Source organism: Olea europaea, chromosome 18 (assembly GCF_002742605.1).
Source record: "Olea europaea var. sylvestris chromosome 18, O_europaea_v1, whole genome shotgun sequence".
Lineage (NCBI taxonomy): Eukaryota > Viridiplantae > Streptophyta > Magnoliopsida > Lamiales > Oleaceae > Olea > Olea europaea.
This window is the reverse complement of record NC_036254.1, coordinates 31,335,394-31,407,482: the sequence shown is the minus strand read 5'-3', so window position 1 is coordinate 31,407,482 and position 72,089 is coordinate 31,335,394. Positions and strand designations below refer to the sequence as shown.

Sequence of the window (72,089 nt, the reverse complement as noted above, 5' to 3'; positions counted from 1 at the left end):
TCTACAAAAGATGGAAAATATTTTCTTTTCTAGGTGATATTTTCCATGTCAATCAAACACACTCTTAAAGCAGTTTAAATGTGATGCATTTATAAGAAAAGAAAATGAGGTGGAAAAATAACCACTCACTTACAAAAAGCTTTACCAGAACTAATCAATTGCGCCATTTTTAGTTTTGATTAAAGTATCCATACATTCACTGAACTAATTTTGTTGGAAAATAAATAAAATGCAACTTACATTCATATATTTGGATAATTTAGAAGATATTCATCTATTGTATTATAGTGATACATGTGTTTTAAATAATTAGATTCATATAGCAAATTATTTATGTACTAGACACACAAATGCATACATTAAGGAAAAGTATTTAATAATCGTCAAATATTTGAAGTATGTTAGATTCTGTTGACACAATAAAAGTGCAGCCCAAATTGAATAATCCAAGGAATGAAACCTAATTAAGGAATCCCCAAGTCAAATAACCTAAAGAATGAAGCCCAACTAGGAAATTCAGGATGAAGGCCCAAATAGAGTTACTAATGAATGCAGTGGAGACTCACGAACACGGTAACATCATCGCTTATGATCTGAGCGAATGAAGTGCCTTACAGTTGCCCAGAGCTATGATCCCGTTCTCGCCCAAACCTTTGAATCGCCCAGGATCTTAGCAAACATAAGATGTTATGGTTATCCAGAAGTGCAGTTATTGAAGCAGTTATCAAGTAACCTCATCACGTTCCACGATTCAAGGAGTTCAGTTGAAGACGATTGAACGATAAAAAGTAGTGGCAAGAGTTAAAGACGGCAGTTCCACGACACGATAGCCACCATAAAGGAAGTGGGTAGTTATAAAACAATCAAGCAATTTCTAAGCGGTTGATCACGAAGAAATTATCAAGGGAATATAAAAGGAAGAGAAAACATAGAACAAATGACTCCGAATCAAACACTCTTAAATAGAGAATATGTAATTTCAATTTCTTAGTTTAGACTTAAACATTTCTTTTTAGTACTCGTGTGCTTGCGCCCCTTGGAGGCATTCTGTTTAGTTCCAATTGTAAAGTCATCGCCAATAAAACACCCCTTTTTGAAACTTTTTTCAAGAGGTTTGTTCCTTACACAATCGTCTGATCCCTTTTTAATTGTTAGCGACTACCCGCGCGAAACAATTTGGCACGTCCGGTGGGACAGTGGTGTTTGGTGTTGAAGATACAAAAGGTGAAACAATATGCCTCAAAAATCTAAAAAGGAAGCAAGTCAAGGAGGAGTCTAGTCTGTGATCGAGCGATATAAGGAGCAGCATAGCTCTCCACGAACAGATGGATAGAATCAAAGCAGCCATAGTCGTTACGAACCAATGACAGATTTGAGTCTTCGAACTATGCGTGCATTACTTGGAGAACTCACACAGGAAGTCGTTGAACAGATAAATCTACGAAATATTCATAATATGGAAAGATTTACTCAGAATGGGAATGCACATTATGACAACATGGCCAAACAATTGAATACTTTGAATGAAATAATGAATAAGTTAGTAGGCCAAATTTGTCAGCCAGTTGTGCCCCTTGCAAATCACTTCCAAGCTAGGATAATTGTGGGACATAATCCCCCAGTCCTAAGTCCAAATCAAAGGGGAGAACCACCTTTTGGTCCTTCTACTTCAAACCAGGGGGATGGTGTAATGCCAAATCAGAATAATGGCAATGGTACATCTAACTTCGGGGGTAACCTAAACGTAAGAGACAATGTCCTAAATAATGGACAGAATACCCCACGTGTTAATGATGGAATAAATATTCAGGCTAATGGTAACAATGACCCAAATCATGGCAACTTTGTTACCAACCAAGGACTAAATATCAGGCAATCAAGCAAATCAACCGGTCAACCAACCTGTAGGAATTCCATATGACCCCAACGTCATGTTGAGGAATCAAATTATGGAAATAGTACAGGATCAAATGGCTTTTGGGGTACATCCCGTCACTAGGTCGACTTACACAAAGTCATATCCTGATTAGGTAGACCAAGCATATCCATGGCCTAGAGGGTATAAAATGCCAGAATTCTCACTATTTACCGGCTTAGGAGAGGTGTCTACTCTAAAACACATAGGGCGATTCACACTACAAAGTGGTGACGTAACTGATTACTATAAAATGAAGTTGTTCCCTAGTTCATTAACAAGAGTAGATTTCTCCTGGTTCATCAATTTGCCAACGAACTCTGTTCAAACATGGCAACAATTGGAGCAATTGTTCCACGCTCAGTTTTATAAGACTGAGTCCGAAGTTACTTTGACCGATTTGACGAATCTACGTCAAATGCCAAACGAATAGGCAGAAGGTTTCCTTCAATGGTTCAAGACAGCAAGAAGTAAATGTTTTGTACCTTTACCCGAAAAGGAGTTTGTCAAAATCGCTCAAGGTTGTCTAAACTTTGATTTGAAAAAAAAGTTCCAAGACAAGGAATTTCCTGATCTTTTTCAATTGAGCGCGAACGTGATTATGTATGAATGATTAATAAGAGAAGAAGAGCAAATGAAAAATTCTAGCAAGAGGACTTATTATAGAGACCCAAATTTTGATGTTCATACCATTAATGATGAGTATTACGATCAAATCGAAATGTGTTTGGCCGGATTAATCAAAAGAGACACGTATACTTGTCCTATAATGGCTAAGCCTAGACCGTCGGGTAAAGATGAGCCTATAAAAGATGAAAACAAAAAGGTTAGAACGTTCTCGTTCGATGTAACCAAAGCTGACCTTATATTTGATAAACTATATAAGGATAAGCAGATAAAGTTGAGCGATAAACATAAATTGCCAAGCCTTGAACAAGTTAAGGGTAAAAAATATTGTAAGTGGCAGAATGCATGGTCACATTTAACTAATAACTGTTTGGTTTTTCGCCATGTGTTACAGGATGTCATTGAATCAGGATGAATTACGTTCAAGGATAAGAGAAAGATGACAGTGGATGAAAACCCTTTTCCACAGCCACTTGGTGTGAACATGGTGACGACTGGTTTAAAAAAAAGTTGTCAAAATTCAAGTTAGTTATAGATGACGGGGAAGAGGACCCTGGACCACATCCCAGTGTCTTTGAACGTATCAAAGGGAAAGAGTCTGAAAAGGATGAAGACGTCCTATGTGCAAGATGTAAAAGAGAAGTGAGTGGGAATACAGAAAAACAAGAATATAGCAGCATCACCGTCGCCCTAGTTTTTTCCCAAACGCTTAGCCTGGTGGAGGGTGAGGTACATCGTTCTATAGGGGATCGCCTTTTGAGAGGCAGTTCAGGTCAGTGAATAATGGAAGAACATTTAGGTCGCAGCCTCGCCAACCAAATGTATGGCATTCGTTTCAGTATAATGCAGGAAGAACGATACCCTTCAACGAGATGACTAGAACCCAACAAAGGTGTTTTCAACGAAACTATGGACGAATGATGAGGCAACAACAGGGAGTACCACGTCCTAAGGCGCCTAAGCTACTCGAGGTGGCCAATCAAAATATTCTCGAAGACAGTGAGGAGACCGGTACAGGCGAATCGATGAAAGAATTGCCAGAAAATTCTTCTGTGAGGTCGAAGTTTGAGCGAGACAGAAGAGATGGAGAAGATCCAGATCAGTTCCTTACTATTCAGTTCGATACGTTACCTCCTGTCATGGCTAATAACTATTTGCTGGCCAATGAATTCAAGAATAAAGAGAAAGAAGAAGAAGAGGGGGAGGATAACGAAGACGAAGCGTGCGTGCTAGAATATGAAGAAGGCTAAACTTCTAGAGGGGCCTACGATGATGAAGGAGATGATGGTATGATGGATATCGAAGAGGAAATTGATTTGGAAGCAGAAAGAAGAAAAAGAGGAGTATCGTAGAATACTCTGTTGAAGCAACTACATTGAGAGGGGGTTCGTGAAGTGGACCTGTTAGGGAAACCGTCTGCGCGTTCTTTCGATTATTACGTGCTGTACGGGACGTCCAAAAAGAAAAAGAGAGTTCCTCGCTCTGAAAAATATGGATCACCTCCAAGAATAATGCCTCCTCCCACAGGTTGGGTAACCAAAGAAGAAGCAGTAGAAAACAGTAAAAAGAAAATTCAGGAAATGAAAGCTCAGTGTGACATGCTGCACGTTGACTTATCACAAAAGGATAACTCAACAGAGGACAAGCAGGAAGTGGAAATAGATGCTGCCGTAAAGGTTATTTTTAAGCGACCAGCCATGAAGTTAACTAAACACTTGAGGCCATTGTACGTTAAAGCTCTAGTTAACGGCGTACCTGTGGCAAAAGTGCTTGTCGTTAATGGAGCAGCTATAAACACCATCCCATCTAGAATGATGAGAAAATTTGCAAAGACAGAAAGCGATATGATCCCAACAGAAGTCGTCCTTACGAGTTTCAATGGAGGAGCAACTTCAGCTAAAGGGGTTATGCCATTGGACATAACTATAGGAACAACTACTAGGACCACAGTCTTCTTTGTAATAGATGGTCCTACTAGTTACAATGTGTTATTAGGAAGGGATTGGATACACGAAAGTTGCTGTATACCTTCATCGCTCTATCAATGCCTGGTTTTTTGGAATGACAAAGGCGAAGCAGAAGTGGTGTAGGCCGATCATAGACCTTTTGTCGCAGAAGCAAACTCAGTAGAAATGTTCATGTATGAAGGAAATTATGGACCTGTCAGAGTAGTCCAAGATGGAGAAGAAACTCAAATTGTCGCGCAGAGTGAGGAGCCGTTTTCGATGGATGCACCCAATGAAATGTTCAGTCAGATGAGGCCAAACATAGTGGCCCTAGAAGAGCCAGTAATTGGCAAAAGGGTAATCAAAGAGTTTTAAATGAGTTGTAAGCAACAAAGGCAAATGGTCGATATTCAGGCCTTCAAAGCGAAATTAATGGCTTTCAGTAAAGAATGTAAGGACAAGACGAAAGAAGAAGCAGCCTTGAAAGCATTGAGAGACAAATTGACAGTGTTCGAGTTGGAACAAAATATTGGCCGAGAAGTCAACAAAGTGGATTGTTTAGAAGAAGAAGTGCTTACAAGGGAATTGGACGATGAAGTGATGAAGATCGCCAAGCCTAGATACGCTCAAGCACAAGACCCTCTGATTAAAGTGAATATTGGCAATGAAGGAGAAGATCGCTCAATATTCATCAGCCAAATGCTCGATCAAGAGGTTAGTGATAATTAATCGCTTTATTATAGGAATATAAAGATTGTTTTGCTTGGGAATATGAACATATGCCTGGTTTAGATAGAGATTTGGTGGAACATAGATTGCCAACCAAGCTAAATTTTAAGTCTCATAAGCAACCTTCTAGGCGTTTTACTCCTAATGTACTTCCTGAGATCAAGAAAGAAATAGAGCGATTATTAAAGGCAAGCTTTATTAGAACAACCAGATATGTGAATTGGTTGTCCAATATCGTGCCAATGCTAAAAAAGAATGGTAAATTAAGGGTGTACATAGACTTTAAGAATTTAAACATAGCCACACCCAAAGATGGATATCCAATGTCCACAGTAGGCTCTCTAGTAGACTCAACTGTCGGACACGTAATGTATTCCTTCATGGATGGGTATTCAGGATACAATCAAATTTATATAGTTAAGGAAGATATACACAAAATTGCCTTTAGATGCCCTAGGTCTCTATGATGTTTTGAATGGGTAGTTATGCCTTTCGACCTGAAAAATGCAGGAGCAACTTATCAAAGGGCGATGAACCTGATTTTTCATGATATGATAGGCAAGTTTGTCGAGGTGTATGTAGATGATATAGTGGTCAAATTCATTAAAAAAGAAGATCATTTTGAACAATTGAGATGTTCATTTGAACGAATGAAACAATATAAGCTAAAATTGAATCCCTTGAAATGTGCATTTGGTGTTAATGCAGGAAACTTCCTTGGTTTCTTAGTACAAAAAAGGGGGATTGAACTTGATAAAAATAAAGCGAAGACAATTTTAGAGGTCAAACCACCTAACAACAAAAAAGAATTGCAAAGGTTTCTAGGCCAAGTAAACTTTTTAAGACGCTTTATTTCTAACTGTGCAGGGCGAACTAAAGCTTTTTCACCGCTTTTAAAGTTGAAAAATCAGGACGAGTTCGTCTGGAAAGAAGAGCATCAAAAGGCTTTCGAAAGCCTAAAGACATATTTATCAAATCCACCAGTGTTGGTGTCATCAATCCAAGGACGGCCAATGAAAGTGTATGTATCAACTGAAAAAGAATCAATAGCTGGAATGGTCGCGCAAGAAGACCAATTTGGTGAAGAAAGGGCAATTTACTACTTGAGTAGACGGTTAACAAAATGTGAATGTAATTACTCTACCATTGAAAAATTATGTCTTGCATTGTATTTCACATGTACAACATTAAGGGCTTATTTACGGCCCGTAACCGTTTATTTGATTTTCAAAGTAAATTTGGTTAAGTATATATTCTCTCGTCCTATTTTACACCAAAGGGTAGGCCTTTGGACATTAGCATTATCAAAATTCGAAATACAATATGTACCCCAAAAGGCAATAAAAAATAAGCTTTGGCTAATTTTCTGGCCGATCATCCATGCCTTGATATGCCTGAAGAAATTGAATTAGAAATCAATTCATTCGAAGTAAAACCTTGGGTTTTGTATTTTGATGGGTCAAAAACCTCTAAAGGTACAGGATTAGGAGTAGCATTGATAAATCCTTTAGGGATTTGCTACAAGTTCTCATTCACTTTGGATAGGATGTGCACCAACAATCGAGCCGAATATAAAGCCTTAATCGTGGGCCTAGAATTAATGATAGATATGAAAGTAAAGAATGTGATCGTTAGATGCGATTCTCAATTGGTCATTCATAAATTGATTGGTGATTTTAAGTGTCAAAGTGATTCCATTATAAGTCTATATGAAATCGCCCAAGAGTTGATGGAAGAATTCGACCAAGTAGAGCTTCAATGCGTTAATAGGATATATAATGACGTTGCAAATGAGTTGGCCCAGATGGCCTCAGGGTACTCGAAGGTTTTAAATTGGAAGTCTACTTATGAGTATGGAACAATATTGCCCGTGGTCCAAAGAAGGGCGAGAACGATTGAAATTCATTGCTTATAAGATGGAGATGCGATAGATTGGAGGGTAGAGATTAAAAGGTTCCTTAAAGAACCTAATAAAGGAAATAGTAAAAAAATGAAATTGCGTTTGGTAAACTATACACTGATAGATGAAGAGTTGTTTAAGAAACGTTTTGATGGTATATTGCTAAAATGTGTAAGTTTGCAAGAAGTCAGAACGATCATGGCTGAACTGCATGAAGGGATATGTGGAGCTCATCAAGCTGGCCAAAGGATGAGATGGTTAATTATTAGGAATGGATATTTTTGGCCAAAGATGGGAAAATCATGCGTTCAGTATGCAAAGAGTTGTCTAGCATGCCAAAAGAATGGTCCAATACAAAGGACGGCAGCAAGAGAGATGGCACCTATTATCAAACCTTGGTCGTTTAAGGGTTGGGCGATAGACCTGATATGGAAGATTCATCCCCCATCGTCCAAGCAACATACATTTGTTATAGTTGCAACTGATTATTTCACTAAATGGGTAGAAGCGATACCTTTAAAGGAGATCATCCAAAAGAATGTCATAGAATTTATCCGTGATCATATTATTTATAGATTTGGAATTCTACAAACTTTGATGGTAGATAACGAAACTTCTTTAAATGGAGATCAAGTGAATGAATTCTTGAGCGAGTTTGGAGTTAAATCAGTAAACTCCACACCATATTACGCTCAATCTAACGGACAAGCAGAATCTTCTAATAAGATTCTAAAAAATATTATAAGAAAAATGATAGATGAAAATGTCAAAAATTGGCACGAATGTCTTAACAAGACCTTATGGGCTTATAGGACGTCACTTCGGTCAAGTACCAAAATTACTCATTTCCAACTTACTTATGGACAGAAGGCAATTTTGCCTATGGAAATCAACGTGCAATCGATCAGAGTGTGTTTGCAACATAAGTTAAGTGATGATGAGTATACCGAATCACTAGTTCAAAACTTATTGGAGTTAGACGAATTAAAGTTGAACGTCCTAGATAGATTGCAAGTTCAAAAACGAAGGATGACTAAGTTTTATAATAAAAAAGTTATAGTCAAGTCGTTCAACTTGGGCAAATTGGTTTGGAAAACAATACTCCCTTTGGATAGCAAAGATCCAAAGTATGGCAAGTGGTCGCCCAATTGGGAAGGACCATATAAAGTAAATAGTGTGTTGCCTAATAGAGCCTATCATTTGGAAGATTTAGATGGCACCAAGCACATGAGGTTCATTAATGGCAGATATTTGAAAAAATATGTTCCTTCCTTATGGAAAAGTGAACAAATAAAAGCGTAATCAAATCGCGTTGAACGATCGTAAATAAAAAAGGGCCAGAGCGAAATACGCTCAAATAAATTCCTTTGTTATCAAACGTTCATTACAAAGTTGCAAAATACAAAATATTAAATGCTTTATAAGTTACAATTGAGAGCAAACTAATTTCTAGGTCGATCGCCAAGCAAGAGGGTGAACTGGCCTTGATTGCTATCCTGATCGCACTGCTGCAAAGGCAAGCAGAGAGGCCGAGAAGCACTATCAGCAAGCAGAAGGGAAGAAGAAACACCCTCACATCGCCTTCTTAAATGCATCGCTGCAATAATGGACAAGGAGGCTGAGAAGCACTCTAGCAAGCAAGGTGGCTTGCAAGCATCCTCAAAAATTGTCTTACATCATCGAACTCCTTGTAAGGAACATGAAGATGATGGGAAGAACTTCGCTGGCCAAAGAATATTTCCTATATTTCCCATACCAAAGGTGACATAAAAAAAGATGGCAAAATGGGCAGATCAAATGATCCATTTTCATGGAAGACGAAGGTTTTGGATCGATTGTCAAAATGCCAAACAATGGCAGCAAATTGATTTTGAAGAAGAGAATGGAAATGAAAATAACAAGTGTGGAATATAAGTGCATTTATAGGGGCGTGAAGGTGAAGAGACAGAATATGAACAGCCAAATTCGTGCCTAGTAATTGGAATTAAATGGCCCGAAGTCTTGGGAAAAGAGATAGAAATACTAAGAGAAAATGCGTGAATTTTAGCATAAAGCAGTTAAATGCTTGGGGGTTGACGATTAAAGACGACGTCAATAAATACACAAGAAGACAAATTAATCGTTCATTAATGATATTGGCTACTGGTACGTTCAGAATTACCAATGGACATCAGTACGAGGTTAAAAGGGGAAAGTTAATACGAATTTACAAAAAGAAAAGTTAAGGCGTTATATGTCTTAATTACAATTCGGCCCAGACCGAACGAATTCTTTCCCTAAGTCTCCCCCAATCTTCGCTCTACCGAGAAGAAGTGATATCCAATTCAGCTACAGAATCATCATAAACTTCCAACTTCTTGTACTACTCGACCAAAGACTTGGTTCGCTCAATTCTTTGGGAGACATTACATTTTTAAGCAGCCATTCTAGCCTTGCAGTCGTCCATCCTTGCTTGAAGCTCTTTCATCTGTACAGCCAAACTGGTCATTGAAGAGTCTTCAATCGTAACTTCGGAAGAGATTTCTTTCAATTCGTCCTCAGCTTTGTTGATCTCCAGAAGCAAAGACTCTCTTTCAAATACAACGCGAAGATATTGAGTATTATTGGCCTTCATTTCAACATTTTTGGCCAGCAAGGAGAGAACCTCGGAATGGACAACTTTCGACATCGCTTTAAAATTAGCAGAAAGATTGAGCGACGAAAGTGTCAGTGCTTGCGCCAACTTCTCACTCAAATGCTCAAGCTTATCCTTATGTTTGGCAGCACTAGCCTGACCGATGTCCATATCCATAAAGGACACATACTCAAATATCGACTGCTTGAGGAACTTCATATCTTCCTCTGAAGAAGCAGAAGGACGACCGGTTGAAGCAGGGCAAGACGTCTTTACTTGCCCCCAAGAAGTGAACAAGTCCTGGATAGAACGCACAATCTTATTAGCATCCTGTAAGGAAAATTGCCAACATTGAAGGTTTTCACTACAATAAACAAAGTGGAAGTAAAAGTGAAACAAAGATTACCTCATCAGTAATCTTGGAAGGTGGCATATCCCCAGCCAAATCTACCACCTGTGGCTCCACCACTTGTGAGGACTTCCCCTTGTCTGGGCGAGAAGACTTTTCCACAACGGGCAAACCCATGGGAGCATCTGCAGAACTCAAAAAGCAACAAATCAAAAACCAATAGCACAAGCAAAGGTAAAACATCAAAAAATGTATTGTCTTTTGGTTCAACGTTTGGGGGGTTGACGCCCTGGGAAGAAGGTGGCTCATCCATTGGTTGTGATGAGGATTTCGGGACTGAAGGTTTCTCTTTAAGCGTAGTCCCTTCATCAGCTGGTTTAGATGAAGCAGCCTCAGCAGAGGATGATAGAGCAGGAGCTGTCAACACCAAAGCCTTCAAAGGAGAGGCTGAACTTTTCTGAGAAATCCAAATAAACCATCAGCACATAGAAAAGTTTCAAATATAGAAAGGTATGCTTGTGAGTAAACTAATTTAATTACCTTTCTCCTAACGATGAGAGGAGTGTCATCATCATTATCATTATCCTCCAAAATGGGAGATGTTAAGGCTGACCGTTTGCGGCTTGGGGCACTCTTGGCTGCAGTGGGCTTGGTAAGAAGAGAAGTAGATGGACGAACAGACTGTTTAGTACGAGCAGGGGAGGAAGGACTCCTAATGGACACAGGGGTGACCAGAACAGGAGAAGTGGAAGAAATGTTTGGCTGATCCAGTGAATGGAAAGCACGATTGGCATCAGTTGCAAACAATCTGCGCTTCACTAATGGCCAGAGTCGTTCAAAAAAGGGATGGATGGCACGGCTAGGATTGAAGGGGGCTAATGAAAAGTTACTCGTCAAAAGAATATTGCGAGCATCTATAGCTTCTGCCTCTGCCTTATTAATGGTGTGGAAGCGATCTATCAAATTTCTTGAATAACAAGGGGAAACATGTCAAGTTTGGCCAAAACCAAGTTGACGAGCAAAAATTGGGGAACATATATTTCAACCCCAGCTTTGGCATTGGTTCCAGTCAAAATATCATGGAACAACTCCCTCTCGATCAAAAACTGAACCGAAATGAGCAGAGAGGTGCTTGCACTGTCCAGGGTGGATAGGGGTTGCACATAATCTGGAGTTAAAGGGGGAGGAAAAGGAAAGAAAGAAGGAATTGAATTCAAAGTATAAAAGAATGAAAAGATGTCCCTTCTAGATATATTTACAGGGCTCAGTGGGTCAATAGCTAGCCTATAGCAGCTAGCAGAATGAAGGGACAAGGATAGAGAACCAAGTGATGAAAAATAGGCTCTCAACCACATTTGAGTGAACCAAAGAGGCCCACTGCCAATGGCAGATGCACCATTCTTCAATTGGAATTGAAGAGAAGCCATGCCTCTATAGAGGGCAGCCAAAAAGAAAGAATACAAATTCAGAGGCCTACCACGCGCCAATTCGTGCGCTATGGGTAAATAGCTCATAGAAGGCTTCATGCTTGGTACACACATAATATATTTTACAAAGCCAAATCTAAAGAAAGGCCACACGCTCTGCATGGGAAAGCTCAACGCTCGAGTGATTATAACAGCTTTGCAGGCTTGAATAGGACTTGGTGAGTTTTCTGTCAAATTTTGGGGCGACACTAGAAATCAAAATACCAGGGAAAATGGTATCGCCCACAGGTGGCAGATTTACTAGGGCCCCAATATCCCTTAGAGTAATGGACAAGGGATCAAGAGGGAAAATAAAAGTATTATACTCAGAGGACCAAAAATTTAAAGCAATAGGGAAAAGCGCTAGATCAAAAATAGGGGGTTGAAGAGAGATTTCTAATAAATTAGAAATCCTAACACTATTAAAAATTACCTTGGTAGGACCATGGCCCACAAGGCGAGCATGCTATCTACGGAAAATAACATCAGATTTAGGCCAAGTGCGAATACCTCTTTCGCTCAGTGGCCTCAGCGGCAAAGAGTTCAGAAACGAAGGGCCTTGAGTACAAGAGAATAGCTGGCCCACCGCCACTTGTTCGACGACCTCAGCGTTGTTGAATGAAGAACTTAGATATAACTCATTGAGTTCGGCATTGGCTGGTGCAAGGAAGTTCGGAGTTATATATGGCCGAGTGAGGATTTTCTGGAAGTCTTCAAAACTGAAAGAGTCACCAGATTAGGTTTGTGATGCAGTCATTGGGAACGAAATAAAGTTTTGTTGAAATTTGTTTGAGAAACGTAGCAGAGAAGCAAGAAGATGAACAGTAATATTGCGAGAGAGAAGTGCGAAACAATGAGACGTGATTTAGTGGTGCGATGAAATGGCATGTATTTGGGGGTTATAAGGGTTTGCAACGTCGTGCATTTTCAGGCTATGGAAGAAGATAATGATTAAAATTCTTAGAAATTTCAAATATTGCTGGGAAACACAAAGTGAATATGGCAAAAATTAATAATTGGTATTAATTCTGTCATATTGGGGGGTAATTGTTGACACACTAAAAGTGCAACCCAAATCGAATAACCCAAGAAATGAAGCCCAATTAAGGAATCCCCAAATCAAATAACCCAAAGAATGAAGCCCAACTGGAAAATTCAGGATGAAGGCCCAAATATGGTTACTAATGAATGCAGTGGAGGCCCACGGACACGGTAACACCATCGCTCAAGATCTGAGCGAATGAAGTGCCTTACAGTTGCCCAGAGCTATGACCCTGTTCTCGCCCAAACTTTCGAGTCACCCAAGATCTTAGCAAACATAAGATGTTATGGTTATCCAGAAGTGCAGTTATTGAAGCAGTTATCAAGTAACCTCCTCACGTTCCACGATTCAAGGAGTTCAGTTGAAGACGATTGAACGACAAAAAGTAGTGGCAGTAGTTAAAGACGGCAGTTCCACGACACGATAGCCACCATAAAGGAAGTGGGTAGTTATAAAACAATCAAACAATTTCTAAGCGGTTGATCACGAAAAAATGATTAAGGGAATATAAAAGGAAGAGAAGACATAGAGCAAATGACCCCGAATCAAACACTTTCAAACAGAGAATATGTAATTTCAATTTCTTAATTTAAACTTAAACATTTCTTTTTAGTACTCGTGTGCTTGCGCCCTTTGGAGGTATTCTGTTTAGTTCCTATTGTAAAGTCATCGCTAATAAAACACCCTTTTTTGGGACTTTGTTTCAAGATATTTGTTCCTTACACAATTGTCTGATCCCTTTTTAATTGTTAGTAACTACCCGCGCGAAAAAGATTCATATTTGGCAGAACTTGTAAATAATTATGTGCTTCTACACATTTTATAGAAGGCAATTCAAAGAAATCAATGGTCAAACTAGAGGCATCAATGACGTTCTCTTTAAATTCCTTGTCCACCCGTCGGAGTATCGAGTTATCTTCAAGTCTCAATTTTTCATATACAATTGTCATCAAATTTTTGTTTAAAAGAATTGAAAAATACGTGTAATACATGTTAACTATGATGAATATATGTTTAAGTGGGGAAACTATATGGTGCTTGTTTGGTAAGGGAATTGCACATTATTAAACAATACTAAAAAGAAAAGTAACTTAAATTTTATCTATTGAACATTATTTCATATAGTGTGTTTCAAACATGACAATTGTTAGGTTTTGATATCCAATAAATTTGGATGATAATATTAAAACGATGTTGGATAATTTTTAGGGAAAAATTCACAAACCAGGTTTTAAGTATGTACACTTCAAAAATTAGGTGGTTAAGTTTAATTATGCAAAAATCACGTTTTTTATCTAATTAATTAAAAATATTTAATAATTAAATATAATAAAAGTCACAATTACACAATTAATTGTCACATATCCACAATTATAAATCAAAAAAATTATTTACTGGTCATATATCATCAAATTAATTGGTCATAAATTTCTTTGAGATCACAAATAAAAAAATTTGTAAATCACAGATTATTCCAAGGTAAAAAAAAAAACATATTTATAGGTCATAATTTTTTTTATTAATCATAGATGAAAAAATTATAAGTCACAGATTATCTATCAGTTACATGTTTCAAATTTGTTGGTCACAATTATCGAATTTTAAGATCACACTAGTCTTAGGTAACCACCACCACCACCTCGCCGCCTCCTGCATAATCACACCATCTGAAACCACCAACCATGACCAACAAACCACACACTACCACCGATCCAACAATCCCCACCACTATAGACGGATCCACCACTATGGCAGTACCGCCACCAACAAAAATCATACCTAACTCACGCCAGAGGAACACCACGAACGGGTAAAATACCGCCGCACCGTAGAACCACACCACTCACCCAACCACCGCAACACCAGTACCAACAACCACCACTCTACCACTACACTGCAACATCACTACCACGTCACCCCAAACCATCAACACCTCAGATCGATGCTGTGACGACTTGCAGCAGTCGCAGCACTGAAACTCGTCACGACGAGGCAAGCGTCACTCAAATTTTGCAACAGCCACAGCATCGAAGCCTGTCGCGACGAGGTGAGCAGCGCTCAGAATTTTCATCACCAGTAGAGGTGGTCTCCGATGATGGAGATGGTAGAGAGCACATGTGGTTATGAGAGACGTGAGAGAGAAAATGAGAAACAGAGACTGAGAGGATGGTGTTAAGATTTGGGGTCCATCTTCATAAAATCAACATTATTAAGAGGAGTGACCCAAAATCTATTTAAGTTGATCAATATTTCGATATTTAACCGATGTGGGATTTATTCCCTTAACATGCCCCCGTAAGATGGTGGCTCTTTTTGAGCAAACCAATTTTGAAATTCGTGTGCTCATTTTTGAGACTTAATCAGATCGAATAGCTCGTTGGAGTTTACTGAACTCTGATATCATGTTAAGATTTGGGGTCCATCTTAATAAAGTCAACCTTATTAAGAGGAGTGACCCAAAATCTATTTAAGTTGGTCAATATTTCGATATTTAATCGATGTAGGATTTATTCCCTTAACAGACGGAAAGGGGAATTTTAATTTTAGGGTTTAGTACCTGATTTATGCATTATCAAACCTTGCACCTGATTTTAGAATTGTGATTTTTAAACACCGGCTTTGCTGTAACTTCCTCTAATTTTTATCGACAGCTTAGTGATGACTCGACCCGAAAATAATTTGAACTACTAAAAGCAGTTTAATTAATTTAATGTTTCTCGTGTCCTAATACTTTGCGGATTGGATTGGTAGTATTAGGCTGGCCCATTTATCTTGGCTGTGTCTTTAGCCCAGTTATTACCTTTGACCGAATTGGAAACGACCTAATTGGCTTGTTATATACCCTTCCCTCCAACAGCCGTGCGCGCGAGGGCATATTTTGCAAGAGAGAAAACCATACAAGAGTGAGGCTGCCGTTTCTTCTACTTGGAGATTAAACCTAGAATCCTCCATTGCTTGCTTCTTCCTCTGTGGCTTGCAAATACTACCACTATTAGGAGTGATCGTGGGTTGGATTAGATCGATTTTTTATTCAACCCAACACGATCGATTTGATCTAAAATCAAACCCATCCAACTCATTCATGTGTTTCAACCCAATCCAGTTAAATTTTGGTCAAGTTGGGTCGGGTTGGTTGGTTGGTTGGTTTATGCATTAATAATCATAAAAATATGTTCGATAATAAAAACCTATCAACCACAATGCTTCTACCATGAACAAAAACTTGTAATACATACATCTCTCTTGTTTCCTTTTGTTCAAGATTCGCAAGGTATCAAAGCATCGATCAATATGAAAACTTTATTTTATGGCGTGAAGGAAGAGGTGTCGATAGCATTAGGTCTAGTGGATCCAACTATAGTATCACTAATTGATGTTTGATATTGTTATCATCACTTACCTTAATCTTTTGATATTGTTATCATTACTTACCTTAATCTCAGATTTGACAGTTTGAATTTTCGTACGTAATTGAAAAATACTTGTTTCAGTTTTGGATTTGATTTCTATTTGGGATTTAGCATTTATATGAAATCTTATGTGGTTGGTTCAGTTTTTACGATGGTGGGTGCAAAAGATTATACGCTCAAGTTTATTAATATGAAATTAGATGGAAAAAAAATTTCTTATTGGAGTTGTGTGATGAAGAATTTTTGATGGATAAACTAATGCGAAATTACGCAATTCCTTTGAGACCAAACCTAAGGATCCTAAAGATGAAAACTTTTCTGAAATGTTTCGTATTTTGGACATGAACAATGTCAAAATTATGACTTGGATATACAAATGTGATGAACACTCTAATGGTACACAATTCTAAGGAAATTTAGGATCATTTGATAAGGTTGTTCACATAATCCAACTTTGCCAAAGCACACCAAATGGAATATAATGTTCAGGGACTTGACCATAATGATACAAGTTTTCAAGTATTCTTTTATGCAATGACTAAGATTTGAGAATAGAGCATGATGATCAGATTCGAGCTTGTGAACCATTTATTTAGTATCAAAAGATAACGTCTGGTTCAATTTTTGATGGTTATGTGTGATGATTTTGAGGGATTTCATATGTGAATTCTACATTGTAATTTACGTCATTCGATCGATTCAGTGGTTAGCGACTTTCAACTGAGAATATACGTTTTGTCTTATTCATGAAATATATCTCTTCTTATACCTACTATTTAAATTCAATTCAATTTATATTTTTACATACATAATTGAAGGAACAAATTTCATACTTAAGGTTGGGCCAGCTTGATAGGCCTGGACCACTTTGTGAAGAATTATGGTTCGGACCATATACAAACGATGATTAAGAATATTTTTATTTTCAAAACGACCTTAGAAGACACTTTCAAAGAGAAACTGGTATCCGTACTAAGGAAAGTTCTACCACCATATATATATATATATAGATTAAGTTTAAATGATGCTTTCAAGTAGAGCATCTTAACTTAAATTAATATTTCAAGTTTCTATTATATTTTCATGATGTTAGTCTCTTAACCATGTGACAATCAAATAATTCAGAAATTACTTATCAACCTATTTTCTTGCTTTAGAAGGATCAAATGGACAAAACATTTTTTACTTGGAAACAAAAAGGATACATCACATTTATAGATCTTGAAATAAAAAAAATAAAATAATTAAATAAAATCCTACATTGAAAACAAATAAGTTTATATTTAATAAATATAAACCTTTCATTTATTTAATCGTTCGTTTGTTTTTTACGGCATAAATTACCACATAGCAATAATCCACAATTATATTCATACATAAAAATTCATCCAAAATTCTGCATGTACAGAACACTGTTTAACAGAAATTGGCTAGAAATCTAACGTTGTACGAGCCCCATGTGATGATAAAAAAATGCAAAAAAAAAAAAAATTACCCACCCAATTATAATTAGATAGAATGAATGTATTTCATTTTTTAAAGAAAAGTTTTAAATGTTTCCAAGGAAAAGTGTAGGTTTTACCTAAAAGTGACAAGTTACAATGTTATAAGCTTATTATAAAATAAATATATCATATAATGTCTTCTAGGTTTAATTGAATTATAGCATATTATAAGTAACTTTAATTGGCACATGAATTGTTTAGGATGTACAAAGTACATTCCAATGCAAAAACATGATTAATAAATTAATAATTAAATATAAATATATCATTAAGCATCTATATGCATATATGCAAAAATCTTGAGAAGAAGAAAAATTTTCATTCTTTAATTTTTTTTTCCCCTTAAATTGCATTAAGAAAAATTTTAAACTTAATATTGGATAACGGTTACAACTACAAAAATTAAAGATCAAAGAAAATATAATTATATTTAAGCATTATCCCCTAGCTTTAACTATATTTATTTTAGCTGAAAAAGGAAAAAACAGCTAAAATAAAATTAAGTAAGTAACAAAATATATAGATTGCAGGCCCGTGTGCCCCTTTTCTGTAAATTAATTATATAGTATTAATATGATGGGCAGAAGCATTTTGCATAAACAAATCGCTTGAGTTTCATATTTTATGATTTTATCCCACCGAATTATAGTATTCATGCACGAGAAACAAAGGCAGAGCGTTAGTCAGCTTCTCTCAATTTTAATTTATGTCTAACTTATCTTGAAATAATCTATATGTTTGAGTAACAACTTCTTTCTTGATTGTTCCCTCCTCTTCTCAAGCTTGCCTCATCTTTTTTGCATTTCTTAATTAAATTGATTTAGCATTCGTTTGAAGTTGATAACAACATATAAATCTTCTTCCCTATGCTTAGAGTAACAAGACTGCTTGTTCTCCGATTGAATTCTCGAAAGTCAACTAAGGAGAAGCGGAAGGGGTCCGACCACGCTAATCTCCTTATCCTTAGTTGCGCAATTTGATTTATATATTTCAAGCATCCACATGTATCATGTTAAATCCAATTTTTAACTAAAACATAATTTAATTCATTTTGACCATTGACACGATGTTAAAATATAGAATAGTATAGTCTATTAAAAACAAACGCGATGTTCATAAAGTTTAATTATCGTCCATCGATTTATAAGCATAAAAAAAATAAAAATAAAAATAAAAATAAAATTCCAAACAATACCTATTTAAGTATTGCTTAACTACCAATTAATATCTGTACAAATTAACTTGGCTTTAAGATTAATCCATTCCCAACAATATGACAAATCAAAGCCAGATGTTGATACTAAAACATAATCTTTCATTCTCAATTTGTGATGGTAATTAATTAAATCATCAAATAATAGATGTTGAGTACAGCATAGCATTAATGTGATTGTGTAACATACAATTTGATGAGTTTGGTTAATTGTGCTAAACATTACAACAGTTCTGGTTTGGTGTGACTATTTATCTGACACAACAAAAACATATTGCTTTATTTAAACATGATCAGATTAGATGATTATTAATTGATTTAAAATAACCAAAGTTGGTAGAGGCTCTTATGCATGAATGAAGTTGACAGGACAACTATATAGTTGTTGGCAATATTGTCAATCCCTTCTAAGATTTCTACAAGCAATTCCTACCATTTCTTGCATAGCAAAATTTACCATTTTCTCCCTTGCTTCTTCTATAATTTATTACACTATGTTTTGGTAAGAAATATTGGATAAAGGAATATGTTTGAAATACACAATTGACATATTTCGTCACAAGATCTCTTTTCCTTAATCTTGTTCACTCTTATCATGTACATGAATGTACTAAACATAACCTTAGGCATCAGTGCATATTTAGCATACTGAATAATATAACGTACAAGATTTTAGCTTTTTCATCAACTGTCATACGAAACATGTCTTTATACTTTTGGAACTAAGTATGTACAAAAACTACTTGATTAGTAGTAACCTACTATGGTTTTGACAAAATATTTTTAAAAAAATAACATAAAAAAGGTTTTTGCACATCCAAGTCTTGGAAATTGGGAAGGATATTAATGGAAATTCAAGAAATATTTCTCTTAAAATTCCTAACTGCCCCATATGTCAACAAGTAAACTCTCTTGCTCCAACCCTTTTGTCTTTAAGGTAAGACAATGTAGCTGGTGACACTTGGAGCTCATTAAGCGGTCTTAAATCCTTCAAATATTTTTTCTCTTGCAACTTTAGCCCCCCAAAAATGCCTCTGGGCTCTAACAACAATATATATACCATCCTAGTCCCTTGGCTTGAAAAATACCCTTATACATAAATTTGTACACCTTGAAAGAGTAGCTATAGATATATAAATTAGCTGCATAGGACCTTAGAGTTTACTTTTGTGGGTATATTTCCTTATGCAATGCTGTTCAAGAGGATGATAAAATCCCCTTCTTCAAGAGCTCTTATTGTCAAAATTAACCTGGTTTTCATAGCTTGTGCTTTCATCACCTATGCAGTTCTTCTCCTTTGGCCATCGGTTTTGGTATATCACCAGCACGCCACGTCTATCATTACATGCTCGTTGCGTGAGTGCCATCAGAAGGTAAGGTGAGATAATTCGCGTTGTGTAGGTAATGCGCCTTGATAGAAAGACTCATTCTACGGGCCGGGCAGCTTAATGCGAGGGCTTATTCTTTTTGTAAACGCCCCCAAAAAAGCTAGCCAAGAAGAGAAGAAAAAAGATCCATTAGGCTTTTCTTTTTTTCTGTTCAAGTTTCATGAACGAATTAAGTTGAATAGTTCTATTTCTGACTTATATCCCAATCTGGGTTTTTTTTAGACAGAAAACACCATTAAAATGAAAGCGGTTTTGGAAGAGCCACTTGCAAATCAACCGAAGACTCTTCGAGAGACGATGATCAAGAGGAAGACACCTAGTTTTCTAAATGACATAATTGGGAGAGGCAAAAATATGAAGATTGGAATGGTGAACATGGAGGATGAAGACACAACTGAATGGAAAGCATATGGCCATACAACACCAATCCTTTTCGAAAAAGTGTCTGATTACTTTGAATGGAAGGACTTATTTCCAGAATGGATAGATGAAGAAGAAGATTTAGAAGGTCCATTATGCCCTATGATTCCAATGCCAGATTTTGACAAGTATGGTTATATGGACATGATAGTCGTTAAATTGCCATGCAAGATTCCTGAAGAAGGGTGGAATAGGGATGTGTTTAGGCTTCAAGTACATTTGATTGCAGCAAATTTGGCTGTGAAAAGAGGGATAAGGGATTGGCAAAAGAGGACAAAAGTTGTGTTTTTGAGCAAGTGCATGCCAATGGTCGACCTGTTTCGGTGTGATGATTTGGTAAGACGAGAAGGAGAAGGGGAGCTCTGGTGGTATTATACGCCATCTATGGCGAAATTGGAGCAGAAGGTGTCTTTGCCTATTGGCTCCTGCGATTTGGCTCTGCCACTATGGGGAAAAGGTACGCTCTTAACCAATTCTTCTAACATGTTTTACTGAGATTACATCACTTGTATGTATAAGAACTCCTATACTTCTACGCAAAACACATCCTAACCACTTCAGTCGCCATTATCTCGAGTTTTTAACATATGTAAGTATTTCCACGTCCATCTGAGCATCCTCATTTTCAACACCCCAGTAAGTTTAAAACTGAAGGAAAGTGATTCCATTATTAATTCCTACTCAATATTATAAGCTTGGTGGAAAAACCTAGTCTTCTTTGGTTTCTTAATCGCTAATTTCAAAGGTTGGTGCTTGTGGTCCTTTGTTAACTATTCTAAAAATGTAAGTTGCACCTTTCATCTGTCGTACAACCATAGACGGATGATGACAAAATGATTATATATCAGGGTAATAAACACAACATAAAAGAAACAACCCATCCCTAATGCCTCCAATGATTAAAGTCTCAACGTCACTCATTTATAAAATTCATACATGTTATATTTTTGTTAAGAGCTTGTTTGGTATAGCTATTAATCTAATTAAAATCAATTTTTTGACCGTTATTTCACTATTTCAATCGTCATTTTTGAATTTTTCTCTCATAGATAGGACCCAATTTATTTCTAACAGTCAAAAAATCAATTATCAAAATCTCTACCAAACAAGCACTATAATATAAAAAGAGTGTGCATATTGTGCTAAAAACAGAACATAAATATAAATTTCTCTCATATCCAGTAAGTAGAGATGAAAAAGCTTGTGGGGCAAGCATCGCTCTAAAGCCCAAGTGGACCATCTATGCCTAGGAACGGAAAAATCCACCCACTCGGAACCCCACGGTGTCCCACCCTAGGGGAGTGGGTTTCCTTGATTAATGGCGTTATTGAGGCGGAAGTGCAGTAGGGGGTTTCTCCCCAAGTCAGGGACGGGAGACATGGGCCCACCTTGAGCATGCGAGACTTATTTATATTGACCTCATTTTGCTATACAGACAAGGAGGAGTTGACAGTCTCCCTGACCAAATAGTCACAATAAGGGGGTGGAGGCTACTTTTTTTGGAATTTTTCTTTCATGTAGGTCCCACACGTCAAGACTTCTGTCAACAATTTTTGGTCAACTCAGCTTAGTTTATCCTGATCGGGCCCTACATCCCCTTAAGCTAGGATGGTTAAAAGACAAGAAGGTTCTTGCTCAATCCCGTTACCATCTCTATTTATGCAAGCGGCTCTCTCTCTCTCTCTTTACCTAAAAATATAACATGAAAAACCAAGAAAACACATACTTAGACCCAATGACCCATCAAAAGGCATGTCAAGTCAACTTATGTTATCCATTTATTAGCAACTTAAATTTTTAAATAAGTTTGACTCATTAAAAATCCCGTTATTAGTTAAGAATATCCCTTCGATGCAATTGACAATTACATGTCATTTCCTTTGCAAGTCTTGTTAACATGACTGAAATATTTATTGCAGGTGTCGACAAAATATTCGACGTTTCCAAAATATCTCGCAACAAAGGGATTGACAAACGAGAAGCCTATGCTTCGATTCTCCATTCCTCGGAAACCTACGTTTGTGGTGCAATAATCTTAGCCCAAAGTCTCCTCCGAACCGGAACCAAACGCGACCTAATCCTCCTCCTTGACAAATCGATATCCGAATCCAAAAGAGCCGCTCTTACCCGTGCCGGGTGGAAGCTCCGATTCATCAAACGGATACGAAACCCAAAGGCCGAGAGATACACCTACAACGAATACAATTACAGCAAGTTCCGTCTATGGCAGCTCACCGATTACGATAAAATCATATTCATAGATTCAGATATCATTGTATTACGTAATTTGGATATCGTATTCAATTTCCCCCAAATGTCAGCCACTGGGAACGATGGATCCATATTCAATTCGGGTATAATGTTGATCGAGCCTTCGAATTGCACATTCAAGATGTTGATGCGACATCGTAAAGACATCATCTCCTACAACGGCGGCGACCAGGGATTTCTCAACGAAGTGTTCGTCTGGTGGCATCGATTGCCGAGAAGAGTCAATTTTCTGAAAAATTTCTGGTCCAACAGTTCGATCGAGGCCAGTGTGAAGAACCAGCTATTCGGGTCGGATCCTCCGAAGCTCTATTCGATACATTATCTAGGGTTAAAGCCATGGCAATGTTACAGGGATTATGATTGTAATTGGGACTTACAAATTCAGCAAGTGTACGCCAGTGACGTCGCGCACGTGCGGTGGTGGAAACTGCATGATATCATGGACCAAAGCTTGCAGGAATTTTGTGGTTTAACAAAGAAGAGGAAGATTGAATTGGAATGGGATAGGATGAAAGCAAGAAAAATGAGATTACATGATGAACATTGGAGAATCAATGTTACTGATCCAAGAAGATATATTTGAATTCGGATTCTTTTCCGTTGTTCTTGACGTCCTGTTAATGTTGTTCGTAGTGTTTTGGACAGAGAAATTTATACGGGATTTGTTGTTGTCATAATTTATGTGTTATAATTTTAGAAATTTGTTTTTTTTTTAATACATAAGAGATGTTTATCGACACTTCTTATTGAGAAAGATTTTCTTATTAATATATATCGTTAAATCAAACTTAATGGAATCGTGATATTTAGCTCGAGACTTGAAGGTGTGAAATGGAAGTTATTGATTGATAGTCACTCGACTAGTCACTCGACTATGTGCACCGGAAAGGATAGCCACAATTAAGACTTGACATCTAAACAATTTTAAAGTACAAAAATATTGATATCAAGATAGTGACTTTAGAACTCAGATATAATTAAAATAATCAAATATGGATATGTAGAAGAAATTATACTATACATATTTAAACTAAAACATGCTATTACGCGCATTAGACATCATTCTCTTTCAAATTCAAATACTTTTATCCTCACATTTTGTCTTTAACATTATGGCCCTGTTTGGGAGTGATTTTTCACCCAAAAAAATTGATTTTTTGACCATTATTTCATTATTTCAGCTATAATTTTTGACTTATTTTCTCACAAGTGGATCTCACTTTTTTCCTAACGGTCAAAAAATCCCTAATGAACATGCCCTATATTAATCGTGTTGTTATGTCCAACGATCAAGATAAGATATGCTGTTTCAATTCCAAAGTTTAGATATATTGAGATCAATGCCTAATCTAGTTATTAAAGTATCAATTACTTGCACGTAAATGTCCTAAATTTAAAGCTTGAATATAGTTGCCGGAAGAGTAAATTCGCAAGTTCTATGGCATTCAATAATTATTAGCTGCCTGAATTTTGGCTTTACTTTCAGGTAGAGTTAGCCTATAGATGTTGACAATAACTAAGCAAAACATTAATTGGAGAAATGATAAATGATTTGTTGGAGGCGAGAAATGGAAATGATAATGAAAGGAATTGAAAACAAAAAGTATTAGTTGAGCAAACCAATTAATTAGGTATACCTAAAAAGCAAAAAAAATAATAAAATAAATAAAAATAAATAAAAATAAAAATGTTAGCATATGATGAATCAAATAGATTTGAAGAAAAATTAATGCAAGTATTTTAACATTCTTTCACGTAATTGTTAATGGAAAAAGTTATGAGTACAGGTGATTACAGATGTTTGGATTGTTTTTTTATTTTCTTTTTCCATCTTTAATCAATTCTCGCCATGTATTGTTTGTTCTATACTTATAGCATGATTGAATTGTTAATATCATTTCATGAACACTTGCAGCTCATGTAGAGCCACGTGAATGCCATGATTGACTTGATGATCAAGCCAATGGAGTGTCCATGTCATCACATCCTCCCATTTGACAAAAATGAAATGAAAGTCAATTTGCACCTTCACAACCTCTAGAAGTCGCATAACTTACTAAATAACTCGAAAAGTCTTGGCGTAGTTTCATCTAAAGTCAAAAGCGGGCCTCCCAACCATTATCACCTCATGGCATTATAAGAAGCCATGGGCTCAATTTGATAAGAATGTATCATGTACGAGGTGAGTCTCCCAAAGTGGACTTTGATTGGTATTTCCCCTGGTATGGTCTTCCTCGTCACAACGACATTTGGTATGGACTATATGAGCTCTTAGTAGTTTACTAGATAAATTAATAAGTCTAGCATTCAACAACTATTAGATTGGTTGAACAAAGAAAAGTTTTTTCCTCTCCAACATATGGTTCAACCAGTAATTGAATTAGGGGTGGACGCAGAAATTTTACATTAGAGGGTCACAATCAAATTTTTAGAAAAAGCGACGAAATTTTTTTATTACTTTATGTGGGTTATAAACTCTTATACTACTTTTTCAACTTAATTATTTTTACATATAAAAAATTTATATATATATAAAAAATTCGATCATTTTTAGGATTTTTTATTATTGTTACTTTTTGCTTTCAATCAATTATTTTTTTTTTAAAAAAATAATCTAATAAATTTCCTAATAAATTTTTGACGTCATTTGAAAAAAAATTTAATTAATCGAAAGGAAAATGTAACAATAATAAAAAAAAAAAATCCTAAAATTGATTCAATTTTTTTATATATAAAATTTTTTTCAGATATAAAAATAATCAAAATGAAAAAGTAGTATAACAATTTAAAACTCCTGTGAATTAAAAAGAATTTTATTAAGAATTTTTACGTCCAAAAAAATAAATTTTGACGTCATACCTATATGAATTTTCCTAATAAAATGATGTAAATTATATTGAGAAATTTGTCGCACAAAAATAATAAATATTAATGAAATAATTAATTTTTTTTCAAAAAAGACAAGTTATACGTCTCTTTTTAGCATACACGTTTGACGTACGTTTAACTATTTTCGATATTCATTTAGATCATTCAATGTGTTTATGATATAATTTTCGAAATGAGTTTCGAGAAAATATAGAAGATTTATGGATATGGCTAGCGTATAATCGTCGAATTTTTTTTAAAACTAGCTTGTTATCGAAATTCTCAAAATATTTAGTTTGGAACAACCTATTTTGACACGCCATAACATTTGCTACCATTGGTCATTTCGCACAACATTCACGACGTAAAATACTAGGCCGTGAGTACGTCAAAATGATATAAAAAAATATAATATTTCAATTTCGTTTGATATTTCATAATAAGCCCGCCAAAAAAAAAATAAAAAAAGGAAAAAGCTGGAGGGTCAAGTGACGAGTAAAATGTTTCAATAATCATCAAACTTAGCACAATGCCATAATGTGGTCACTGAACTTTCATTTGCTGCTCAACGGTCACTGAACTTACAAACACACCACTCTATCCATTACCCATTGCCCCAGCCGTTTGAACCCGTCTCATGTGGCTTGACGGCAGGCGACGTGGTTGTCGACGGCGTCAAGCTCGGCCATGGTGGATGCGATTTGACAGCCAAAACAAGATCCTCTTCACCATTTCCCAATCCATAAGTCTCTCATCCCTAATTTGAACACACAGCCCTAGATTGATTTCCTTCAAAATCCTCCCCCAAATCGATTCTTCCACACTTGGTGAAATTGGCAGATCTTCATCGCCTTCACAGTTACATTAGACGTAGGTCGTCTCGTCATCCTCGTCTTCCTCGCAACTACATACTGATTGTGCACACGAACCCACATACTGGCAGGTGAAAGTTTTCAAAATGCGAAAGAGGTGAAGAATTAACATCCTGAACTTCCATGTAATGGTCTGAATGTGAATTTATTGCCTGGTTTGAGAATGAACAATTTTTTATGTTGGAAGTTGAAGTTGATTGGCAATCTATTGCTAGCATATGAAATACAACAATATGAAATACATTGAACAGCCGGCCCCCTTTTTTGTAATGTTATTGAATTATATTCAGAGAATTTTGATCTCTAAGGGAGCTACTACTGATAATCATTCTGTATTGTTGGTATCCAAACATGCTCTTTAAGCTTATACTGCTATCTTGATTGAGTGTAAATGTTTTTTTTATACAAAAACATGTTTGGATTGAATTTGAAACATACCTTTGGTAACTAGTTCTTTTTCCTGCCCCTGTTTGGGTACACTTTTAGCATATTATATATGTTTTGGTGTTGTGTCTTGGTGTATATGGTGTTCTGTAGTAAATGGTTATTCCCAGATTATACAATGCCTGAAAAATAATTCAGTTACTGCAGCAAATATTATACTGGATCCTGCCATTTTCAACCGAAAAATAATTCTGAGATTATCTTTCATTTTCAACTCTATTGAATTTATTGAAATTGGAAGTTGAAAATGAAGTGACTTTATTATTTTCTGGGTTTTCATTCTTACATCTTGCCATTAACATTTAACCAAGTGGAAATATTATTTTTAACATTTAGATGTAGCAGATATTCTTTTCCATGACTGATCAATGATATGTTTACTGAGAGACTGTAGTGGATGCCCAGTTATACATTACCTTTGCTTATTTTTTTATTTTTTATAATGTTGGGTATAATGGTCTAATGCATTTAGTTTGTATTCCAGGGTAAACTGGTCTCATCCAGAGGTAAGGGACCTGCTTCGACCCAAAACCCAGTTGAAGAACAACCCATGCAGTTCATGCCTACCCTGATGGTTGGAAGATCCATGCACAGGCAGAAGACAAAATGAAGAAAATGATCGCATGGACTGATTTTGTAAACATCAACGCATGGACTGATTTTGTAAACATCAACGCATGGACTGATTGTGTAAACATCAATGTGGATATGGGATTTAAAGTATATTGTAGTTTTTGTTTTGTGAACAAGGATGTTAACCTTTTGCTGTTAGAACAGTATATAATTCTTTGCAGTTTTTTAAGTTTTTCAATGGAAGATGCACATTTACATGTCACGACTTTATCTTCTGTGGACTCCCAGAAAATAAGGATAAAACTTCTTGGCTAGGCCTTGGACGTCCAACACGCCCCAGAAAATAAAGCTACTTACCTAAATCTGATTACAAAATAAATCCCAAAAAATCTTTCACTAATACATGTGATTTCAACAACTGGACAGGTAATGTGGGTATACAAAAATTGTCCTGTCAAAAGTTTAAAATGTACAGCCGGCACCAAACTTAGAAGTTCTAAATAACAGGAATATTGCCATGGACAAAAACCAGTGTATTTCATTGATATCCCATCATCAAAAGGCCTACACCCAATTCACAATACCTTGTCAAAAGTTTAAAATTTACAGCCAGCAACAAACTTACAAAAGACTACAAAATTCATTGGAGGACATCTAAAATACATTAACAAAACATATAGACTCCAAATGAGATGTCAAAAGAAAGTTTTACAAACATGCAACACTTCGCTCTCATTACAAGACACCAATTGTGAATCAAAAGAAAGGCTCTAATATCTGCTGACATTTAACATACAAAACAAAAATTTGCCAATTTCAATTGACAAAATCTTCACAGCAAATGAGCCCCAAGAAGCTGCCATTCGGTTCAATTATTAATCAGCTATTCTGTTCAATTGACAAAATCTTCACAACATTTGATGTTCTTCACACACTTTATCGCTCGGTGATCCCTTCCCTCTTGCACCTATCAGTTTATCCTATAAAATCAAACAAACAAAATCGACCCATAATGTATAATATAGAATAGATTTCATGCAGAAATTAAAAGTACTCAGTTGATGTGTACAGAAATTATACAATGTAATCAGCAACATAATAATGTCTGCAACGCTAATTCAATAATGTCCTATCACAACTACGACTATCAGTTCATTTTCAGACCCAAACAAAATTAAACAATGACCAGCATATCATTTTGAGCATTCTCTAACAAGATGAATTAATGGAGACCAATTCATTTTCAGCATCCAATTTAAAAAATGCTTAGAGGATGAACCCAAATTCAGAGTGCTTTCAATGAGAAATTATTCAAACAACCTGAACGAACAAAAATCTCACAATTCTAGTCGATTTTATGCAGCTAGCTAATTTGAACAAAAATTCGATCATTCAAGAGTGTCAATTACATATTCTTCACACCAATTAATGAGAATTAAGGAGACAGGTCAACAAAAAACTTGAAAATTTTGTTGCCTTTTTATACATTATGTATCCTGACTGTTTGAGTAGGAAAAAAGACTAAGCATAATATAATGAGCTTGTGAAAGAAAATTTTCAGTACTATTACTTACCGACAGTATCATAAATTGAAGGGAATCGTGATATAGTTATGAGATTAGACCTTATCGTTTGATTTTTTATTTTTCTTAAAAAAAAAGGTAAATATGTAAGTGTATTGAGTTGATTTGGTTAATCGACGGGTTGAGACTTCAAATCATGATCAGACTAAACCACCATGATTTTATTTAAACAAAAATGTCAAATCGGACCGAGTCGAATTGGAATGATCGATTTTTCGATTTTTTTTGCCCAGGTCTAATGACGCTACACCATGTCATAAAAAAGTTAAAATAACAAAAAAAACTAGCATTTTTTACTTTTTTATTTTAAAGTTATTGCAATAACACTCGTTTTACTATTTTTGTTTCACAAGTGTCACACGATAGTTAAGTGGAAAATCAATCACGGTATTTCTGTCGTCCATATAAATTTCTTTGGTTAAGGCACAATAGGTGATGGAATGAAACAAAGTGCTGAAATGTAAAACAAATTTAAAGTTTTGGGACCCAATTGATATTTGACTGGAAGTCCAGTGACCATTGCATGAAATTTACCCGCTAAAATGTGATGAAGGAAAGGCCACCCACATTTGCATTCTAACCATTGAATTCAACATCGCTGCTTCATGTAAGTTATGAACCACAATTTTTTATTTTTTGAAAAAATTGGAAAAATCAGATATATTCTTGACCCAAAAAAGAGAAGCCAATCCTTGAAATATAAACTCAAAAGCTGAAACGAAGTTACGCCAATGAATTTATCAAAGAATGTACGTGTATACAGAAATATGTATTTACACGCATATATTGATATTTCTTTATTAGTATTTTGAATTTTAATTTTCTGTTTTTGGGCAGTGAATGAAGCTGGGAAATAGTAGAAACCCATAATATTCTTTCGCTTCTGATGATTCTTTGGTACATTCATTTCTCTCATCTTTGAATTATTGTAATTGTTTCAATATTTGATCAATTAAGTTGTTTTTGTTCTTATTTTCGATTTCTTGAATTTTTAAATGAATGTTCATTCAATTGTATTAAGATTCTGTAAATTTGGATAAAAATGTAAAATAAATCATCAATTCAGATGTCCCAAGTGTTGTGTTTTGGAGGTGGGATTTGTTAGAAGACAAGATTTAGATAAATAATTTTGTAGCACGTAAACTTGGAGACGACGTGGTTTAATAAGATTTCAAACCAGGCTGAGGTTCGAGATTCAAATCTTGCCATTACCCTTTTGTTAAAGTTGTAGATGTGCTAGTCCTTGACGAAAAATGAATCAAACTTTCAAGGAGTTCAGGCGTATACAAATTTCTTTTCCTCTCTAACATATTAATATTTTAAATGAGGTGGTTTAATGGTAGAATCGAGGAAGGATAAAAATTTGAGAAGCTGATGCATCTGTCTGTATACTGCTTCTTGAATTCATAGGCTGCTTGTATTTTGGAGAGCAGTTAAATTAAATTGATTTTATTAAATTTCCGTATGTTGTCAAATGAATTCAATTTTAAGATGTTGCTGGTTGCATATGTAGGTAGAATGGGGTGATTGATAATGACATCTTATTATTATTTTTGGACCTTGATTCACATTTTTAGTAAGCTTCTCATTGATGTCAATTACTAGTTATCCGCAACTTGGATAAAGTACACACTTTGTTGAACTACGTTATTTAGGGATGTCAATGAGTTTGAACCACAGGTAGGCTCATGAGAGTTTGGCCCGTGGGCGGCTCGAGCTCACATTAAACCAAGCTCAGATTCTGGCCAAGCAAACCAAGCCGAGCACAGGGTAGTAGACTCATGGGCTTTACAAGCCAGACCAGCCCTATGGACGATTTTCTTCTATAAATAGAAGAAAATTTGGAACTAAACTGAGTTTGATACGGAAAATAATAATAATAATAAGACTGAACGGCTCGGAGGCTGGCTCTGCTGCCTCCGCTAACTTTATCTAGAAGCTAAAATCCAAGGAGACGTGAATAATTTTCATATATTGGTGGAGTTAGATGCTATTCATCATGATGCTTCTGACTTACATGTGTTTCAATGCTTTTCACCAGGAATCTGTCATTTACACTAATAGTTACTCTATAACTTCGTGAAAAAAGAGAAGATGATTCACATTACCTTTAGTTGATCTTTATTTCTTATCACTGTTATCAACTCCACTTACTTTATTTTATTTTTATACTTTTCTTCTGAGGGATGATAAAAGATAATACATTTTTTACTTCAGCTAATTTTTTATGTACTCTTTCTGGTTCCTTGACCAGGTCACTTGGCTCTGCTTAGGATATTATCAGAATGCAGGAAACTAAAGATTTTAAAGACAATGTTCCTCTTGAGTTTTCTGTCGCACCTGTATTTTCCCATTCAGACAATTTTATTTTTATACTTTTCTTCTGAGGGATGATAAAAGATAATACATTTTTTACTTCAGCTAATTTTTTATGTACTCTTTCTGGTTCCTTGACCAGGTCACTTGGCTCTGCTTAGGATATTATCAGAATGCAGGAAACTAAAGATTTTAAAGACAATGTTCCTCTTGAGTTTTCTGTCGCACCTGTATTTTCCCATTCAGACAAGGATCAATCGTCAAGTATAATGGAAGCAAAGCTCAATGACACTACAGTGCAATCATTAGATAGCGGTATCATCAATAGTCCTAGTATTCAACTAAATGATACCTCTGATGGCTCAATTGCACCATCTGGGGATTTGTATGTTCTTAAGCCTAATAAACAAGGGAATATAGAATCCAAAATTATTGCGCGGCTATCTCCAGAAGATGACGATATACCTACCATTTTATCCCCTAACCCAATTATTGCCAAAGTTCCTATGTATTTTGATAAGACGCCAATATGCACTGAGCACTCTAGACAACCTAACAACTCTGTTATGAATGGTCAAATCGATACAAAGGCACCTTTTGATTCTGTTAAGTCTGCAGTTTCAAAGTTTGGGGGAATTGTTGACTGGAAAGCCCACCGTGTGCAGACTAAGGAGGTATAATCTTCTTCAATTCTCTTAGTACATGTTTGATATCCGGTACTAGATAGGACTGGACATTATAATTAACAGGATTTTAGCTTCTTTTTTTCTTAAATGGTTTAGTAATATCCAAACCTTCCTATGAAACATGCACTTAACGTTTTATTATCTTTCTTATGTTCATAATTGAAATGGGAGTTGGATTCCAAAATTGTGGATCTTATATTTTCTCAAATTTCCGGATATTTGACTGTCTTCCAGTTTTTCAAGAAACATAAATTGGTGAAAGTTTATAAACTAATATGCAACTGTATTTTAATCTTCCTTAATGTTCGCACTTTTGTTTCCTGCAGATAATTTATCTTGCTTTACGTTGCTATTAACTGGGTTTATAGTTTTATAACCTCATAATATAGTTTTATAAGTGGGTCTTGTTGCACATGCAGAGACGAAAGTTTATAGAGCAAGAACTGGAGAAGGCACTGGAGGAGATTCCGTTGTACAAGAAACAATCCGAGGCTGCTGAAGATGCAAAATTTCAGGTTTTAAAAGAGCTCGATAGCACTGAAAGACTCGTAGAAGAGTTGAAACTTAATCTGGAAAGAGCATTTACAGAAGAACAAGAAGCAAAACAGGATTCGGAACTTGCAAAACTAAGGGTCGAAGAGTTGGAGAAAGGGATTGCTGATGAAGCCAGTTTTGCAGCCAAGGCACAGCTCGAGGTTTCCAGAGCAAGACATGCAGCTGCTGCGTCTGAGCTTAAAATTGTTAAAGATGAATTGGAACAACTACAGAAAAATTATGCATTGTTAGTGGCTGAAAAAGATGCTGCAGTCAAGAAGGCAGAAGAAACCATTTCTGCGTCAAAAGAAGTTGAAAAGTCGGTCGAGGTTTTGACAGTCGAGCTCATTACTGCAAAGGAATCTTTGGAGTCGGCACATGCAGCACATCTTGAGGCCGAGGAATGCAGAATTGGAGCAGTTATGGCAAAAGAAGAGAACACTCTGAATTGGGAGAAGGAATTGAAGAGAGCAGAGGAGGAGCTAGAGAAACTAAACGAACGTTTTTTGTTGGCGAAAGATCTCAAATTGAAGTTAGATACTGCAACAACGTTACTAGAGGATTTAAAAGCTGAATTGACAGCTTATATGGAATCGAAAATAAAGCAGGAAACTGAGGAAGGAAACTTGAGAGATGCACTGGTAAGACCAGAGAAAAAAACTCGTGATGATGTTCAAGTGGCTGCTGTTTCAGCAGAAAAGGAACTTGGAGAAGTGAAGCTCAGCATTGAGAAAGCAGCAGCTGAAGTTAGCTGCTTGAACGTGGCATCCATGGCATTGAAGTCGGAACTGGAAAAAGAAAAATCCGAACTTGCTGCCATTCAACAGAGGGAAGGAATGGCATCGATTGTGGTTGCATCTCTTGAAGCCGAGCTGAATAGGATGAAGTCAGAGATGGCTCGTGTTGGGATGGAGAAAGAAGAAAAAGAGAAGATGGTTGAACTCCCCGAGCAACTACAAGAAGCTGCTCAAGAGGTAGATGGAGCACGAGCACTTGCCCAAATGGCTCGTGAAGTACTCCAGAGGGCAAAGGGGGAAGCAGAACAAGCAAAAGCAGAAGCAAGTACTGTTAAGAGTAGACTATCAGCGGCTCTAAAGGAAATAGAAGCAGCTAAGGCATCAGAGAAGCTGGCAAGGGTTGCTATTAATGCATTGCAGGAGAGTGATTTATCTGAGAATTCACCCACCGGAATAACACTTTCTTTAGAAGAATATTACGATCTTAGCAAGCGGGCCCACGAGGCAGAAGAGCAGGCTAAAATGCGGGTGGCTGATGCCATATCCCAAATTGAGGTAGCAAAGGAGTCCGAGTCAAGGATCTTGAATAAGCTGGAGGAAGTCAATCATGAAATGGCCGAAAGAAAGGATGCACTGAAAACTGCATTGCAGCAAAATCCCCCCCGGGGGGGGGGGGGGGGATTTTAGATGCAAAATCATTAATAGATATGGATATAAAAGAAAGATGTGATCTCAGACATAATTATCGTAAAGCAAGTGATTCATGTTTTTTCTGCCAGTCTCCCTTCTATTTTATTTTTTTCCCTTTAAATTGCTCTTTTCTCACAATATTGTTTATTTTTTCAAGTTGCCATATAGCTTCTGTATGATAGGTACTGCTTTTATAAATATAGGGATTCAATCTTCTCCAAGTTTGATTATGATGGAAGTTAAATAAACCTGCATCAAGAATAATTTACCTCGAACCAAATCTGAGCAAATGTTTACAAACTAAACCCAGTCAAATCCAGAATCACTTATGGCACGAAGTTCAAAGTATAGATGTGGTAGATTGCAAACCTCATTTTCTAGAAAATGAAGCTTCAAATGTTGAAGATAAAGATAGCCTGCTGTCAAAGGAGGACTGTGATCTGGCTCTTGCTTTTACCATTCTTCTAATACATTACATGTTGTCTTCATATTGTATCAAATGTTCAAGCCATTTGAAGACTTCTGCACCACCATGCCAGCTTCAGCTTTAGCCCACACATTAAACAGTAACATATTTCCAAAACTGAAATTAGCTCCAAGATGAAAGCTCATATAGCATTTTCACCAGAATATTGATATAAATCATAAACATAATTTATCCTCAAGTAAGAAGGAAAAGTAACTTTTAGCTTATTTCATGCTGAAGAAAATCCCAGGAAACCTGTACAAGTTGATACAAGTACAAATATTGGCCCAACGCTAATGCGATATTGACATGAAAACAAAATTTATTATTTCCAGTCGAAAAATCCAGGAGTTTTATATCACGGAACCTTATCCATCATCCATTACTAGTTTCTGAACCAACAAGAGGATATGGCACTTTTAGCACTAGACTTTCAGCATTTTGGCACTTCACTCAGTCAATTTACATGTTCAGTATTAAGCGCCTAGATTTTTGACAAAAATTAGTTGCATTTGATGCACTAAAACTGACGCCATCCCCTTATTTTCTTGATAGTAAAGAAAGTTATGTTACCAAAAAAAAGACATTGTATCGTACAACTCAAGGCATGCTCACCAGTAAACGAGCTCTCGAGGAGTGAACATCCAGTAAGATCATAAGATAAAAGCACTGACAATGAACTTTAACAATACTCCATCATCCTTGAGCATACGAATCACAAAGCAACTTTTCCAACAAAAATAGGTGATTAAACTGATATTGGCTATAGATAGTACAAAATTTACATATGTGAGTGTATGCCATTTCACAATTTCAATTTTGAGCACATATTATTAGAGAATTACATGCAACACCTCCTTACTGTTCTTCCCTCAACTTCGATTCACCGTTACAAGACACTAATATGTCTAATTTTATGTCCGAAGAGCTCTTAAGGAATAGGCTTTTCCCAAATCTGTAAAACAAGGATCAATAAGAATTATCACCAGCAACAACTGTCTAATCCAAATTGACTTTAGACCTCAGACAAGAATGCCACAAAATATGTAAAGGAGACCATATGTCCATATCAGCCAATTTCTGCATAAGTACACCAGCTAGAAACACATAAACCAATGACAGTATTTATTTCAATGGGCTCAGTGTCTTGAAATCCTCATAAAAAGCACGCCTTCATTCGAGTACTAAGACACACAAGAAAACATCCATTTCATCTTATACAAGAGCAGACTTGATAACATTGCTATCTTCCTAAACGGCTAAACAATGTGTGAAATTTTGGCTAGAACATAATCTAGTACATTGTGACCTGACCGCTCACATCTTCGAGGGTTTGGGGAAAATATCTGGTGTAAATTTTTGGGCCGCACTTAAGCTCCCTTTTATCTTCATAGCACCCCTGCATCCATCCAACACATCTAAATCGAAATTATAATTTTCATTCACCAAAACACATCAATTCAGCCAAATTACAAATTGAAGTAGAAAACGAACTAAAAAGGCACCTCATGAATGCAATTTGAGGATTCATCTTCCCAGAGGCAACCTTAAGAAAATCATCGTCAGTAAACGAAAAGGTAGCATCAGGCTTCCCATCCTCGTATGGCCCTAGAAAAAAGCCAGTAGATGGAAGTATTAAATCTTGATGATTTAATTTGAGGCTATATTCCAGATTTCCTGATAAATTACTGTTGATATACTTGAAATTAAGCCGAAAAAACTGAAATAGTGAAGTGTTTCTAGAACCCTAACCTTCCTTAACTTCCCCTTTCTTCAGATCAACAACAAAAGACTTCTCGTTAAATCCAATTTTCTGCCAATTACGAAAAACACAATACATAATTACAAGAATTTCATAAATATCAACACAAATAATCGAATAATGATTTAATAAAAACAAAACCTTGGGGGCTATGTTGATCTGATAAACCAAGCCAATTTTTTCAACAAGCTTTTTGCCTGCGTCAGTTGACATATGGAGTTTCATTTGCTCCATGAGGGCTTCGGATTTCAACTGAGTGGAGTTTGCCATGCCTTATTTCTTGGTAAATTCCACAACCTTGCTTCAATAATCTACTGATATACCAGGTTTTGGGAGCTTATAATTAAAGGGAGAGCGTCGGGGTGGGGGTGGAGTATGGTGTTGAAAGGAAGACTATTAACTGCTAGCGATAAAGCACGCAAACCAACAATTTCTGGTAAGAGCATGCTACTCGTACCGACGCCGTCACAATGGGAAGGGGAGTGGGGGGATCCACGATTCTTTTATTAATGGTGGGCCTTCCCTTCTTGTGAGGGATCGGTACACGGGTACATTTCGGTGTACAAGTCTCAAAATTCTTTCTGATATTTCTTATCTAATTGTGCTACTCGTACAGGGATGTTGACAATTTTTTCATAGGGTGATATGCATTTAAGAAAAAAAACATAAATTGAGAACTTGAAAAAGACAAATAAACACATTTCTCACGCATTTTTCCCCAAAATCGTACACTAGAAAGCCACTGCCGTTTCGCCGACACACAGCCTCACCACCTTCAGCCGGCGTCAACCCATTGAAGAAGAAATCAACCCCAATCTATTTACGCCTAAAACAGAGACCGAGTTTTGAAAACATCTCCGTTAAAGTTGGTCCGAATTTGTAGATCAACGAAGATGTTGTGAGCTGCAAACTTCTGGCTATCGTGAAGTCTAAACAATAATCATCATCTGCCTATGAACACGTCATTTATACGCGTCGCTTGAGAGTAAACAAATGTTGTGGTTGTTGCTATATTTTTTGTAATGGTTTTATATTTGTGTTCAACGAAATGAATTCTTCGCCTCCGTTGATGACATTTTTTTGATTTCGACATGGATTTGTTTTTGTTATCATGCATGCATGCAATTTTGTAAGGGTTTTTACGGTTGCTATTGTTTTCGACGTGTTGTCTACAAGTCACCAATTTGAGCTTTATATTTGGAGTTTAAGAATGTTGGTGAGAATTATACTACCATTTTTGGGTTTTTCCTTGCTGGCATCCAATTTGAGCTTTGTATTTTTGGGTGTTTACTTACTGGCATCTAATTTGGTGAGAATTATACCAATTTGAACTTTTGGATTTTGCTTGCTTGCTTAATCTGTGCCACAATGGGAAAGATTTTGACATTCTTTTTTATGGTTTAATTATATGTTATAATGGTTGGGAAGAATTCTTGAATTTGACATAGTTGTAGAGGCGAAGAGCACTTCGTCGCTGAATACCCAATTAAACAACAATGACCATTGTGTAAGAATGGATTTTAGAAGTGTTTTGAAGTCGAAAAGCCGCCTGTTAATAAAGAGTGATTATTCACATGTTGTAGTAATAAATGCAGCTATTGGAACTGGGTCGTAGAAGGACAGTTAAACGGTAAATCTAGTAACCCTAGCTCTACCTTGGTTACACCTGCGACGAAGGAAACAGTTGAAGATATGTTCCACAGGGTCGAATATCAGGTTCAGCTAACTGAAGAAGCAGACTTTGAGATATCTTTGAACGTGACGATCCACAGGGGAAAAGGTAGCGCAGAAAGGATCACAAAAGGAAAGGGGTCGGCTTGATTTGTAGTTAATTCGTTGAACGTGTTACGTAATAACTTAACTAAGGGTTTTATTTATTTATTTATTTATATGTTTTTTGTATCAGCCAAATATGTAGTTGCTAGCATATTATGGATGAAAACAATGTCACTTTTATCATTTTCTTATGCTAATGTCAGTTTGTTGTTGTTGATGATTCCATTTGATTAGTTTTTTCGATAATGAATTTGGGGATGGAACTACACCCACTTGCCAACACAATGCCATATATTCAAGATCTTCTTCCACACCATAACAGGTTCATTGAAAGACAGTGCAAGCAAAATGTATATAACACTGGAAACTGAACCAACATCAAACCTAATAGGAATTACATCAAAATGGCTTAATCACTTACAATAGATAATGTCAAAATATATGTTCAGCAAAATAAATTGTTTTCCAGCTTTTGAAATCTAGTATAAAAATGGTATTTCAAAATGATACAATGGAAGCTTCAAAATAACAGGAGCACTGCCTCAACTGAATTTATGGAAGCTTTGTAATATCAACCACACGACTTCAATCCTGTTAACATTCAAATGGGTGATGTCTCCGTTGCGAAGCTGCAAATCAGTGAAATAGATACATAAGCAACCAACTTTGTAATGCTTGTTTCTATCCAAAACAAGGGCAGGGTATCTATGATCGAAGCAATAAAATAGCCACTGCATGGACATGTCATAATTTTTTGCTAACAACTGGGAAACAAGAGTGAATGAAATTACGCTACAGTTGAACTAGAAATGAATCATTACAAACAATAATTTTCAATTTAGGGCACATATCAAGTGGATATAGAGCATCTAAATTGATTTGAAATAAACAAGAGTTACTTACTGCCTCAACTGCATGGGTTGTCCGTCAAACATAAAAAAAACATTTGCCACCTTGATTCGACAAATGTTGATAGTAATACGGGAAAACATGACCTAGAATACAAATTGAACTTTCATAAATGCATATATGAAACTATTCAAATGAATTATAAATATCTAATCAATGTTAGCCTACCTTGCGAATTGTATCCGACATTTGTTGACGACGATATCAAATTGGAAGATTGTGAGTGTTGTGCATGATAATGGTGTTGGCATGCCATGTTGTGGTACTGGGAATGGCAACGGAAGTGAAAATTGTGAAAATGTGATTTGTGGAGACATGTAATATTGTTGTTCTACAGATATTGGCTGAGGTTCGGGTGCACCCACACACATATTACTATGCTTTGATATCGGTCTTTTTCGTTTAATTGAAATCGAACTTGCCTGCATGTCTATCATAATAAATGAGAATTTATGTATACAATAATTCTCAATTTATTTGCAAACTTTCAATACACTTGTAGTTTTGAAGTTGACTCTAAGGGTCCTTTTTGCTGATTTTTTTGTGTGCCCTTTCTTCAGAATGATGTCAGATCCAATAAATTCTAGCTCGTAGTATTTTGTGAATCATTACATATAGTGACTAACTGATTATTTTGATGCGAAATAATATTACTTCCTTAAATCGACTTCATTAACGCTGGCTCCTTAGATTATAGTCCAATCCATTCCATTATGGCACGGGTTGGAACTTCGTCATCTGCAGAAAGGTTTGCCACCATGGCAAAAGCTTGGCACATACTGTTGTATCTCAACCATCTAGGAGAAATAACCAACCCGTCATAGTTGACTGCGACCCTCGAATGTGCTCAACTAACATCTCTTTTCCATCGTTGCAAAATGTACCATTTGGGAAGTGATGTTGTGTCATTATGGATCAATACAGTGATGGCATTGTTGTCGATTTTATCTCGCAAGTGTACGGATCGTAACAAGTAGTAAAGTAGACCTAAGAGTTCGGGTTGTCGATCCCACGAGAATTATACTTTAGCACTTAATTCAATTTTCTTTAACCATTATTTGATGAAAATAAATAAAAAAGATGATCGATTGTGATTTTTGATCTAAATACTTAAAATGAGGATGGATGCAACAAAAAGTGATTTAGAATTCAAATAATTAATGAATGTTAGGGCGGAACAACTTCACCTATTGGTCACATTTACTTCTAATATCGAGATTTATAAAATTTAAAGTAGTGTTCGGTCAAATTCTATTATTGTATTCAATTTAACTCTCTCGAGTTCTCATTAAACCTATTTAACTATTTCAATTTTATATTTCTATGCGAATCAAACTTAGTTAAACGCGCTAATAGTTCTAAGAATTCATTTATGACCGCAACAATTAATAGAGGTATCTCTGCGCGTTATATTAATTTACCGGATTATAATCTATGGTCTAAACAAGAATCCGCAGTTCTACGGAATTATTATTCACGAAATCATTGAATAATTGGTCAGAAAATTCAAAGCATTGAGAACATGATTAAAATCTATACATATAATCATAACGAACAAGAATCTCGATAAAAGAAATAAAGGGTCCCAAATAGGTTACATTGTTTGCCCTAAAATTAGATTTAGCTACTCATAGTAATGAAAGAAAAATAAGAAGTTATTATGGAAGACATCATCAGGTTTTGAATCAGAATATAGAATAAGAAATTAATCTTGCACCAAAATCTTCTTCCTCTTCCAATTTATGCTTCAACACTTGAAATGCTTTTTGTTTTTCTCTTTTGAATTATTCTCTTTAATCTCCAAATGTGTCTTTTGCATCTCAATGTATGAATCTCCCTTCAAAGTGTGAAATAATTGTATTTATATGTGTCTTGCCGTGTGTAGAAAATAGGGTTTTCATGGACTTCAAAAAGGGCAAAAAATGGGCCCTAGATGCACACAGGCGGCGACGCAGCGCCATGGCTTTGTTTTGGTGGCGCCGTGGGTGAAAAGTTCTGGCTGCGCTTCCTTCGATATTTTTATCATAATTTTTTTGTCCTGATGTTCGATTGAGGTGATTCAAGATGCATTAGAAATCAAAGGGCTACAACTTTCATTCATACATCATTTTCAAATTTGATCATTTACTATGTCAAAAATGGGTCTCAATATGAGGCTGAAACCGATGCATAATTTTTTTCGGTTGGAAATTGATATGTGATCATACTTTGATTATGTTTCATCCATTTGATGCCTTTTTTTATCCAATTGACTCTGAGCATTCTTGAATCTTCATCATGAGGTTCGACACAATATTTAAGAATTTGCATTTTAGTCCTTAAACTTCGAATTTCTTACAACTTAGCCATTTTCTCCAATTTTGCCTACTTTTGCTTCTTCCAATTTCTTGTACCATCATTTATTTTTACCTATTCAACTCTAATTGCAACAATTTAGACCATAATTCATTCGAGAAACAACTACATATCATCGTTTTTAAACCTTGAATAACTGTATAAAATATGCTTATCAGGCATGCCCACATATTATTCCTCTAAACTCAAACAAGTGGCCGTTGCAACTAATTTCACAGTATTTTCTTCAAAATGTGACTACGAACGATTTCTTCTTCTGACTCTGTTTATATATAACATCCTCCCGTATGTCATATTTCGTCCCCAAAATTCCTTCTGAAGAAGATATGAGATCGCAGTAAACCTTTCCTGTGAACTCATCTTGAACTTTTCTAAATTCTAAAATGGTGTATACTAATTGACATTGCTTGTTCATGTCATAAGCTGTTGCACACGGTATCATTTGTGAAAATGATTTAAAATCAAACCAGAACTCCTTCTCAACCTTATTTCGTAGTGTCCGTTCATATTGTTCAACAAACTGTTTCAAAAATGTCTTCAAATGAATGTAACCATCGAAAAATGTATTTATATTCTCACTTCTTTGTATTGTTAACATCCCTGCCCAATACTTATTTTCAAAAAGTAAGGGACCCAACGTCCTCTATTAACATAAAGGCCTGAAACCAAGTATTATCATGCAATACATATGACTCAATCATCGCTATACAACCTCCTTCAAATTCTGCAACATTCTGGGAATCATAAATCAGTCCATGAATAGTTAAAAATATTGAACCTTTGTCCATGTGGTAGCCAAACTTCTCAAGAAACTTCTTCAACATATGTCACAAGCATCATCTGTGCTTCATATTTGAAAATAAGATTTGAATTGCATTCTGCATTGCCTTATCTGGGTCAATAATTATTCCATGTGGAGCTTAATCATGCATACACTTAAGCCATTCTGTGAACAGCTGCACAAAAGTGTCTATGTCTTTGTTCGATACCAACCCACAACCAAATAGTGTTGATTGTCCATGATAATTTATTCCAACAATATGGATGAACGAAATGTTATACTTATTGGTCAGATAGATAGTATCCCGAACTCTTTAAATGCTTGTCTAGACCTATTTTCTGCCCATAATACGTTCCTTAGACACGAATCATCATCCAAATCCATGCTAAAGTAAAAACCCGAGCTCCATGACTGCATTGTTGAAAAGTATGATTGTATTGTTGCGATGTCACCTACTCTAAGTCGTAATCCCCTCACTTGTTCAATATAGTTCCAACAATCCTTTTCGATACAAGTCATATTCTCATAACCACCGGCCTTTACAACTGCCGAGTTGTAGGATTTGTGAAATGGAATGCCTACTAGATCATTCACTTCAAGCTTCCTTTTGACACACGCACTCAGTTCTCAATTGCAACAATACAACTTAACTTTACAGGACTTGTTCAATGATTGTGCTTTAAGTAGACAATGTTGATTCTTTGGGAGCCCTGAATGTCCAAAGATGCAGATATCCTGGCGTCTGAATTGTTGACTGTAGCTTCAAAGAGCTGCTCGTAGTACCATTTCTTTTGCCATATACTACATGTCAACATCAGATATTCCAAAATTTCATCGTCATCATTTTTTGAATTCCGTTTCCATTTGGGGAACAATTATGCATTGAATTTTGGAGTATCCAAGTGGGTCCTTATTTCTTTATTCATTTCATTTCCCAGTACTCGATTTTATTTATTTATTTATTTATTACCAGATCGGCCAATTTCAAAATCTTGTCATCCATGTTGTCAACCTATCCTATACAACTAGCATTATTGTTCCATATCCATTAAATGAAGGTAAATTTCATCAGAGGTCACTTAACTTTCAGAAAAATCTCAATCAAGTTATTGAATTTTGTAAAAGATATTTGAATTTATATAAAATAAAATAAAAATTGATTATGGAAGAATTTATACCATTTAATAACAGATTTTGAGATGTAATAAGCTTTTCAGATTTTGCTTTCAAAATGTCTATTATCCATCATTAAATTATCAATTTTAATCTTCAGGAATAAAATTAATTTCTTTATATATATATATATATATTCATCTTTTATTAGAACTCTGGTTTTATTGATTTTGGGATTAATGGATATTACTTTTTATTTGTTGAACCTTAGCATAGTGAATATATTGCCTTTGATACAATTTTAATAATACGCATATTGTTGTAAAAGTAAAAGTGAATATTAAAATTCTTCTAATAATAACAATAATAATACCAAATCACATTGTTATAATCAGTGTCCATTTAATAATTATATATGATACTGTAATAAAACACTTTTTTTTATTAAACTCTCAAATGCTAATTTTGAAACATACAACAATTTTGTAATAAAAATTTATCAAATATTTAACTGATTTTTTCAGTAACAAAATTTTTCTTGAGCAAGCAATATCAAAATAATTCTTAATAATTTTCCTTCAAAATAATACGGGTTAGTTTCACAAAACCGACAACATATCTTCTTATAATCACCAAACTTATTTATGACACATATAGTCATACAAATTATTTTAATACCAAACACTTGAGATCATTCTTCTATAGTGAATTATTTTCGCTCGCACATTATGTGCTTGAATTAATCTTTTTTGCTGCGATATATTACTGCTATATTATGTAAATATGAAATTTTGTCGTCACGGACTATTAAAAATCAATAGTCCAATAAAATCATCGGAAAGTTAGAGTCATCTCTTGAAATGTTAGACAATTATTAGGGCCGTTTAGCATGACTTTTGAAAAGTCAAAATGAACTTTTAAGATCGAAAAGCTGTTTTTGAATCTGTTTGGCCAATTTCATGAAAGTGTTTTTGACAGTTAGAAGATTTTTTAGAGAAAGTTAGTTCAACGTGACTTTTTCTAAAAGTATTTCTGGAATAGAAAGTTCTTTAAAATTATTTTTTTTTAAAAATAATGATTAACTTTCTCCGAAATCTCTTCCACACGAAATTAAGGTATAGTGGAGTTTTGAAATTTTATCCAAAGTTCCTAATCGACAAGTTGCTTTGTGCGAGGTAAAAATTCATTTTTTAATAAAATACCAACAATCCATAAGAGTTTAGTAAAGTCTGTAATGTAAAAATCTAATGAAAATCTCATAAACCCGATGAAATTCTATTCAAATTCATAATATTTATAGGAATTCATAAATATTAAGAAATCTTTTACATCTGAGTTAAAGCACAGCCCCATTTATTAGCAATTCAATTCTATTCCCAAAATGGAAAATTGAAATCATTTCAGAACTCATGAAAGTCTCTCAAATTTTAAGCCAACTCTGGAGGATTTGCAATATTGCATCTATAATCGCATCTGCAAAACACGCTTTTGAATGAATCGTTACTAAGACAAAAAGCACTAACAAAATTTCCATGGTAAATTCCCTTGCAAAACTTGAAGCATAAATCAGTCTCTCCCTCGAAGCAGTTTTCGTAAGGAAAATAATCTTTGAAACAAGTATTCTCAAGACCCCAACAACCTGCACATATAATTATCACAAATTAAAATATTTGATAAAATACTTTTTTGACTCATTAATTCTACTATTAAAATATAACTTTTTATGTAAATTGCAGAATTCTTTGTTGTTTAGAGTTTTTTTTTTTCCTCTAAATTTTGGTATTTCATTTATGACATTTTTCTAACACAATCTCATCTTGTTGTATATTGAATTAAGAGTCCGTTTAATTGCAAAGATGGAGTTGAATTGCCTAGAAAATGAATTTCAGGGAATTGAATTGTCTAGAAATCGTTTTCTTGGGAATTGTAAATTATTGTGTTTGATTGGTATAATTTTCACGTGAAAAATGTTAAAATAAAAGTGTTTTTTGATGTTCATTTGGCTTTATTTTACATGAAAATTGTCAATTAAAGGAATATAATTTACTGGTATTGGGGATGAAATTTGTTTCCATCGCCAAAACCCAAAAAAAAAAATCAAAAAAATTATTTATCTTTTGGTGTTTGTTTTTGCTTTGTTTTATAAGAAAATTATCAATTGAAGGAAAATATTTTCTTACAATAATTCTTAGAATTTGTTTCCATTGAAAAAAAAAAGCTGGAATTCAAATTCTCACCATTTTGGTGAGAATTAAAATTCCATTAATAGAAGGAAAATGCTGATGTGACAACAGTTGGTGGAATTCCAATTCCATAGAATTAAAAGGCTATCAAACAAGCCTTTGTCACTGCAGTTGGTAGAATTTCAATTCCATAGAATTAAAAGACTATCAAACAAGCCATTTTGTGAGAAAATGAATTCCATTTCCATCTTCTAGGGAAAACAAGGGACAATCAAATAGGCCATAAAAAAAAAAAAAAAAAAATTAATTGAACTCATACCTGACAAGAGATATAGAAGGACAATCGCAAACCCTAAAGAAGGTAAAAACTTAGCCATTTTGGTCTTGTATTTTATGATTTTTTTTTTCAAGATTTATGAACTTTTTCATCTTTTTATATTGATGTTGATAGTTAGATTTGTAAAAGCTCAATTCCGAGATATTAATTACAATCCTAAAAACAATTATATTTTTTTGTATTGAGGGGATTATCCAATAGATTTAGTGAATTCAAACAAAGATTTTGCATCCTTTTATATTGATGTTGATATTTAAATTTGTAAAATCTTAATGCAGAAATACTTATTACAATTTTAAATAAAAATATTTCTATATTGAGTAGATTATCCAAAAGATTTTGTAATTCAAATAAATATTTTCCATCTGATAGTTAAATTTGTAAAATCTTAATACAGAAATACTTATTACAATTTTACATAAAAAGATTTCTATATTGAGTAGATTATCCAAAAGATTTTGTAACTCAAATAAATATTTTGCATCTGATAGTTTAAATTTGTAAAATCTTAATAAAATCTGAATTCAGATATTGATTACAATTTTAAATAAAAAGATTTCTATATTAACTAGATTATAGAAAAGATTTTGTAAATTCAAACAAAGATTTAATTGGATTATGAAAATTTCTAATCACCATATCCACCTAACTTGTCAACCATTAATAATAATAATAATTATTATTTTTAATATTTGTATTGATTATTAGATAGAAGAAATAATAAAATACTCCAATGGGACGCTTTCAATCTACTGGAATTTATTAAATGTTAGACGTATAATTATTTAGGTATTAATTATGAGATGTTCTTTGTTCATTGTAGCACTTATATCCTTAACCATTTTTATTGAATTTTTATCTCAAACCCGGGAAACGACTAGTCACTTCTGGCGAAGCTTCTAGAACGCCGACCACTACATAAAGAGTGTCAGTCATGAGCTATCGCTCATGCCTAGAGAGGCGGACTCCATTAATTAACACGTGCTGTATTTGACTTTAATTTTTGTCCAAAAAGCTCATTGAGAGGGAGCATAAAAAGATTTATTTACTCATTATTATTAATAATTATAAATGCAAAGTGTAATAAAATGTATTTCCCTAATTTCAGAGCACACAAAGTGGAAATAATCACTAACAATCAGTATGTATATTAATGGAGGTTTAAACATTAAATCTCAACAAAAAAGTTAAGGACACAAATGCTACAATGGACAAACCATAAAAACTTTGGGAAAAACTAAAATTTAATACAAGAAGTAAAAATCTTGTTTTGAATATAATTACCCATAAAATATTGTATATATATATATTCATGATGTTGGCACATTTTGAGATTCACAAAAGGGCCATGATCTTTATTTCTCACAAGGATTCCTTCATACAAGTTTCATTTTTGAGATTCAAGAATCTTTAGTTCTCTCATGGAAACTCCATACGATATTCATGAGAGAACTAAAGATTCTTGAATCTCAAAAATGAAACTCGTATGAACGAATCCCCGTGAGAAATAAAGATCATGGCCCTTTTTGAAGCTCAAAATGTGCCAACATCATGATATATATATTTCTCACGGGGATTCCTTCATACGAGTTTCATTTTTGAGATTCAAGAATCTTTAGTTCACTCATGGAAACTCCATACGGTATTCATTGTATACTAGTATACTTTCCCACTCATTAGTATACTTTCCCACTCATTAGCAAGCCAGTCCTCAGGTCTGGAAAAGATGCAGTTACCATCTAGCAATCATGCCGAAAGAAACCGTCTCCAATTACCAAACCTCCAATCCAAATTCATCTCGTAAGCCTTTCCATATTTGAATCATAGCAGATAAGGCCGTTCTTGCCACTACAAAACCCTTCTTTTTCTTTTTTACCACCTGACTCCAACGCTCCTTATAGAAGGAAATAAACAGCGTAAAACTTTCAATGTCTCTTTTATGTTCATTGGAGAAAATGCTATCATCTGCAAATGCGAGGTGGGAGATGGGAAGTTGGCCTCCATGCTTAAAAGCGAATGTAGGAATGCATTTCCACCAAAGTTCAGAGTCGAGATAGAATTCAGCACACACTATGAAAAGAGATTGCGAGATAAGATCACTCTGAGGAAGCCCTCTACATAAGTTGTAAAAAAGCTGACATCCATTGATTAGAACAGAAAACCATTTACCAGAGATACTCCTCCGAATTTTATCAACCCAATTATCCCGTTCCTATGTCAGTATGAGAAAAACAGTAGTCGCAGTGAAGCCCTACGGAAGCATAGTACCTTAAGCAAAATTCAAGCACAGCACTAACAATGTACATCTGAATAATGTCCCAAAAGATTTGATAAAACAAAGATGTAAACCCAATTGAAGATAATAGAAATTTCAACTGGATATACAATCCAACTTGAATATCCGCGCTACCATTAGAAGGAACCCATGATGCACAAATTTTGAAAACGTATAAGGATTATATACAAGATAATAGCACCTGAACTCTACTTATACGAACCTGGTAAAAGTAGTCTTGAGGCTGGAGAAAACGAGAGCCAAAAGGAAAGTTACAACACTACAGTGAGTAACGTTCTAAACAACTTCGGAATTCTCCACAAAACACATATAAGACTGACAAAGAATAGCATGGAAAATCCGAATGGCGACTTCTCAAGTTTCTACACCTCAAATTTTCTGCTTTTAACTTATCCTAACCAACTTCATCATAAACTAAGAAATCATATTATTTGTATCAATGATCTGTTTAATTCCCGAAAGCTTGGAAATAGAAATTTTTCCTAAATTAAATGGATGACGAGATAACAAAATAAAAATGTGATTTCCACTATTCTGAAATGTTGATGTAGTATGCAATAAGAATTAAATAAACTGAGTATTCAACTTTTTTAAAGTCTTTATAAGAAAGGGAATGATTTATGCAAAGGGAAAGCCATGTGCAATGAAATAAATGCAGGGATCAGCTGGAATACAGATTATAAGAGAATGTCTCAATGGCTTTGAATTCAAGCAGCATAAACTTCACTGCCACAATATGCCCAAAATTCCATGTATTAATTACAGATAATGAAAGCTATACTTAACATTTTGAGACTACAGGTACAAAATCACGGACATTAAGCAAAAGCCACTACATAGACATGTTATACGAGAGATATTTTCAAAGAATAATAAACAGTTGTAAGTAGGCCAACAGTCTTTGAAGACACCAATTATTATGTCCTAAAACAAAGTAGCAAGGCAAACAACAAAACAATAGCATTCAAGAAGGGACATATAACATACGATGGCCTTGTTTGAGCCACATTTTTTCAAAAAAATACGTTCTTCAACAGTGAATTGACATTATTTCAATTGCACATCTTTCAATAAAATAATATTACATGCAAATCCAAAACTTTCCCTTATTTATTAACCACACATTTCTCATCAATAAACTATTCAAAAATACATTTTCATTCCAATAATATGGCTCAAACAAGGGCTATATGTTGCACACTTCAACATAATCTCAAGAAATGTACTCTTACTTGATCCACTAGAAGTTAATGAACTTAGGCATCCCAATGCTAATCAGTATCAGTGACCAACACAGATGGTGAAGAAACAAGGGGAATGACACGCTCCCAGAGTTAGGAGGAATCCAAAACTAATTCATAGAATTTTCTGCAATCGTTCGTTAGAATTAGAATTTTTTTTTCCTTTAAACAAAAGAAAATAAAAGAAATGTAATCTTGAATGCTTCTGACAAAACTATAACATTAATATTTACAGGAATATTTCATATGCTTGGTCCAAACACAGGCATATGCACTAACATTACCATGCCTAATTCAGCCAAGAACGTTTAGAAATCAGTTTCAATGAGACAATAAATGACAAAAGACTAGGGCTAAAAAGTTATGTGTGTTAAATATTTATAATCCTCCAAGAACATGCAATAAATAACTATCAACTACATTGATGCTGAATACCGATGAAACTAGGAAAGTGTAATACAGGATATCACAAATGAAGTAAATGACAATATCTTATACCATCGACAAATGACAAACAATTCATAGGAAAACAATATGACAATTTATGTTTAGTCAACAGATTTTTTTCTTCTCATTTAGACAAGTCAGTTATAACAACATATAATTCCGACAGCTTTCCTTTTCACAGCATGAAGGTATTTTCTACGATTATAAAAAGATAAAGATATATTTTGTATTTTGGATATCATTGGAATATAATCACTATGCCAAAAGGGTGGGTAACTGAAATTAATCCATGTTGGAGATTAGTTTTACTAAAAGAGATGAAATAAATAATGTAATTGGCAAAAGGTGAAAGACAGATTCTAAAACTGTGCTACTGTTGTCGTTTCAAACCGTTAAACACTTAAAACTACTTAACATTTAAAATCCCAACATCGTTGGTTTCAACTACCAACCTTTTCAGCATAGTCATTAATATTCCTATGATATTAGAAATACAAATATATCTACATCTTCTTATATGAATAGAAAATAACTTCATGCTTTGAAACAAGAAAACTATGAAAAAAAATCAAATGTTTACATTAACCAAGAAATACTACTAAAGTTTACGCTTAAAAACACTTGACAATTGTGGAATGCTGCAAAACTATCAAAATGAATAATTTCCTATCCTAAAACTAGTAATTAATACATGCAAATAAATAAAAATATATATGAAAATAACTCACAATTTACTTTCTCGTTTTAAACCTAAAATAAGGGCATGTTTTTGGCAAATTTTCAACGAAATCTCCATCACAAGGATGAAACAGTTGACCAATATAAGTAACATCAACATTATCCAAGATTCATATTATCTGATTACATATAAACCTCCATGCTCATACCCTTCGAGGAACGACACAAAGGACAGAAACTAAGCTTACTCTCACACTCCTTACACAGACACAGATGGTTACAAGGTAATAAAAGCATGCACACTTCATTGACTCTACAAACCTTACAGGTCATCAACTCCTTCATTTCATTGCTATTCTTACGAAAGAGGTTGAAGTCAATTGCCCGACCATTGCAGCAAGAGGCTGTATCGTCAATCTCACTATCTCCACACCCTTCTTTACTATCTCTACTTTGTGCATAGACTTGCTGGAGATTAAACTTGAGGTTGTTGATCATGTTCTCGTTGTATTTTGCCCGTTGTTGCCAAGCATTGGCTTCCAAAGAAAGTTGTTCAATTCGCAATTCAAGTTCCATATTCTTTTTGTTGATGTCTTCCACTTCTGCCTCTTTCTCCTGGAGTTTCTGCAGGAGCTTCTCCTCAACATATGAGATCATCTGGAGTTGGTGTGCTTGAAACTTCTCTAAAACAGCTTGCCTGAGACGATCTCCCTATCCAAACATAAAGAATGGAAAGCTATTCAACAACAATGAACTCATTCGAGTTACAAGTGGTCTTTCATAGCTATCAATAAGAGTTGATATTCTTAAATAAAATTTGAGAGTTCACAAAGAGCAAATCTATGTTTCAAATGGGGTATTCATTTTATCTTTTTGAGGTGAGACATAAGTCCAAAAAAAAAAACTAATGGAATAAAAAATTAACAAAAGTAAAAATCTTAACTTCCATACAAACATAAAAAAATCACTAAAGTAGCAAATAGGAAGTTTTCAAATTAGTAATACCATAACAAAATTGTAATATAATATTAAGTAGAAACAACCTCCCATATCATCATTACTAATAGAATCTTGAAGAGATCCTCAATCTATTTAATTCCCTTGGCATCATACTCATCACTATCATTTTCTTCTAATTTTTTTGTCATCATCCTTTAGTTCCAATGTTGACTTCTCCTCCCACTACTGCAAAAAGGCAGAAAATAAAACGAAAAACCCCTTAAAACTGGAAAAGGAAGACATGAGGGCACATACTAGCTGCCCCAAGGCTTGGCCTTCAGGTGAAAGTTTCAAGGCATTCAATGAGAGCCTCACGCGAGGCAGGCCTCAAATGATAAGCCTTAGATTGCTTTTTTAAAACAATGGATTAAATAAAAGTAAGCTACTTACTTTTGTTTTCTCATATTGGCATGACAATCCAACAACCCAATAGAAGATTTCAACGAAGAACAACAACAATGGTCAAACATACAAATTAACATCTTGCATGAAGAAAATCTTCATAGTCTCAATCTTGAGGTTTAGATTGTTATCCTTTCAGCTGAAAACTACCAAACATGCTCTAATTGACCCAGCAAGTTACTTTGTTCAAAAAGGAAAATTTCTAAAGTCATGTTCGGAGTATTTAAACTCAAAATAAGCATGAAATATTGACAAATTTCGTCTTTCAAATGAAAGACTGCATTTAAGTTGGAAGAAAACATAGAAGAAATCATTTGAATCAACCAACCATTAACACTGCCATTTACCGGTGCAGACGAGCATCATTTAAGGCTAAAAGTTTCTGATTGCATGCAAAACACATACAACATTTCAAATGCAGTAACAAATACATAATCCATAAAGCTCCACAAAAGCATCACAAAAAGAACTGCCTCAAAGCCTACACCTCCTCGTACTTAAATATGCAGTTTTTTTTGCTCAATTCACTTTTCTAAATCAATAGCCCTTGATAATCCAAAATAGTAAATCTTCGTATCCTCAGAAGTCAAACCATATACAAAACTAGAATTAACTGTCACAGGCTCATCTCACTCTGCTACATAAATGCAAGCATAACTTATATCACCACACAAACATTAAATCGTGGAACCAAACTTTCTTCATTCAAGGAAAAAAGAGAGAGAACAAATACCAAGACACAAAATTTACCACCTGAAGTTTAATGTATCTATCAATTTCAGCATCCTGTCTTTGCAACTCGCTGTCAACTTCGTCGCTTACCAGCCCAAGCAAAACCGAGTCACCGGACGAGGCTAACCGGGGATTTTCCAATGACAGCCCTAGCCCAGTTGACACTGGTTGGGCCTGCAAAAAATCTAAAGAAATCTGGGAATTATTATTGTTATTGCTAGCATTATTGGTATTGTTCTCCAGAAAATCTTCTTCCTTGGGCAGATTTTTCTTGGTCTCTTGCCCAAAATTCCACTGTAAATCCAGCCCATTTTCTTCTTGAACCCCGCCAGGAGCCAATCCTGCTACTTGAACTGAAACCCAGAACAGAAAATCAAATAAATACCAGTAATTTGTCAACAATTAGGAACACGAGACAATTAGTGAAAGAATATATAAAAATACAAGGAGGAATGTAAGGGGGGTGATGATCAGGGAGATTAGGGTTGCTGAGGTAGGTGACTTTCTGTGAAATCTGACCCTCCATGTTGTTATACAAATCCCTGGAAAAAAAAAACCATTATGTAATTGATCAAACAATCAAAAGAATAAAGATCAAATTTTTTGTGGGTTCATGGGTTTTCAGAGAGTGCTACCTGAAGGTCTTGGATTTCTGTGGGTGTGGCTGAGGTGGTGGTTCTAGATATTGTTGGAAATGGTTTTGATGGAAAGAAGCCATGGCTGGCCAGAGAGACAAAGGGGAGAGAGAATACTGTGGAGAGGTGGTTTGTGGGGGAAGAGATTCCTATTCGTTTTGCTAGCTAGTCCTCGAAGTATCGGGAAAAGTAATTGGTAGGTATACTGGCCTAAATTGCTATTAATAGTCCCAACCTATTGCTCTTGCTGTCAAGTCATTAACCTTTTAAATGGAGCACTTGAATCCTTTGACCTTCAATATTTCATTATTTTGTCCAAATTACTTACAAAATGACACGTTAAAGGCACTATTCTTATTTTTACATGGGTACATAGGGGTAAACAATAAGTTTAAATAAAAAATAAATTAAACAAGAGAAAATAAGAAAAATATTATAAAAGTGATAGTAAACAAGAAAAGTAAAAATCGAGTAAAAATTCAAGTATGTATTTCATCCATCATTGTGTATTATTCTACACTTTCTTGAATGGTTATTTATATAATATAAACGTATCATTAAAAATCTTGTATGACAAAAATTAGTAGGTTCAAAATGACAAAAAAAGTACAATTAATCACAAAATATTCGAAAAAGTCAAATGTTGTCCCGTTATAACCTTTGAAATTGTGATCATATTTGGATTTTTTGCTTAAATAATTGCGCACATATTTGTTTGGTCTACACGTCGCTTGAGATATTTGAAAAAAAATGAAAATATTCGTAAAACATTTCAAATTGCATGATATGTTCGACGCACACTACACTATCTTTACATATTTTGATGTTTTCTCATTGTGTTGATGATTGAACATAACAAACCGCGCATTTTGGGGAGCTAGTTTCATCTTGATACTTATCGCACCTACATATGAAAATCGATGCTCACATCAAATGTTGTGAATTTACTTGGTTTCTTAAATGGTCGTAACTTTGGCTTTCCTTATCGCAAAAAGGTGGAGAAAAAGGGTATGTTGATTTCATTTAGTTGAAGTATATGTTGATTTGATTTGAGTGACTTCACTTGTTAGTTGATTATAATTTGGATGATAAGTGATAAGTTGCCTTAGCATTGGTTAATTTTGTTAGGATATTTGAATTTACAGTTTCACTTTAAAATTTCGGGAGTTGATTTTGTAATTAAGAAAAGCTAAAGGGAGGCATTGTTGAGAAAATATGTCAAAGATATATTTATATATAGATTAGCGTTGACTTTATTAATTTATATATTCGATTTTTAGAAATGTGTGAATAGAAGAAATTTATAGCAATTTGAAGTGTTTGTATAATCAAGCCAGCGAGTTTGTGGCCCCCAGGGCATATCTCCCAGTGGCAAAGGGGAGGGTGGATAGGGCTTAGCGCGGCAGTGTGCAGAGTTCGATTCCCCGCAAGGTGAAATTGGCTTTGTTGCAAGCGGGAGTTACTATATGGGTTAATAGCCTTGGCCTATCCATGTGCTCTCCACCCTGACTCCTGGGAGGCACATCCTGCGATTTACCTCCTCCACGATGGCTCAGGGCAGGATCGGTGGGGGCCCTTAAGGTTGGGGTTCAACCTTTTTAAATCAGCGAGTTTGTGCTTTGATTCAAACTCACCAACTTTATCAAAAGTCTGAATTTTAAAGATCCTATCACTTTCCTTGTTACATATCAGTAAAACTGATTTTATGGTATGTGAAATATACGTGGTTACTTATTATCAATCTCCTTTGTACTTAATTAAACCTTTTTCTTTCCTTGTTTCCTTATAAAGAGATTTCTTTTGTAGCAAAAATTCAATTTACTCTGGTCCTTAATGTATTTGGAGTAATGTTATTTGGAGTCGCCCACTACTGCAATCGCCTTAATGGCACGTAGTGAACGACTACAAATAACATTCATTATTCATGTATTTATTATAAGAAATTAATATTTTTCTTGAGTATCTCGTGCTTCAACTTAGAGGAATTCTTGAGAAGATTGAAGTGCAAGAATAATCATTACAATGTAGAAGAAAAATAGGGGACGCCTCTTGACACTTTTCCAATATAAAAAAGCCCACTGTAAGATTATTGAAGAAATAATAAATTTGTGTAAACAGATTCCACAGATTCAAGTTGCATTTTGACATAAATACCAGTCGTGGAGGAGTCTGGTGCAATTGTAGGAATGACATAAGTTCAAGATCATGTGCTTGGTTCCATTCCTTAACAAATCAAGAGAGCCAAAACAAGGGAAGTTTTCAATTGCTTATAATTTAGTTTAGTTTTAAATTAATTAGCTGGAGCATGGTCAAGAAATAATTGTAATACGTTTGAAATTTTTTTTATAGTGGATTATTTACCCTAGCATGGAGCAATGAATGTTCCTCTTAGAAGTTTGCCACTTTATATTATGTTCTTGCATTTTATTTGCTGCAGTAGAATATGATGGAATCAAATCTATGTCAATCCCTTCATCACAGCAACCTCAACTGAAGCCTTGATACATGCACAGATTTTATGCCTCAATCATTTTCAAATGCCTGTACTTACGTAATTACACGAGTTTAGGCACAGAATTCATTTTACCTTATTCTGTTACACATAACCGTGTGTGTATATATCAGTTGTAAAGGATTATAGGACACCAGGAAAGCCATCAAGTCAGGCTCTTGCAAAACTCGAAAGTCTGATTGCCGAATTATCAACAACCAGAGTTGTAGGACTCCAGGAAACTCTAATGAAGCGCTGTTCTTCTTTGGTGGCAGATTATTTTAGCTCTATCAAGAGTATTGCAGATGACATTTCATTTGCTGATGCACCACCTCTAGAATATCAAGATGGTCCTCCATGCCTAAAATAGTCTTGTTCCATAATTTAAGGAACGGCAGCTGCCATCCGTGCACGAGACATGGTTATCTCTTTTGAAGAGATGCAAGACAAGCTCGTGAATATGAGTCTTTCGTTTGATGAGAAGAAGTTTATTCCTCATTTCCTCCAATGACAACCTACAGTACACACTTCAACAGCACAAGTAGTAAGAAGGGCATCGATTACAATGATAACTTGAGTCCAATGGTAAAGCCAACCACAGTCCGGCTAGTGAACAATGCATTCTTACATAGTGTACTTTCTGAGAAAGTATTGATGTCTCAACTTCCTGTCTTTATAGCTGAATCACAACCTCAACCATGTATGCTAGTACACAGAGTAATTTATGGTCTAAAACAAGCTCCATAGGCCTGGTACAATGAACTACAAGACTTTCTTCTTCTTACTCGCTTTGTTTAATCGTAACCTGATGCTTCTTGGTTTACTATAGCACCAAGTCTATTGTAATCTATTTTTTGGAATATGTGGATGACATTTTGGTAACAGGTAACACCAAAGCTACTATTGCTGACCTTATTGATGCCTTAACTCGGTGGTTCTCTATAAAGACTTGGGCGAATTGTATTATTTTCTCGCCTTTGAGGTGATTCCTACAGTCCATGATCTATTTCTGTCTCGGCAAAAGTACATCAGAAACCTCTTGAACTCAAATGTCCACCTCAGTGCAGCTCCACCATGATGGCTTCTCTTTCCCAAGGCCAAGGGTCATAGGAGGATTCAATGCTTAGCTCTCACAGTCCAGCTATCACAATCCTGTTAATAAACTGTCTCGATATATGCAAGCTCCAAGCCAAATTTACTGGTTCACCACCAAACATATTCTTCGCTACCTGAAGAATACTCCTCATTCTGGTCTTTACTTCAAAGGAATCAAACTCTTCACGTTAGAATATTAATTTGCAAAGTATAATATATCATATATCGAAAATAACGAACTGTAAATAAATAGTACAAGCAAAACAGTAAATAAAATTGCAGAAATATATTAATCGCCAAAAGAGAACAGATTTGTAAATCGAGGCCTATGTAAACACAATTTCCTTAAAATAGATTTGCATTCCTTAAAACAGACTCCATCACCATAAGTACTTGAGGTTTCATATTAGCATTTATCTCTCAGGATACAGTGGAAAACCATTAGAGTTTGAGCACTTTAGATGCTACTTAGACGAACTGAATATATATCGAACACGACCAACAAGCCTTGGAAATAGAGAAATTTTTAGAGACAAGTGAAAACTAGAAACTATGTGTAGAAGTAGAAAGGAATTAGTTCGGTCCAACATTCATGTGCGAAAGTCTCGCTCACACACAAGTTCAAGACTCAATGTCAATTTAGGTTTTTTATTAGCATCCTTTTGTGCGTGCGTGGAGTAAGTCTCTATTCTACACATGATTACACCTTTTTAAAGTGTAATCATATATAATATGGTCATTACTTCTATCATCTTCCTATATGGGATAAACTTAAAATAGTTTTCCTTCCGACGCCTTAATCTCTTCCAATTCATCACTTTGAGCTTCAATTTCTCATTCACCTGAGCATAATTTTTGGCAAGTATATATATATATTCGATTTTCCCATGGAGAAGAGCACAAATCAGCCTTGATCTTCCAAAAAATCAAAGGGTCCCGATCAAAATTATATCAAAATTGGCTCACTAAGCCATATTTTCCAACACTTCAACTCCTAGTATACTCTAGTGTCAATTGGGCTGGCGATGGTGATAAACACACTCTTGTGTCTGCCTATATCATTTATCTTCGTGGCAACTTGATCTTTTGGGGTTCTAAGAAGCAACATAGTGTTTCTAGATTCTCAACTGGAGCCAATTATCATGCCCTTGCTTCTACAGCTACTGAAATTTCATGGCTAGTCAGTTTGCTCTACTTGGCATCACTTTATCATCTCCTCCATGTCTCCTACGTGATTATCTCGGGGCTACTTATCTTTGTGACAATCATATTTTTCACTCCCGGATGAAGTACGTTGCCATCAATTTTCACTCACTAAGGACAAGGTATTCGATGGCTCACTCGTTGTCTTTCATGTCTCAACAATTGATCAACTTGCTGATCTATTCACTAAGCCCTTATATCCAAGCAACTATTTATCACACTTCTATCCAAGATTGGTGTCTTTGATTACGACTAAGTTTATGACTGCTGGAGAGTAATATTGAAGCTAATTAATGAATAAATTTAATTTACGGTCGCTGAACCTTCAGAAAACTTTAAATTGGGTTATTAAACTTTAGGTTTCCTAGATAATTTCATTGAACTTTAATTTAGTTTCAAAATTTACCATAACAAATTCGTTCAAGCTAATGAAAATCGCTTAGTTACCAACTTTTCTTCTATTATTGGTATTCCACGTAATTGCCTTGTTCCATCCTAGAAACAAAAATGGTAAAATTTGTTTTTTATAATGTCTTTAGATTAAAAGATTAATTGTCTGCTTGGTTTGGATTAAAATCTAATTTTAATCTAAATTAAAATCAAATAATTAATAACAATTACATATTTTCATGGGTCCCAAAACCTTTCAACCACACATTTCAATAACTTCTATCACAATCTACTAAAAAATAGTTTTAATTCCCAGTAAACACCATCTAAAGATTTAATTTAGATTTTTAACACTTTTATGACATGAATTAGTGGTAAGTTGACATATCACACAATTACTATGCCGAAGGTTCGTTGATGCAGTACAATTACTAATTAAGAAGCTTTCTTGAATTTGGAAGATGAAAAATAAGATAATAGTAAAATCTAAAACTAAATTTGAATTCAATTATTCTTTGAAATTATGTTATAAATTTAATAATCTGCCTCCTAGGCATGTTAAATAGGCCGAACTGAGCCGTTCAACTCGACCCTCCATGTGACTTGGCTCGCTCTATTGAAGTGTGACTCGATTTAGCCTACGAACTTACCCCTTAGTGGGACGAGTCGAGCCGATTTTTGAAATTGGACTTTTCGCTCATTTTAATGAATCAACACTAAACAATTCAGCCCACTTAACATTTCTAGGCCCGCCCCGCCCCCTTTGTTTTCAACCCCCATCACAAAATTATATTACCCTTGGTTTCACCCCAGAATATGTTGTCAACAGATACCGAACCCCTTTCCTCCGGTGCACATGTAAGCCTGGTCCAATACGCTAAGATACATAGACGGTCTAAAACTAATAGTAAAAATGGAGCGTGGGAGTGGCTCAAAGGTGCGGGATGAGAACATTCAGAATTCGGTGAGATGTTTGCATATTTGTTCTTGTGTTGAATCTTGCATTTTTCTTGTGAGAGATGCATTGGGGAGTATTTATAGTATTACAATTTAGATCGTGACCCTTAGTTAGGAGTACACGTGGCCTCATCTCGTAAATCTACATGTCAAATTATAGGTATCACATTTGACTTCCTAGCCTGTTACACATTTATTAATTGGCGGCTCCGCCACTACATTGATAAGACAAGACACTTGTACTCTATGATGGGCGTCCCATCAATCAATCAGGAAGGATCCTTGTATAAGACCGGATCTCAGGGGATGAGTGCTACTTAGAGTCTTGGGACCTCGGAGTGATGGGACTCAACTAGAACACGACTTCGGCATATTCATTTGGCCACGTCATGGGCATTGTAAGAGTATGCTGGTCTACTCCTGTTGGCCAGGGGCCTCGGATAAGATACTACGTGGTTCGACAAAAGTGGGCCATGGGCATAGTGGGTCAGCCAAGTACAAGTGTGTCAATATGTAACAATAATGCCCCAAATTCAAGTATAGTCATTTATGTAATGCGTGGACTTTTATTGTGGTAAAGCATGTGGGGTGAAAATTGAAAGAAATTTTTGAAGTTGAAAGAATTTTTTGTACCTTAACTAATAGTCCCCCAAGTCCAAGTATAGATAATTATATCATGGTTGGAGTTGGAAGTGGTGGCGTTGCAGTTATTGAAAAAGGTGAGGATGTGGCTAAACTATAAAAAAGCAGAAGTAGTCGAGGTGATGAGTGTATCGAACCTGTTGAAGCTTGTGAGGATGTGGCTGAATTGTGAAGAAGCAGAAGAAGCCGAGGCAATGAGTGGATCAAACATGCCGAGTCTTGTTAGGATGTGGCTAAATTGTGAAGAAGCAGAAGAAGCCGAGGCGATGAGTGGATCGAACATGCCGAAGCTTGTGAGGATGTGGTTGAACTACGAAGAAGCAAAAGTAGCCGAGATGGTGAATGGATCGAACCTGCTGAGGCTTGTGAGGATGTGGCTGAATTGAAAAGAAGCGGAAGCTGAGGCGGTGACTGAATCGAACATGCTGGGGCCTATGAGGAGTTATTATTGTCTTCGATGCTTGTGCTAATAATTTGATGTTTTGCACACGTTACCAAGAAAAGGAAACCTAACTGTTTCAACTTCCAAGGCACGTACGACTGCTGCATTAAATATGCAATGATGGCTACAGCTGGGGCTTCTAGAAGAAGACTTGCTTGGAGACGTGTGTGAGGAGCACGTTTGAATCTGATGTGTAGATTTCAAAAAAGATTTGAATTCTATGCCTCGGGTTTAGCCTTGAATTGAAGAACTAAGATTTATGAGGCTCCAATATAAGGGCTGAGATTCGTCCTCGCTTCCTATAAAAAGGGCAAAGACTCCCATTTGAAACCCTTCTTCGTTCTTTGATCTCTGCAATTTTTCTGACATTTAGAGTTTTTCGACATATAAATTGCTTCGATTCCATTTTCTGGCTTCCCTTGGTTTCTTTAGTAGTCCAGTGTAGGTATTTATTGCGAGAATAATTTATTTTGCAATCTTTGTCGATTTTTCAAACTTTTTGATATAAAGTTCACTTCGGATAGGGAATTGGTGACCATAGCTAGGTTGGGTGAGGGGGTTGTTCTGTATGGTGATTTTAAGGTGGAGTATTATGCCATGGCCGAGGAGCCTATAGATTATGAAGAGGAATGGGGGGCTGCTAGATAGCGTCAAACATTACCTTAAAGAAGTGGGAGGAAATTAGGGAGAAATATTGTGTCCCTCATTAGGTGGAGATGTTAGTTCCCGAGGCCTACAAAAGGGCTTGTTTTAAAAGGCCTGGATGTGTGCTATAAGTGAATACTTGTTCAAAGCAGGTATGCGTCTTTCTCTGCGTCTTTCTCTGCACTCCTTCTTTGGGGCTGTGCTTAGGAATTTTATGTTGTCACCGATCCAGGTACTGTCGAATGGGTGGAGCCAACTAGTGGGGTCGTAATTCTTGTGTAAAGAATGTTGTTAGGGGAGGATATACCTCTGTACATCTTTCAGACCCTTTTTAGCCTCGCGTCTTAGGTAAAGATGAGTCGAAGGGGTGGTATTACATCACACCCTGGGGAGGTCACGCACCCTTTGTGGTAGAGCTGCCTTCTTCCATCAAGGGATGGAAGGAGTTATGATTCTGGGTTTGAGAAAAGTGGCAAGCGGTTGAGGGGGACAAGACAGTGGCTTGCATAGTACCGACAAAGTACTACGAAGCTCGTGAGTGCCCAAGCTTGAGATGTTTACATTTTGACAAGTTTCTCAATATTTTGTTAATTGTTGCCACTTATTTTGCAGATTCTAGCACGAGGTTTAAGCTCAACGAGGGGGAGTTTGAGATTATAGAGGACATATATAAGTGGCCTTTAAAGCTTCACCACTTCGACCACCTCATTGACCGATGCCGATACTTCGTAGATTTCGAATTGATGGCTTCTAAGGGTAAGAAATGCATCCACTCGATCAAATTTGTACTTGATTGTTATTTAGTGTTGAGCTATGGTGTCTTCACAGATAAGTTCAAGAAAAAGGAGTATCCCGTTCCTAACGTGGCTTCAATTCTGAGAGCCACCTCCACAGCGAGGGTGAGGCCTTTGAAGCCAAGCTCCGGTGCGGCAAAGGAGGTCAGGGGCCAGTTGGAGAGGCTCTCCAAGGATAACAGCTCTAGGGGGTCCGGAGATGAGGCCCCCCAAAAGTCAGAGAAGGCAAAGGAGCCTCGGACAAAGAAAAGGTCCCCGAGGACTCCCATAAGAAGAGGAGGCCGGTTCACGTCACTAGCTCTTCCAGAAAGTTCGGGACATCAGTGTTTCATTCAAGCAAGGATGCCCCGCTTCAGCCGAAGCTGCTAGACTCTGCCATGAAGGTAGTCAAAGTTGAAATGGTGAGGAAAGTTGAGGCCAGGGAGGAAGCTGCCAGCAGGGCAGCAGAGGAAGCGGAGAAGAAGGCAGCTAAGCAGAGGCTGACCGGGACTTAAGGGAAGTTTCCCAATTTTTTGGTGAGGCATGATGAGGCACTGGTGTCGACTTTGTTGGATGCGCTGCCCGCTGAGGTTTGAGGCTCCATAGAAAGTTTTTACAAGTTCTGGATCGATCGATGGTAGATGCATGCCTCAAGCTGCGATGCGGTGGACCTCACTAGGGCTTTGGTAAGCCAAAGACCTCACACTTTGGGCCTCGCACTTGAGTGCAGGGAAACGCTCGTCGACTTTTAGACGAGGAATAAGTCCTCCAAGGACAAGTTGGCCTCCACTGAGGAGGAACTAAAGAAAATAAGGGCTGAGGCAGAGGAGATGAAGGCCCAAAAGATTGAAAATGCAGTCAAGTTGGAATCCACCTTGGCCCAAATTGAGGCTTTGAAGAAAGAGGTGTACAAGTCTCAATGTGAGATGGCCTCCCTCACTAAAAAAGTGGAGATTTCTAATAATCACCAGAAGGTGACAGCTGAGGCCCTGGAGCATGCCAAATTAGAGCTGATCAGGGCCAAGGATGCTTACAAATTTTTGAATGGCCAAATAAAATGGCATGTCAACGAGCAGAAGAGGGCAAGGAAGGAGGTCCAGGTGGCGAGAGAGGAGGCGTTAAGGATTACATTTCCAACTTCCACCTCATCGAGGAGTATCAACGCTTCGGGTTGTAGTGGAGGAACTTTGCCTATGCGGAGGTGCTGGATAGGGCTGAGGAGCTTCTCCTAAACATCGACCTATCACAACTGAGGTCGGAGTTTGTTGATGAAGTTCTTCAGACGCCTGCTGAGAAAGTAGTCGATGATAAAGTGGCCGAGGATAAGGAAGCAGACACTTCTGAAACTCAAGCTGCAGGGCACCTGTTGTCGAGGCACAGCCACCATCTGCCTAAGTAGCATAGTTTACTTTCAATTTATTCTGATGTACTGGCCTCGGGCTCTCCTCTTGTAATATCATATTCAATGTTAATGATAGTCAATGTTTTACAACATTATATCTTTTCAATATTCAATGTCAATGAAAGTCAAAGAAAGTACATAGATCTCGGTAAATAATCAAGCATAAGTCTGAGTTAACAATCCAAACTTGACATCTTAAACTTCCATTACTTGTAATAATCAAGTTTAAGGATGAGTTAATAATCAAGCTATATAAATGATGACTTAACGGGTTGTACTTAGGTTCCATCACTTGAAATAAACCACGATGTCCAAGTTGAATGAAGTATTCAATGTAAATTGAATAGGTTATTTGATTGGAACTTTCCATTGAGTTCGAATTAGGGAGGACGAGGTGACCCCCGAGTTGGGAATCAGGACCTTTCCTCTGGAAAACCCTCGCTTCTCTATATGGTGGATGGTGCAGCCATATAGAGACTTCTCCCTTTGACGTTCAGCCTTGCCAAAGGTAGATATGTGGAGTGAGCCTCGGAGTTCGAACGATGTGATCCTAGAGTTGGGAATCGGAACCTCTCCTCCGAGACTCCTACGCTTCTCTACATGGTTGATGGTGCAGCCATGTAGAGACTTCTCCATTTGGTGTTCAGCCTCACCAAAGGTAGGCATGTGGAGTGAGTCTCGGAGTTCGGACGAAGTGATCCCATAGTTGGGAATCAAGACCTCTCCTCCGAGGCTCCCACGCTTCTCTACATGACGAATGGTGCAGCCACATAGAGGCTTCTCCCTTTGGCATTTAGCCTCATCAAAGGTAGGCATATGGAGCGAGTCTCGAAGTTCACGCAAGGTAATCCCAGAGTTGGAAATCAGGACCTCTCCTCCAAGGCTCCCACGCTTCTCTACATGGTGGATGGTGCAGCCATGTAGAGACTTCTCCCTTTGGCGTTCAGCCTCGCCAGAGGTAGGTATGTGGAGTGAGCCTCGGAGTTCGGGCGAGGTGAGCCTAGAGTTGAAAATCAGGACCTCTCCTCCGAGGCTCCCACGCTTCTCTACATGGTGGATGGTATAGCCATGTAGAGGCTTCTCCCAGTGGCATTCAACCTCGCCAAAGGTAGGCATGTGGAATGAGTCTCGAAGTTCGGGTGAGGTGACCCTAGAGTTGGGAATCAGGACTTCTTCTCTGAGGCTCCCACGTTTTGAGTGTCGTATCTGAATTTTAATAACATTTTATTGAAGCTGAAAATCAGTTACATAAGATGGGAAAGATCATCCAGCGATGCAGCATATTCATTGGTAGTAAATTCTGTGATGTTCAATATTCCATGGACGAGGTTGTGCGTTGCCATCCATAGCTTCGATTCTGTAGATGCCAGTTCGGGGTTCTTCTTTGACTCTGTAGGTACCTTCTTAGTTTGGACTCAATGTGCTTTCGCCATGTCCTTTGGAGGAGAGGAAGACTCTCCTAAGAATCTCTTCTTCACCTTGGAATTGAAGTATTTGATCATTTTCCTTTGGTAAGTAGTGAGCCTCGGCTGGGCATCATCTCTTCTTCATCAATAAAGTCGAGGTTGAACCTTTGTAGTTCGTCATTAGTTACCTCGCTAAAGTATAGGTGACGCAGTGATGGTAAATCGACCTCGACGGGGCTCATGGCTTCAGTTTGATAAGCCATGAGGAAAGGAGTTTCCCCCCCATGGGAGTTCTGGTGGTAGTTCGGATTGCCCAAAGCACTTGAGGTAACTCATCAACCCGGGCTCCCTTTGACGCATCCAGTTTCCTTTTGAGGACATGTTTGATCGTCTTGTTTACAGTCTCAACTTGGCCATTGGCTTGACGATGATGAGGAGTTGAGAAGTCCTTCTTGATTCCGAGTTCTTCGCATAGGTTCCTGACTTTCTTATTGTCGAACTGTCTTCTATTGTCTGAAACTATGGAGTGGAAAATTCCATACCAGCATATGATGTTCTTCCAAAGGAACTTGGAGGTGTTTCCTTCTCTGATCTTTGCTAGCGGTTCGACCTCAACCCACTTCTTGAAATAATCAATGGCTACAATAGCAAAGTTCGCGCCTCCTCTGCCTTTAGGTTGGGGACCTATCAGGTCCACACTCCACTTGGAAAAGAGCCATGGGTTGGAGACAGCACTTAGCTCTTGTGCGAATTACCTCTGAATGGGATAGAACTGTTCGCACTTGTCACACTTGCGCACGAATTGAAGCGTATCCTTTTTTCAAGGCCTCAGTACCTTTTGTGCTAAGGCTAGTCCTCCTGAGTGATTGTCACAAACAATTTCATGGATTTCTCTTAGAATGTAGGTGGCCTCGTCTCCCCCAACACAGCAAAGAAGTGGGAAAAAGAAGCTTCTTTTGTAAAGTACATCATCAATGAAGAAGAAATGAGCTGACCTCCTCCTCACTTTGTAGTTCTCATTTTTGTTAGTGGGCAGGATCTGGTCCTTTAGGAAGGCTATGATAGGTTGCATCCAGGTGGGGATTCATTCGACCTACATCACTTCAAGGGCCTCGGTAGACGGCGTGAGGAGGTGCTCAATTGGTACTATTGCAAGTAGTTCGAAGTCCTTGCTGCTCGCAAGTTTAGTGAGTACATCTGAATGTGCGTTTTCAAGGCAAGGGATCTGTATTATTTCGAATTTTTCAAAAGATGGGAGGAGGTCCGTCAACATCTTCAAGTAGGAGGCCATGGTTTTATCCCTAGCTGAAAAATTACCATTCACTTGGCTTACTACCAGCTGGGAGTCACTGTTGATACATAGCTTCCTTACTTGCATTTCTTTGGCTACTCTGAGGCCTGCGAGGAGCGCCTCATACTCGAGTTGGTGGCCTTAAATCCGAACCTCACGGCTGAGTTCAACTTGTGACCTTCTAGGCTGACAAGGACTATTCCAGCTCCCGAACCTATGTCTCCAGTCGAACCATCCAAGAACAAGTTCCACGTGGGGGGCTCAACATGTTCCATAACCTCTTCTACCTCAGGATACATTAGCAAACTTTGCTACAAAATCAGCTAAAGCTTGGCCTTTGATGGCTGCCCTTGTCTTAAAGACAATGTTGAATTCACTTAACTTCACTGCCACTTCAGTAGTCTTCTTGAGGCATTTGGCTTCTGTAGCACTTGCCTCAAAGGGAAGTTGGTCAGCACGTAAATGATGTGTGCCTGGAAGTAGGGCCTCAACTTCCTAGAAGCTGTGCTAGCTTCTCCATATCGGGATAGTAAGTTTCTGGAGATAGGAGTGCTTTGCTTGGGTGGCTCCTTCCTCTCGGGTTAGGACCGCGCTGATGGTCTCATTGGAGACGGCCAGGTATAGCTGAAGGATATCGCTGGGCTTTGGTTTACAGAGGATGGGGCCTGCCCTAAATGCCTTTTCAGGCCCTGGATGGCCTCTTCACACTCCTCATTCCATTCGAGCTTCTTCCCAATTTTCAATATCTTGAAGAACGGGAGGCATTTATCAGTAACTTTGGAGACAAAGCGGCTGAAGGCTGCCACTTGTCCCGTTAGGCTTTGGACTCCTTGGGTTTCTAGGGTGATCTCGTCTCGAGCAAGGTATTCATATTTTCGGGATTGGCTTCGATCCCTCTTTAGTTAACCATGTACCCCAGGAATTTGCCAGAGGCAACACCAAAAGTGCACTTAAAGGGGTTGAGCTTCATCCCGTACCTTCTGAGGGTTTGAAAAGTGTCATCTAGGTGCGTCACATGGTCGTCCGCCTTCAGGCTTTTCACAAGCGTTTCGTCCACGTATACTTTCATTGTCTTGTCGATGAGGTCCACAAACATTTTGTTGGCAAGCCTTTGATAGGTGGCCCTGGCATTTTTCAACCCAAAGGGCATCATCTTGTAGCAGTAAAGGCCTCTGTCAGTGATAAATGAGGTATTTTCCTCATCAGCTGGGGACATAGGTATTTGGTTATAGCCAGAGTAGGCGTCCATGAAACTTAGGAGCTCATGCCTGGGAAGCTGTGTTTGAGGCATGCCTTGTAAAGATTCGTAAGGTCGATACATACCCTCCACTTACCGTTGTGCTTCTTGACTAGCACCGGGTTGGAGACCCAGTTCGGGTAGATGACCTCTCTAATGAATCCATTCTTAATTAGCTTCTGCACTTCTCTATTCAATGCCTCATACATTTCTGGATTGAGGGCTCTTCTCTTCTATCGGTGCAGGGCAGCCTTAGGATCTATCTTTAGGTAGTGACAGCTGACCTTAGGGTCTATGCCTACCATGTCTTCATACCTCCAAGCAAAGACATCAAGATTTTTGCAGAGAAAGTATTTTAATTTTTTTCATGTCGTTGTTTTTAATTTTTTTCATGTCATTGCGCAGGCCTATGCCTACTTTCAGCACCTTCGTGGGGTCGCGGGGGTCGATTGGGAAGCTTTCTAGTTCCTCAATCGGTGTTGTTTGGGGTTCGTGTTCAATCACACGGGGATCGATCTCATCGATCAGGGAGATTTTTTCTTGCTTGGAAGGTACGTTGATCATGTCAACATCCTCTCGTTTGGGAGGGGCCTCGCTTGGGACGTTTTCCATATCCACATCAGTCAGGATGACATGTACGTCTTGGGGCTCAACCTTTCTGATGGAGCTTAGGTAGCATTCTCTTGACCCTCTTTGGTCACATCTCACTGTTATCACCCTGTTATCAATCAAGAGTTTGATGCATAAGTGGTGGATGGAGGTGACAGCTCCTAACTTCTTCAGGGCTAGTCTACCCATGACTCCGTGGTAAGCTGACCGACTGTGTACAATAAGGAATTCCATGAAGTTTATAGTGGCTTAAGGGGACTCTTCCATCTCTACTGCCAATATTATTTTTCCTCTCACAGTGATACTATCTTCGATAAATCCGTACAGAGAAGTGGTGGTAGGCGTCAGCTCATGGTCCAGGATCATCTTGTCAAAGGTAGACCCGAACAGGATGTTAACGGAGCTGCCATGGTCTACTAGCATTCGCTTGAGCCCATTTCGGGCCACAGCAGCCCTTACCACAAGTTCATCCCAATGGGGGTAGTGAACCCCTTCAGAGTCCTTTTAGGTGAAGACGATGGGTGGTACTTGGTTTCTTCGGAAGCTACTGTCCACGATATAACTGGTTAGTGAGAGGCGTTTGGCCTCTCGAACGTAGTTTCATTTTGCATTTTGAGTCTCACCTCCCACATAGGGGCCTCTAAATATGGTATCTATCTCGTGAATAGGGGTCTCTTCTTGTGCATGGCAGTTTCCACGATGCATGTGTCCTTTCCTGGGTCTCTCCACATCATGTTCCCTTCAAAGGAGGGATACATCTCGCTGGCAGGGCGCGGCCTCCTCACGCCCAGGTCGTCGGTTGATCCTAGGCGAGGGCCTGTTTGCCTGTGGTGACTCATTACTCCTATTTTAAGGGTGTTTCCGTCGGTTGTGGTATGCATACTCCCAACACTCGGACGTGTCATGACCGTATGAGCAATGGTACGTATAACAATCGGGGAGTTCTGATTAGGCCTATTCCTAGGTCTTGAATCGCGCCTCTGGCCTTTTTCTCTACGGGAGGCCTGTTGTGAAGTTTCTGCTTACGGGTTAGTGGTAGTTGCGTTGACATCTTCATTTGCCAAAGTTGGGACTGCATTCAAAGTGGTTGTGGCAAATGCTTACCTTGAATTTCCATTACTAGGCGAGTTCATCTGGTAGTCCATCAAGTGGGAGATCGGTCCTTGGCGCACTGTCTTTGTTGAGGTGGGAGGCCTGTCCTGGCCCGATTCTTGTGTTCAATTAGCTCCACATTGATGATCTCCCACCTCATCATTTCCAATAGGACATCATAAGTGGTGGGATCTTGGTTTTATACATCCCTCCAAAATATGGTGGTCATATTCAGACCTCCTCTTAGGGCTAATAAAGCTTCACGATCGGTGACTTGCACGCAGTACGTCATTTCGTTAATAAAGCGTGATAAAAAGCTTTTTAGGAATTCCCTATGGGCCTGGCTCATGTCTAGAAGGCGCTGGATAGGGGTTTCTCCCTCTTTGCTTACTGTAAACCTTTTTAAGAAAGTGTTCTTGAACTCTGACCAACTCCTTATGCTCCCAGGTAATAGTCAACTATACTAAGTGTCAAATGAAAAGTTCTACATTTCACGGCTGGGGTGGCACCTCGAAGGCTCATATGTGTTTATATAAGCACTTAGGTGTTTCTCCTAGTCGTCTCTCCCGTCATACTTTGTTATTTTGGGCATCACATAGTGGCTCAAAACTTGGGCATTTCTCAGTTCCCTTGAAAATGGGAGATTTTCATCATCGTCGTCAAAGTCACAGGATCTCTGTTGCTCATCTGAGTCATTATTTTCTTCGACCTCATACCTGGGTGGTTGATGAGAGGCTCCAGCTTGAGTCCTAGCCTCCTTTTCCCTTCTTTGGTGCCTATTTCTAGGCGGAGTAGCACGGGGGACATTTTCATGCCTTTCCTCCGGCTGATGAGTCATTAGAGGTGGGGCCTGTGGTTTATTTTGAGGTTCTCGTTGCTATTGTTGCTGCTGCCCGTGCCTCGGTTCCGCATGGCTAATTCTGTCAAAGACGCTGTTAGACCTCCTAGGTCTTTGCTCTGGCTCATATGCTGGTGGAAAGTTAACTTGGTTATTTCGGGCCTCTATGGGTCGGCCTGCAGCATAATTGGAGGAAATGTCAACTTCTATTTCCCTCTCCATGGGACTTATGCCTCGGCTGTATTCTGGTGATACAACCATTTGGCTCTGGACTTTTTCATCTTGTTGATAATGTCCTTGGGGTACATAGGGGGGAATAGGGAAGCCTTCCTGGCTCTGTAACTTATGGCCATGTTTTGGTTAGCAATATCCCTCATGTTTGAGGCCATGGTGGCCATCTCTCTCAACAACTGAGCGGTCATCCGTATTCTACCTCTTCTGTTGTGGTGGTGAGGTCGATGCCGAGCTGCAGGGGCAGCTGTCGGTGGGGGCATTCCCACATTTCTCTTAGCCACCTAGGGTGCACATCCTCGTCTGAACTCATTATCTTCTATTCCAACTTCAAATTGTTGCTAAGTTATGGAGCTTCCACTCGTTCTTTTTCAAGAACAAAATCTTTTTCAAGGGGATGCCCAAATTATTATAGTATGGTTTCCCATAGACGGTGCCAATTAATTGAACCCAGAATATGTTGCCAATAGATACTAGACCCATCCACGCACACGTAAGCCTGGTCCAAAACGCTAAGACACATGAACGGTCTAGAACTAGTAGTAAAAAGGGAGCGTGGGAGCGGCTCAAAGGCGCGGGACGAGAACGTTCAGAATTCGACAAGATGTTTGCATAACGATCGTACAATAATTAACAATCAATGTTTGTAGAATGAGTGTGTTGCAAGAGAGTAAAATGTAAAGGATGTTGTATTTGTTCTTGTGTTGAATCTTGCATTTTTCTTGTGAGAGATGTATAGGGGAGTATTTATAGTATTACAACTTAGATCGTGACCCTTGGTTAGGAGTACACGTGGTCTCATCTCGTAAGTTTACATGTCAAATTATAGGTATCACATTTGACTTCCTAGCCTGCTACACATTTATTAATTGGCGGCTCCGCCACTACATTGATAAGACAAGACACTTGTACTCTATGATGGGTGTCCCATCAATCAATCAGGAAGGATCCTTGTATAAGATCGACTCTAGGGAGGAGTGCTCCTTAGAGCCTTAGGACCTCAAAGTGATAGGCCTCAGAGTGAAGGGCCTCGACTAGAACACCACTTTGGCATATTCATTTGGGCCATGTCATGGGCGTTGTAATAGTATGCTGGTCTACTCCTATTGGTCGGGGGCCTCGGATAAGATACCATGTGGTTCGACAGAAGTGGGCTATGGGCCACAGTAGGTCGGCCAAGTACAAGTGTGTCAATATGTAACAGTTAACATATCACACAATTACTATGCCGAAGGTTCGTTGATGCAGTACAGTTGCTAATTAAGAAGCTTTCATGAATTTGGAAGATGAAAAATAGGATAATAGTAAAATCTAAAACTAAAATTGAATTCAATTATTCTTTGAAATTATGTTATAAGTTTTATAATTTGCCTCCTGTGCATGTTAAATGGGCCGAACAGAGCCATTCAACTTGACCCTCCATGTGAGCTGGCTCGCTCTATTGAAGTGTGACTCGATTCAGCCTACGAACTTACCCCTTGGTGGGACGAGTCGAGCCGATTTTTGAAATTTCATTTTTCGCTCATTTTAATGAATCGACTAGCAGTGGACATTTTTTCCCCGAACCGGTGGAATTGGACAAGAACCGTTTTGAACCGATCGGTTCGACTCCGGATCTTCTAAAAAATAATTTGATTTCGAGACAAATTTTTAAGAATCGATTGGTACCAGTCCGATTCCCGATTCTAGTATGAGAACAGTCGAGAACAAGACGATTCTCATATGATTTTTTATTTTTTGGTAAAATATATGACTCAATCTTCAATACTTTTATAAAAAATAATCGGGTTCTTTTTTAATTTTAGACTCGAGCACTTCCCTTCTTCTCTTTGATTCTCTCTTCTTATAATTCTTTGATTAATTGACTCTCAATCTAAATTAGAACATTGGGTAAATCTATACCTAAATAAATTTATTTACAATATATAATTTCATTTCTAAGATGCGAAATTTTTATTTTGTTTTCATTTTGATTACATAATTTTTATTTTGTTTTCACTTTGTAAATCTATACCTAAATAAATCTTTGAATAGTATGTTCGGTTCTTCTATATTTTGTTAAAAATATCACGTCAGTAGCATTTTTAGATTTTTCATTAGTGAATGTTTTATTTTGACATTTTCAATGTAAAGAG

At 36.9% G+C, this 72,089-nt stretch overlaps 4 protein-coding genes and 1 long non-coding RNA gene across 8 annotated transcripts; 3 read left to right on the top strand and 2 right to left on the bottom strand.

Moving 5' to 3' along the window:
- The first annotated feature begins 19,750 nt into the window (after positions 1-19,750).
- Positions 19,751-23,509, top strand: LOC111368167 (UDP-glucuronate:xylan alpha-glucuronosyltransferase 2). Of its 2 annotated transcripts, none has more exons than XM_022989408.1 (3): positions 19,751-20,089; positions 20,327-20,981; positions 22,444-23,509. In XM_022989408.1, exons 1-3 carry the CDS (start codon positions 19,907-19,909, stop codon positions 23,376-23,378), a joined length of 1,773 nt encoding a protein of 590 aa, XP_022845176.1. In that variant the 5' UTR covers positions 19,751-19,906; the 3' UTR covers positions 23,379-23,509. The 2 variants fall into 2 exon arrangements, with proteins under 2 accessions (XP_022845176.1, XP_022845177.1); XM_022989409.1 differs by having other exon boundaries at positions 20,003-20,094.
- Positions 23,510-26,201: 2,692 nt separating this feature from the next.
- Positions 26,202-27,814, top strand: LOC111368166. Of its 2 annotated transcripts, none has more exons than XR_002697962.1 (2): positions 26,202-26,660; positions 27,464-27,814. It is a non-coding gene; the product is annotated as an uncharacterized LOC111368166 (long non-coding RNA). The 2 variants fall into 2 exon arrangements; XR_002697961.1 differs by having other exon boundaries at positions 26,204-26,632.
- Positions 27,815-29,748: 1,934 nt separating this feature from the next.
- LOC111367019 (protein WEAK CHLOROPLAST MOVEMENT UNDER BLUE LIGHT 1-like) lies at positions 29,749-34,095 on the top strand. The gene is made up of 4 exons (XM_022987696.1): positions 29,749-29,884; positions 29,973-30,032; positions 31,594-32,125; positions 32,557-34,095. Exons 3-4 carry the CDS (start codon positions 31,625-31,627, stop codon positions 34,093-34,095), a joined length of 2,040 nt encoding a protein of 679 aa, XP_022843464.1. The 5' UTR covers positions 29,749-29,884; positions 29,973-30,032; positions 31,594-31,624.
- Positions 34,096-35,495: 1,400 nt separating this feature from the next.
- LOC111368165 (non-specific lipid-transfer protein-like 1) lies at positions 35,496-36,879 on the bottom strand. 2 transcript variants are annotated; one of them, XM_022989405.1, is made up of 4 exons: positions 36,468-36,879; positions 36,317-36,377; positions 36,070-36,172; positions 35,496-35,982 (listed from the first exon to the last, which is right to left on the bottom strand). In XM_022989405.1, exons 1-4 carry the CDS (start codon positions 36,594-36,596, stop codon positions 35,859-35,861), a joined length of 417 nt encoding a protein of 138 aa, XP_022845173.1. In that variant the 5' UTR covers positions 36,597-36,879; the 3' UTR covers positions 35,496-35,858. The 2 variants fall into 2 exon arrangements, with proteins under 2 accessions (XP_022845173.1, XP_022845174.1); XM_022989406.1 differs by having other exon boundaries at positions 35,496-35,963; positions 36,468-36,878.
- Positions 36,880-50,541: 13,662 nt separating this feature from the next.
- LOC111368164 (probable BOI-related E3 ubiquitin-protein ligase 2) lies at positions 50,542-53,389 on the bottom strand. Its single transcript, XM_022989404.1, has 4 exons — positions 53,211-53,389; positions 53,020-53,117; positions 52,597-52,928; positions 50,542-51,153 (listed from the first exon to the last, which is right to left on the bottom strand). Exons 1-4 carry the CDS (start codon positions 53,291-53,293, stop codon positions 50,626-50,628), a joined length of 1,041 nt encoding a protein of 346 aa, XP_022845172.1. The 5' UTR covers positions 53,294-53,389; the 3' UTR covers positions 50,542-50,625.
- Positions 53,390-72,089: the final 18,700 nt, after the last annotated feature.

What these genes read in the sequence shown, in the direction of transcription:
- LOC111368165 (XM_022989405.1), bottom strand. Translation starts at nt 36,596, where the DNA reads ATGGCAAACTCCACTCAGTTGAAATCCGAAGCCCTCATGGAGCAAATG. An exon ending in AGATCAACATAGCCCCCAAG is followed by an intron (nt 36,378 to 36,467) that starts GTTTTGTTTTTA and finishes CGTAATTGGCAG; the next exon opens with AAAATTGGATTTAACGAGAA. An exon ending in GAAAGGGGAAGTTAAGGAAG is followed by an intron (nt 36,173 to 36,316) that starts GTTAGGGTTCTA and finishes GCTTTTTTCTAG; the next exon opens with GGCCATACGAGGATGGGAAG.
- LOC111368167 (XM_022989408.1), top strand. Translation starts at nt 19,907, where the DNA reads ATGCTGTTCAAGAGGATGATAAAATCCCCTTCTTCAAGAGCTCTTATT. An exon ending in TGCGTGAGTGCCATCAGAAG is followed by an intron (nt 20,090 to 20,326) that starts GTAAGGTGAGAT and finishes GGTTTTTTTTAG; the next exon opens with ACAGAAAACACCATTAAAAT. An exon ending in TCTGCCACTATGGGGAAAAG is followed by an intron (nt 20,982 to 22,443) that starts GTACGCTCTTAA and finishes TATTTATTGCAG; the next exon opens with GTGTCGACAAAATATTCGAC.
- LOC111368164 (XM_022989404.1), bottom strand. Translation starts at nt 53,293, where the DNA reads ATGGCTTCTTTCCATCAAAACCATTTCCAACAATATCTAGAACCACCA. An exon ending in CCCCCCTTACATTCCTCCTT is followed by an intron (nt 52,929 to 53,019) that starts GTATTTTTATAT and finishes TCTGGGTTTCAG; the next exon opens with TTCAAGTAGCAGGATTGGCT. An exon ending in ATAGATACATTAAACTTCAG is followed by an intron (nt 51,154 to 52,596) that starts GTGGTAAATTTT and finishes ATGTTTGGATAG; the next exon opens with GGAGATCGTCTCAGGCAAGC.
- LOC111367019 (XM_022987696.1), top strand. Translation starts at nt 31,625, where the DNA reads ATGCAGGAAACTAAAGATTTTAAAGACAATGTTCCTCTTGAGTTTTCT. An exon ending in ACCGTGTGCAGACTAAGGAG is followed by an intron (nt 32,126 to 32,556) that starts GTATAATCTTCT and finishes TTGCACATGCAG; the next exon opens with AGACGAAAGTTTATAGAGCA.